Here is a 66,503-nt window from a genome sequence, read left to right on the forward strand (position 1 = left end):
AAGCAAAATGGTGCGAACGACAGCCGGTGCAGTTTCAAGCCGAGATGCCTGACGAATTTATTAGACGGCTAAATAGAAGTCCGTATTAGGTCTTTGTACTGGTCGACTTTCATTCATCTGCGGTCTAGTTCTAGAATGAGTATGTTTTGTGGCTGCATCATGAAGGCCAGATCAAAGGGCGGAAGCAATATGCACATACTGACTTTTTCTTTTCGTTCTCCCTTTCCCAACTGCTGGAATATTCAGGAATCATTTGCGAAACATTTTGTAGAATATGGCCGAGGATGAGATACATTGCAATTTTTCAAGAAACAAAAGGCATTGCAGTCGGGGGAAGTGAACAAACACGTCAAGTTCTGCTTGCGGGTTTATTGTTCACAGCTGACTTACTATGTTTACCTTGGCATTCACATATGGAAAGATCCGCATCTACTGCGATGTCGATTATGAGTTGCCATCCGGGTCCTGATTATAAGCGGACGGCTGGGGCGGAACTATAAGACGCAGAACAAGTGAAAGAAAATTAGCCTCACTTTTTTTCTCTTTGTTCTTGATCCATCACAGTCACTCTCAACCCATATCATGAACAGTGTTAAAACTTTACCAACGAGAAAGCTACAGGTCGGACACCAGTTCTCATTCTGGTAAATCTCCGTCCCGCATCTGGGACAGTCGCAGTCGTACCGCGCGTGGCATCCATCGCAGACCTCGTGGCCGCACTCGTCGTCAGCGCACCTCTAGACGCCCTCCTCCATCTCCTCGCTGCACTGGCAGCAACCCCAGCCGTGACCCACCAGCCACTCGACCGACCAGCACGCGTCGCACAGGCCTCGGTATATAAAGACGTTTACGTAGTTGCCGGCGCCACCTCCGCAGCGCTGGACGGTGCCGTCGCTGTTGAGCAGGCGGCTATGCATGGCTTCTGGGCACTGGTGGACGTCCGGGGGTGTCCATGATTGTGTTATGGGGTGGGAGCATTTGTAGGTGCTTGAGGTTGTGAAGCACATTGTGTTTAGGGCGGGTTTGGATTTTAGAGTTGGGGACAAGCTGGATACGTAGCGAGAGCCTAACGCATCTTTACAAGTTCCATCTAGAAGACCCGGTATCTTCCAGGTTAGATAATGACCGCTGTCAGTGAGTAAGTGGCTTAATCATGGAACATCCTTTGTCTCCTTCTCAACTCTCTTATGTACTGGCCAAGTGAATTCCATGAACTCTGAAGATTTTGCAGCTTCAATATTCTGCAGTATACTTCAGTCGTTTCGCAACTGCATTGGGCAACATCATGGTAAAAGTCTATTCACTTAGTTAATGAAGACCTTTACTGGTGCTATCCTGATTAAAAAAATAATGTCACCGAGTACCATCCCAGGTCAAGACCATCGGGGTGTTCGAGTTAATCTTTTTCCGCAATGAGAGTAATATATTTGAGTTATATAGCAAGGTTTTCGTAGCTTGGAGCTCACCGTGGTGGGTACTCTATATCGCTACCGGCGTAGGCTAGATGTCTTGACTAATCTTTTGTCTCAGGATCATTCATCCACGCCTGATCAATGTTGAATTGGTACCTGGACTTTCTTAATCCACTGAAACTGTGTATCCAGGTAGTTACCTAGACCTATGTCCGTTCTTACAACAAACCCTCCTACGTACATACTTTTAGAATAGTCTCCATAAGTTGTTAACAGTTATTGGCTTACGTGGTATCGAAAATCCTACTATGAGCAGGCTCTTGCCCAATATGGCTGGAGCCATTCGTTTGTAACCATGGGTTTTCCATGCAGCAGATGAATTACGCGCCAATAATCGCCTTTCATTACCGCCCAGAAGCCCCGAAAAAAAATCGGGCCTCGGTGGTGACGACACCACTGTCGTTACGACTCGCAGGTGGGGTTTCTGCAGCGCGACATCGCCAAAGGGAAAGAAAAAAAGGCCGCAAACCGAACGAGAAAAAAAAAACACCCCAAAAAAAAAGAAGCTGCAGCCCCGAGATCGCTGCATAAAGTTGAAATGCACGATGTTATGCAGCTGAGCTAGAGCTCTGTCTGCAACGTAACCTAGGTGCGTTCAGACCATATTTTCTGCCTGCCAGCCCGTTTTGTTCCTGGTAAACAGTCTTCCATGGACTTTCACAAGCAAGCAAGCCACGCTGAACCCAACTTGGAGATCGCCAGGGTCTTTAGGTCGCCCGATGCACCAATCCGCCTCGGCGCATCCTATATGCTGTACCTTGCCAGTTAAGGAAACTAAACAATTATAGCTCTAGGCCTAACACTAGATCAGAGCAGAATCATAAAACAAATCGGTACTGTACTTTGGACTTGAGCAACTCCCCCGGATTTTCCCTTGCACCGATCTTCAGCGCGCGTCGATTCCCAAAGGTCCCAGATGACGAGTTTTTCCCACCCCTCCTCGATCATGATGCCAACACTACTTCTACAGGGGACTTTTTTGAGCTAGTGTTCAACCTCGACTCACATGTGATTACTCACAACAACCATTCGTGGGGGCTTGGTTTCTTCACGACAGGCAACACTGATTGAGCCTTTTTTTTTTCTTTCTTTTTTTTTCTTCTTCTTTGTTTCTTTTGTTCTCGAACTCTTTCTCTTCGTTTTTGGCCTTTTTGGACAGTGTCACTGCAGACACCTGAGCACCCTGCTGCACTGGTTACCTGATCTAATGCCCCTCACTCACTCAATCCCAACATGGTTTGCCTGAGCTATACAAGCAGCTGCCTTCCTCACTCCATCCCATAATAGTCATTTTCAAATTTAAGGATGGCAGCAGCACATTGAAAAATCCCTTAAAACAGAAGACTTTATAATTCGAAATCCCGGGAAAGTGTCCACACCAGGTGCAACATGCGACCGATCACTGCATCTCGTCAAAGCAAGTACCAACTATTTTAGCATTACAGAACCAGGTTCATCTCGGGCACTAAGCTCCAAAACAAAGGAGCCACCATTGGTCCGAATAAATGCATCAAGTGATGACATGACTGTTGATGTCTACCATAGCTGGCTGCAGAATCTCAAGTTACTCCCACCCCAACCCACCAGATTGATAATCCTCGCAACGCCATTTGCCCGCTGCCCACTACCCAAGACCCCTCCCATCATGTTGCGCCCCCTTTACACGAGCCCCCGCCAATCCCGACACATGTATTACATGACATGATCCTTCTTACATTGATGCTAACTGGTCAATCTCAGGGCTCCACGGAAAACCAGACGCATATTCGCCCGGCTAAGCCCGTCCATGGCAGTCGTTCCACGGTTGTGTGGTTTCTTGTCTCATCTCTTTTTACGCGCCTGCCCGAAACGGGAAAACAAGGCGGACTGACAGGTCTGGGCGCGCTGTGGGTGAGGCACCCCAGGTATATGGCAACCATCACGGTAGACCATTAGTACCTAGGTACCACGGTGCACTCGGCCAATTCGCTGTCTTTTGCAAACATTCTCTTCAGAAGCCCAGTATAGATACTGCATTCTATACAAGATCTCATACACTTCAGAAATTCCGGGATCCATGACACCCTCGACACGTACTGCCCAACTCGCGCAGAATCTTGAAGCTATCCTGAGAATAGATTACTTCTGTTCTGTTATATGGAAGCTGCGTGAAGCTTATTATATGATCCCTTGATCCGCCTCAAGAGTCAATATACTCTGTTAAGAACCCTTTGTGGTGCCTCTTTTGCTACACGCACACCTGATGCCATGGATGTACCGAGCGAGGATAGCCATTTGGCTAGCAAAGAACCAAGTCTATCCATTCTGAATCTTGCACCAAAAAGGCTACCAGGGCCTTCCCTGTTGCACAACTTGATATCGGCGGTAGCACGCCTCGATGGTGCCTCCGCAATACATCATTTCGCGGGCGCACAAGGGGTTACACACTTATCGTACGAAAGTCTTCACCAAAAGTCAGACGTGCTTGCAGCCCGCATAACCGCCGCAGTGGCCGGCGATGCACTAGCAATCAAACAGCTCATTGTCCCAGTCTTGCTACCGCAGAGCCCCGAGCTCTATGTTGCCCTGCTAGCTATCCTGAAAGCCGGCGGAGCGTTCTGCCCTCTTAACCTGGACGCCCCGCCAGAAAGAGTTCGGTTTATTTTGAAGGATGTATCTGCTCGAGTTGTCATAACATCACAATCCCTTACAGAGACCTTCTCGGAGGAGCAAAATGATGTCAAAGTCATCGAACTCAGTCCAGATTGGGCTGACTCCCCTTTGGAGGATGGCTGCGCCCACAGCGACTCCTTTGCACATCGAGTCGCCACTCCCTCAGACCTGGCCTACGTTATGTACACATCCGGGTCCACTGGAACACCCAAAGGCGTCGGCGTCTCGCACGCTGCCGCGACCCAGAGCCTACTTGCTCATGATGAACACATTCCACAATTTCGCCGCTTCTTGCAGTTTGCAGCCCCGACTTTTGACGTGTCCGTCTTTGAAATTTTCTTCCCGCTATTCCGAGGAGTCACGCTAGTCAGCTGCGACAGACGCCTTATGCTCGACGATCTACCTGCCGTCTTGCGCCAGATGGAAGTAGATGCCTGCGAGCTCACACCGACGGTCGCGGGGAGTTTACTGAGAAAGAGGGAGAACGCACCGGGTCTCAAACTCCTTCTCACCATTGGTGAAATGTTGACCGGCCCAGTGGTGCAGGAGTTTGGGGGTAGCGGAGAGGGGCAGCAGGATAGCATTCTTTGGGCCATGTATGGACCAACGGAAGCGAGCATACACTGGTGAGTCGATTTGTACCCTGATCAAGGTTTATGGCCTTACTGACACACACACGCGCATAGCACTCTTCAACCAGCAGTCAAGACCGACATGTCCGTGAACTGTATCGGGTTCCCACTTTCCACGGTTTCCGCCTATATTGTTGCCATACAAACAGAAGGTTCCGAGTCAAACCAGCCTCCTGATGGTACCACCAAAGACCCAACTGTTCTTCCAGTGGGGGAGATTGGTGAACTGGTTGTAGGCGGATATCAGCTGGCTGAAGGCTATCTCAACCGTCCCGAACAGACCGCGTCTGCCTTCATCGATTCAAGAGAATACGGGAGGCTCTATCGTACAGGTGACAAAGCCCGTCTTCGCGCCGATGGACTCCTCGAGTGCCTCGGTCGTATCTCGGATGGCCAGGTCAAGCTCCGTGGGCAGCGTATGGAGCTTGGTGAAGTCGAGGCTGCCATCCTTCGTGTGGAAGGCTGTCATGGCGCAGTTGCAGCTGTCGTCAATGGTACCATTCTCGTCGCATTCTGCCTTGTCGATCCAGCTCAGGGGAAGGATCATATTTCCACCGAGTCAAAAATCACCAAAGCATGCGAGGATTGGCTGCCCAAGTTTATGGTTCCCAATGAAGTCTTGGTGCTAGACGAATTTCCCCGGCTTCCCTCGGGCAAGGTAGATCGCAAGGGCATGGTGGCCGCTTACGAACAACATAGGAAGGAAGCACAAGTTGTTGCAAGTGCCCCTGACTACCAAAGCTCTGTAGAGCAAAGGCTTTGCCAACTGGCAGAAGAAAGCCTTGGAGTCGCTGTCGGGCCTTCCATTCGCCTGTCGTCGGCTGGTTTGGACTCCCTTGTTTCTATAAAGCTCGCATCAAAGATTAGACAGTCGGGTTTCCACGTCAAAACTCTTGATGTACTGCAGTCAAGGTCAATCAGACACTTGGCGCAACTTGTCAGCGAGCTCCCAGGCGACAAGCAGGGAATGGGAGCTGTTGAATATTGGCCGATTGAGAGCGAGATCGAAATATCCCACCCACCATCAGACATCCCCTGGCTTATCCAGCATGGCGCTAGCCAGATTCAAGAAGTCATTTGCTGTACACCCATACAGGAATCCATGCTTGCAGAGACAGCAAGAAATCCTGATGCCTACTGCAACTGGGTCGAGTTGGAAGTTTCTGGACCATACAGCACCCAGGATGTGGTGCAAGCAGTTCAAAGGCTGGTGCAAGCCAATGAGATACTTCGAACAGGATTTTCCCAATCCGCAAAGGGTCAATTCTTACAGATTATATGGCAAAGGCTGGTTTGTTCCAGTGAAGGCGCGGATGAGACAACACTGACAATACCCTCTGGAGAAGACCTGCCATCTTCCATCATCTACATAATACGGCAACAAGTCAGTTCCGTCCAGCTCACCATCAGATTACATCATGCTTTGTATGATGGGTGGTCTATGGACATATTCGTCCGTGATCTCAACCTTTCTCTCCAGGGAAATTATCTGCAACCGCCCCGTCAATACAGCTCCATCGTCAAATACTATAACTCACCGTCTTACAACACCGCAAAGGATAACGCTAGGCAATTTTGGGCAGGGAACCTCTTGGGGTATCAACCGAGCACATTTCCTCTTCTCGTTACATCTCGAAATTCTGGCCCATCCAGGACGAGGTCAGAGACTTTCACGATAGATGTTGATCCCGATCGGCTCAAGGACCTGGCTAAAGACCTTGAAATAGGCAGCCAGATCATTTTTGAGGCCTGCATAATCTGGATTTGGAGCTTGATCATCGGCAGCAGCGATGTAGTGATAGGAACAGTAACCTCGGGCCGGACTCTGCCAATCCCTGGAGTTGAAGACATCATGGGCCCCTGTTTGGCCTCAGTCCCGACAAGGACGAAACTCTCCGACGTTCGCACCGTCAAGGAGCTCTTGGGCTACCTCCAAGCCACCAACCGCGCAATGCTCCCCCACTCAATATTGCCGCTTGCGGAAATCAGGAAGGCTGCAGGGTTGTTGCCATCTCAATCTCTGTACGATTTGCTGTTTGTTTATCAGGAGTCACTCCTCAGCACGTCAAACAGTAGCGCGACTTCAAGCGTCAGACAGGTCGCACATCAAGATTATTTGGAGACCAAGCTACTCTTTGAGGTTGAGCCGCGGTCTTCTGACTTTTTGCTCCGAGCTACCTATCACACGAATGCAGTTCCGGATGACTACATTCCTCTTCTTGCGGAGCAAGCTCGCTCTGTGATCCACTACATGGTCGAAAATCCGGCCGCATCGTTGGAATGTCTACGCGATGCTTTACCTTGTGCGATGGTCTCAAAGCACAACATCCGCCCGTCATTATACCAAGGATGTGCTGATCTGGCTCGCATGGTTGAGGCGACGGCAACGAACTTCCCCGACACGCCTGCAATTTGCTTCGCCGACATGATACCTGCCGCTGGTGATAGTCAGGTCCAAACAGTGACCTATCAAGAGCTCAACAGACAAGGAAACAGAATTGCCCACCGACTTCTTGCTTCAAACATCATGCCTGGAATGACAGTTGCAATCATTATGGAGAAGTCAATCTCGCTATATGCAGGCATACTTGGCATCCTGAAGGCTGGGTGTGCATACCTGCCCCTTCTCCCATCTACCCCGTTACAACGTATCGAAACCATTCTAGGTCACTCAGAGGCAACCGCCTGTCTTTGCGATGCCTCTTCTATCCACACCTTACGAAGAACACAGACACTTTGCAACTTGCTCGACGTATCAAATGAAGAAGATCTGGTGCAATTCCCAAACACCAATCCAGATGTCACCCCTGATGGTTCTCGTGTGGCAAACATCATATACACGTCAGGAAGTACAGGTACACCAAAGGGTGTTTGCGTAACCCAACTCAACATTATCAGCAATCTCGATGTTCTATCGCGGCTTTATCCTCTCAGCGAGGGGGATGACAAGCCAGGGAGACTCTTGCAGTCCTGCTCTCAGGCATTTGACGTCTCAGTATTTGAGATCTTTTATGCCTGGAAGATGGCGATGTGCTTGTGCTCTGCAGTAAACGACACCCTGTTTGCTGACCTCGAAAATGCCATCCGGAAGCTCAGAATCACACATTTAAGCATGACACCCACAGTTGCTGCTCTTGTAGACCCCAAAAATGTCCCCGGAGTGGAGTTTTTGGTCACCTCGGGTGAGCCCATGACGGACGCCGTGGCTTCCAAGTGGGCTGACATTCTCTACCAAGGTTATGGCCCATCCGAGACAACAAACATCTGCACAGTCAAGAAGATGAAAAGTGGCGACGTAATACAGCATCTTGGTTTTGCCTTCGAGAACACATCATCTTTCGTCGTGTATAGAGAAAGTCGCAACGGGGTTGTTGAACTGGTTCCTTTTGGCTGTGTCGGAGAGCTTTGTTTTGGCGGTGACCAAGTTGTACAAGGCTACCTAGGAATGCCAGAGCTGACCAGGGAGAAATTTGTCGACCACCCCGAGTATGGTCGACTGTACAGATCCGGAGACCTGGGCCGCATGCTGCCCGATGGATCTCTCGTGATCAGTGGCCGTGTTGACGACCAAATCAAGCTTCGTGGGCAAAGGATCGAGCTGAAAGAAATCGATTCTGTCACGCGAGAGTATGAAGCTGTCAATGCCGCTGTCACCATTGTTGTTCGGCGGGGTACAGAAAAGGCCGATCAGCTGGCGACATTTTATGTACCCTCATCAAAAGCCGAAGCATCAAAACATGCAGTGTCATACCAAGTGCTTGATGATGCCCAGAGCGCACAGACTCCTCCCGAGAACCAAGCTCTTTTCCATCTTTTGAGCTCTCGTTTACCCACATACATGATTCCAAATTACCTAATCTCCATCTCCATCATACCAACAACCCCGTCTGGCAAGGTCGACAAAGAAAAACTGCGAGAGACTTTCACACAGTTCGAGCAAGAGACACTAGGTCGACTGAGTGCGATGGGTGATGCAACAGAAGAGGTAGAGGAGCAGTGGTCGGAGCTTGAAACAGCTATCTCTCGGATACTGGCCACTACTCTTGAAATCGAGCAAATGGCTATTCGTCGTTGGACGCCGTTTCCAAGCCTGGGCCTGGATTCCATCTCGGCAATACCTGTGGCAAAACAGTTGCGAGAACTAGTGGGTGCCCCAGTACCTGTCTCGCAGGTTCTCAAAAGCTCATGTGTCGCCCGGCTCGGGCTGATCCTGGAAGCCGCCCCTATGCAGCCAGCTTCGACCAAGAATGGAAGTGAAACCCAATTCTTTGACAAAGAACTGCTTGGAAGCATTGAGCAAAACTTCAAGAGTCATCAAGACAGCAATGCTGGCCACCGTGCTGAAATAGATGTCATACTCCCATGTACACCTCTGCAGCAGGGCATGCTTGCAGCCTCGCAGACAGCAACAGCAAACTCCGGGTCATCGTATGTGAACCAAATGGTATTCAGGCTAGCGGTAGACCCGGAGACAATGCGGTCTGCGTGGGAAACCATGGTAGAGCGGCATTCTATCCTGCGCACCTGCTTTCTTACCACCAGTTCCTCAAGATATGCAATGGCGCAAATTATCCTTAAGAACTGGAAACCTCAGTGGCACATGTTCAACGATGGGGCGAGCCTCGATAATTGCCTCAAAGCTATGGCAGATGGTCTGTCGCAGCCCCTGGATTCTTTTGAGCCCCCGGTTTCGCTTGGCCTGGCTAATGATGACGGGACTAATACTTTGATCTTTACCTGTCACCACGCACTTTATGATGGAAGTGCTATGACCACTCTCCTCGATGAGGTTGAACAGTTTATTCAAGCTGGATCTTTGCCACCTTCGACAACTTCTTATGAACCTTTCTTGCGGGAAATCCTGTCTCTTCCGGACTCCGCAGACAGCTTTTGGAAACGACAGTTCTCCAATTTCATCCCCAAGACATTGCCAACGAGCGTCAAGGGCATAGAGTCCCATGGCTCTGTGTCACAAGTTATGGAGACCTCCTTGGAAATGATAAATACTAGACTCAAGGAGCTCGGACTGTCCCTCCTGGCTCTTTGTCAAGCATCATGGGCAACGGCTCTTAGCATCATTTTGGATGAACCAGATGTTTGTTTTGGGAACGTCATTAGCGGAAGATCCGTACCAATCGATGGCATAGAAAAGCTCATCGCCCCGTGCTTCAATACAATTCCCGTTAGGGCGGACCTCTCTGGCCTGAGGCGAAATATCGACCTAGTCAAGGTTCTCCAGGATTATGGCGTCGAAGCCTTGCAGTACCAATTCACACCTCTTCGCCGGATTCAGTCGCTGATTTCCTGCTCCAACGGTGCAACTCGTTTGTTTGATAGCATCATGTTACTGCAACAGCCTTCCCGGCAGCTGAATGGAAAGATCTGGTCGCTCGAGCGCGACGAGGGTAGCATGGACGTGCCTTTGGTATGCGAAGCTATTCCTGAGCCTCAGGAGAACAGCCTCGTTTTGAAGATTCACTACGATGGTGTCACCGCATCGTCACCAATGGCATCCTTTCTTGTGCAGTTATTCTCCCATATATTCTGCGAGGCTCTCTCATATCCTTCGGCGGCTCCTTTGACGCAGGATGCACTTCCTGATGGCTTCAGACAACAACTTGAGGCTTTGGAGTTAGACCTTTCTAGTTCAACGTCTACTATCGACAACGATTGGACTCAGATGCCAATAGTTGCAGAGAGTTCGTTGATTTCCGAGACAGAATCATGCATTCGCTCTATACTAGCAAAACTCGCGAAAGTGCCCGAATCGGCAATTCTGTCGAATACCACTATATTCCAGTTAGGGCTAGACAGTATCAGCGCTGTCCAGATTGCCTCTGCTTTGCGGCAAGAGAATTTTCAAGTCTCGTCGATAGACGTCATGGAGCATCCTACATACTCCGGTCTGTCTCGATTTCTCGACAAGAACAAGAAAAGAGTTTCTCGAAGCACAAGCCCTTTGTATGACCTCAACAGCTTCCAGAATGAGTGCGCGAAGTACATTACAGACAACAGCCAATACCGTCATACCGTTGAGGCAATACTCCCGTGTACGCCTTTGCAACAAGCTATGCTGAGCGAGTTCATCAACTCTGATGGCAACAACTATCTCAACTTTCTGCATCTCCGTCTCGGCAACAACAACACATCTGCAGATGATCTGCTGAGAGCATGGAAGAATTGCTCAGACAGTTTCGAGATGCTGCGGACAGGCTTCATTCCAATCGACCACAAAGACGCTTCATTTGCCATGATCAGATACCGGGAATGGGCTAGCAAAGTGACCAGTGTTCCCAGAGAAGCTATTGCAAATTTCTCTGTTGATAAGTGGCGCTCAGAGGTGAAAAGCACGGTATATAACAACCTTGACCGGCCTCCGTGGGAAGCAGTTACTTTAGATGGAGAGGCATGCGTAGAAGTTCACCTCGCCATCCACCATGTCCTTTACGACGCGCAATCTCTCAAGACTATCCTGGATTCTTTGGCTTCATCAGCTACCCACAAGCAACCAGTGGCTCGGAATGCTACAGTTGATGTTGCAGTCCAGGAGATTATTTCCCAGTCCACAGTTGGCCAAGAGGATGCACAAACCTACTGGCGCAGCTTGGCCTCCGAGACGGTGATCAATCGATTCCCAGTCATGACGCCCCTGCGCGTAGAACAGCGGTCTATCTGTGTGGAGTCGCATTTGAGCAGCACAAAAGTTTCTCTCCTGGAAAACTCGCTCAAAAAAGAGGGCATCACCATGCAGGCTGCGATACAGGGAGCGTGGACCAGGATTCTCAGCTCCTATCTCGGAGAGTCCTCCATGGTGTTTGGGACTGTTCTTTCTGGCCGTAATTCTGGCGCTACCAGATCGGCTGCTTTCCCTTGCATCACCACTCTTCCAGTAATTGCAGAAAACAAGAGCCTAAACAGGAGTTTGCTCGAGAGTTTGATGGATAGAAACAAGAACCTACATCGTCATCAACACGTACCAATGACGCATATTCAAAACTGGCTGGGACTTCCGGAAACAAGACTATTTGATACACTTGTGGTCTATCAAAAGCTACAAGATGAGACAGGACAAGATCCATCGAACATTTGGGAGGTCCTCGAAGACAAAGCTACAGTCGATTATCCGCTCTCGTTGGAAGTTGAGTCCCGTGGCGATTACCTGCACTACCAGCTGACGTATTTCAATGATGTTTTACCCCAAGAACAGTCTGCGTTACTCGTCAGGCAATTTGACGCGGTTCTGACACATTTGGCCCTTGAACCTGAGGGCTGCGAGGATGACCTATGGACGAAAAGCTCCTCTTTGTTTTCCATTACGCCAGCTGCCGAGCCAGAACTGGCCTCAGATGTCAAGTTTCTTCATCAATTTGTGGAGGAGGCGGCCCAGCGTTACCCTCATAAGGCAGCCCTGGAATTTGTGTCTGCGCTTGACGGCTGCGGTCCTGTATCACGTACATGGAACTTTGCAGAACTTGACCAAAACGGTAACCGAGTCGCCCACATTCTCGCTCCATACACCAAGGTCGGTGGCATTGTTGCCATACTTTTTGATAAGTGCCCTGAGGCATATTTTGCGATTCTTGGGATACTCAAGTCGGGCTGTTCCTTTGTTGCGTTGGATCCAGCAGCACCTGCTGCGAGGAGACAGTTCATAATTGAGGACTCTGGGGCCTCGGCTCTCATGACCGACGTAGACCGGGCTTCAAATTTGGACATTAACGTCTCGGTCCCGGTACTAGGGCTGGATGAGGACTTTATTCTTTCGTCGCCATTCACCCCTTTGACAGGCCGACAGGCTGAGCTAAGCCCCCAAGACAGGAGCTACTGTCTCTATACGTCTGGCACCACCGGAACACCAAAAGGCTGCGAGATTACGCATGAGAATGCCGTACAAGCTATGCTCGCCTTCCAAGACCTGTTCTCTGGCCACTGGAACGAAGACTCCAAGTGGCTGCAATTCGCTTCGTTCCATTTTGACGTCTCTGTTCTGGAGCAGTATTGGAGCTGGAGTGTTGGTATCGCCCTTGTGGCTGCACCCAAAGATCTCATCCTGGAAGATCTGATCACCACCATCTCGAGTCTGCAAATCACCCACATAGATCTGACGCCTAGCCTGGCGCGCCTGGTCCACCCGGACGATGTTCCATCGCTCTGTAAGGGGGTGTTTATCACCGGTGGTGAGCAGCTGAAGCAAGAAATTCTCGACGCCTGGGGTGACCAAGGCGTCATTTACAACGCTTATGGCCCGACAGAGGCAACTATAGGCGTCACAATGTACCAACGTGTGCCCCGCAACGGCCGCGCATCCAATATAGGCAAGCAGTTCCTCAATGTCGGATCGTACGTGTTTAAGCCCGGCACCGAGGTTCCCACGTTGAGAGGAGGCGTGGGTGAGCTTTGCGTATCCGGGAAGCTGGTTGGCAAAGGGTACTTGAACCGCGAAGACCTCACAACAGAAAGGTTTCCGACTCTTGAATACTTCGGCGAGAGGGTTTATAGGACGGGAGACCTCGTCAGGATTCTCCACGATGGCTGCTTCGACTTTCTCGGGCGTGCGGATGACCAGGTGAAGCTCCGTGGACAACGTCTTGAAATTGGCGAAATCAACCATGCGATCAAGAGCGGCATATCGCAGGTTCAGGATGTGGCTACGCTGGTTATTCGCGATGAGAACAAACAAAAGGACTTTTTGGTATCTTTTGTAGTTGTGGATGACGAGAGGGATGGTCCCGAATGGCAGGGTCAGACTCTACAACCAGTGTTCTCGCCTGACGCCGCGACCCTGGCTCGTGATGTGCAGGACGCCTGCCGAGCAAAACTCCCTGGGTACATGGTACCTACCTACGTCCTGAAGCTTCCCTTCATGCCACTGTCATCCAACAACAAGGCAGAGGTGAAGCTGCTTAGATCATTGTTTTCTCGTTTGACCCAGGACCAGCTAGTCGCGGCGTCTTCGGCGGGCGCCCGTACCGCTGCAGATTTAAACGGTGAAATTGCCCGAATTTTGATTGGCACCCTCCGGAACATGCAAATCCTCAGCTCCGGACAGGAACCCACAGCAGATATCAGCATCTTCGAGCTTGGTATAGATTCCATCTCAGTCCTGCGCTTGTCCAGGGCCCTGAAGCGTGGGGGTCTAGCTCAAGCCACTCCTGCTCTGATCCTGAAGAACCCTGTCCTGGGCGACCTTGTTCGAGCTCTCCAGTCCGAAGTGACTGCCAATGACACTGGTGCAGTTCTCGAAGCCAGACAACTCGTCGAGGCTTGCCAGCACCTCCATCGGTCGCGTGCCTGTCGGGCCCTGGGCGTTTCTTCGGAGCACATTGAGTACATTGCCCCCTGCTCGGCACTACAACATGGCATGGCAATTCGGTGCAAGACAGAGGAGCACAGAAGCACGTACTTTAATGTTTTTACTTTTGAGCTCCGGCCGGGTGTTGACATTGCACGGCTCAAGTCCTCCTGGCAAATTATCGTCGACTCGTTTGCGATTCTGAGGAGCAAGTTCCTCGTCTCTTCGGAAGGGTTTGTCCAAGTGGCCCTGAAAGAGATGCAGCTTCCATGGACTGAACTTGAAACAAGCACTGATGGCCTAGAGGGTCAATTGCTTGAAATGTACGACCAGTGGGTTGAGCGAAACTCACAAAACATCACGTCGCCGCTCGAGCTCCTTCTTATCAAAACCGAGGGCAAGAATATCCTCAGACTACAGATCTTCCATGGACTCTATGACGCCAATAGTCTCGGCATGATGATTGCCAAAGTGGCGGCTCTTTATTTTGGCACAGAGGACATCGAGTCTCGGACCACCTTCATCGATGCCCTCATCCACGGCCCTCTGAGGAATTTTAACCACACCAAAAGCTTCTGGGAACATCACCTGAGCGGCGTTGCACTGCAAAGCCTTCCTCAACTCTCTGAGCGACCTACATCTCATGATATTGGGCTTTCTCGGACCCTCAGTTTTGCTTCCCTGGAGCCTGTCCGGCAAAGGCTAAACGTCACACATTCTGCAGTTATCCAGGCTCTCTGGCTCTCGGTTCTGCAATCTCGCTACGCCAAACCCTTGACCCTGGGTGTCATTGTATTCGGGCGTGCCATCGACGTTGAGAACGCTGAGCACGTCGTCGGGCCCTTGTTCAACACTCTGCCCTTCCACTCGGGGACTTCTACCAGCGGGAGCGAGACGTGGGCCTCGCTTGTGCGGACCTGCCACTCATTCAACACGGCCACGCTCCCGTTCCAGCACGTCCCGCTCCGCGATATCCAGAAATGGTGCTCAGGGGGCAGGCCGCTCTTCGATACTCTCTTTTCCTGCCAGAGAGAGCCGCTTTCTTCTGTTTCGGCGGCCGAACAGCTCTGGACTGAGGTCTCTGCATCCTCGGCTCTCGTCAGTTCAGACTATCCACTTGCGTTCGAGGCCACCCTTGCCCATGATGACCGTCTCGAGCTCCTTCTGGTCGCACAGAAGGGATTCGCAGATGAGGATGTCCTCTCGACCATGCTAGACGAATTCGAACAATCCATGGCCATGATTGCCGGGAACATGGACAGTGTGATTGGGTCACTTGACGGTGGTCTTGCTCCCGAAAGACCCAGCCATGAGATAGGGGATGGACAGGCCACTTTGAACCAGTTCGAGGTTGAAAAGACGAGTTTTGCGTGGTCAGACGAGGCGTCTCTTATTAGAAATGAGATTGCAGCTCTTGCAGGCGTGTCGCCTGAAGAGATGAACGAATCAACCAGCCTACTGGAGCTTGGACTAGATAGTATAGACACAATCAAGCTCTCGGCACGACTGAAGAAGAGTGGAATTATTCTCACCAACAGCCAACTCGTCAAGGGCCAAACGATTGCACGGTTCACGGACATTCTCGGCCAGGTCAACAAGACAAACAACACAGTCATGAGCAACAGTGCCGGCGACAACGCAGCTTCGAGGGTTTCAAGCCTGACAGAAGCGCTTAGGAAGCACATAACATCCCACATCCAGAATCTGGACTTGGATCAAGTGCAAGCCGTGCTGCCGCCGACCCCGCTGCAGGATGCCATGGCTGCTGACATGTTCCAGTCGGGCATGCGGCGCTACTTCAATCATGATGTCCTCGAGCTCCCTCCAAATGTGGACATGGAGAGGCTTGGGTCCGCATGGCAATCTGTCGTCGATCATTCCCCTATCCTGCGTACCACTTTTGTCGAGGTGGAAAGTCCCGAGTTCGACTTTGCCTATTGCCAGGTTGTGCATGGGAAAATTCAGCTGAGCTGGAGCCAGCAAGAGGTGGCTGCGCAGGAAGAGTTTCGTCAGATCATCGAAAGCATCCGCCGCCATGCTGAAGATACGGGAGGCTCAGATGGTCTGTTCAAAGTGACACCTGTGTGCCTTGGAAAGCAGAGATTTGTCATTTTGTCCATTGCCCATGCTCTCTACGATGGATGGTCACTTGAATTGCTGTTGCAAGATGTTCAGGACGCATATAATGGTCACTATTCGCCTCGGCCCGCTTATCTAGACTATCTTGGACACATCCTCGAGTCTGCCACGGAAGAGTCCAAGGACTTTTGGATCGACACACTTACAGGAGCCTACGCAACGACCATCCAGCCTCGCAAGCTGCAATTAGGAAGTAGGAAGGCCAGCGATAACACCAAGCCGAGGGAAACTCCAATTCACCGCGCCGAATTGACATCCACCAAACCCGCGTCGGAGCTCTCAGCGTTCTGCAGACGTCGCGCCGTCAGTCCGCAGGTCGTTGGACAAGTCTGCTGGGCTGCGGTCCTGAGTCGAAGAGTCCAGTCGCTGGATTTAACATTTGGTTGTGTTCTGTCCGGCCGCGAGACAGAGTCCGCCGAGACCCTGATGTTCCCCACGATGAACACGGTGGCCGTCCGCGCCGTCCTGCACGGCACGATTGGTTCTCTACTCCGGTACTTTCAGGAGACCATGGCCGGAGTGCTTCAGTATCAGCACTTTCCACTACGCAAGGCACAACGTCTGGGCGGTAGTCGGAATCCGGACGGATTATTCAATACGCTTTTCGTCATGCAAAAGCAACGGCGCAATTCTACTTCCGAGCCTAGTGATCTGCTCATGACTTCAGTCGACGGCACTTCGGCAGTTGAGTACCCGGTCTGCATCGAGATGGAGATTGTTGACGACTCGGTCATCTGGCGCACAGCCTGCAGCGATGATTTTCTCGGGAAGCAGGATACGGAACAATTATTGCGTGAGCTGGATCAGGTACTTGCTTTCCTTGCCGAGTCCTCGCCGGACCTTTCAGTGCTTCGCTCAGCAACATCACGCCCTGGGGTCGCCGGTAGTGATATCCTGGTGTGTGGACTTGATCCCTTCAGGCTCAAGGCTCAAAACACAGCATCTTCGACCACTGCCATGTCTTCACAGACTGACGTGTCGACTCTTATCGACGTGGATTCAGACGAGGAGTGGACGGATATTGAACAAAAGTTGAGAACGGCGCTGGCAGAGGTGAGCGGTCTGCCGCAGGGTGCTGTCAAAAAGTCGTACAATCTCTACAACATCGGCCTCGACTCGATCAGCGCCATAAAAGTCTCTTCTCTGCTGCGAAAGGCGGGGATCCAAATACGCGTCAAGGATCTACTCAGAGCTGAAAGCCTGGTTGATATGGCCAAGATGACTGCCAGCTTGGAACAAGCCGTTCCCGAGTTGCCCAAAAAGACCATGGCCATTGGCCCCGCAGAACTTGGTGTCTATGAGCCATTGGTTCTTGAGGCCGGCTTGGCCAAGGAAAGCGTAGAGCGGATCATTCCTGCTACTGCGATGCAGGCTCACATGATCTCCCTATGGCAAAAGACGGACGGAGCTGTCTTCTTTCCCGAGTTTCAATACCGATTACCTGAAAGATATAATGACTTCACACTCGGGATACTTCAACAGGGGTGGAGAGACATGGTCTGCGAGCTGACCATCCTCAGGACCGTCTTTATCGCCACTAATAACAGGGACTTTCCATTTATTCAAGTAGTCTTACTTCCAAACGAGCCCTACCAACAGCAGACATTATCCTTGGGTGACGAGCCGGGCCAGATCCAAAGCGATGTGCTCTCCCTTCCAATGGTTTACTTTGCTGCCAAACGGGAGTCGGAGGGTAGTGCAACCAGCCCCTGGATAATAACCATCAAGCTTCACCATGCTCTTTACGATGCCTTCAGCCTTCAAAACATAACCCGTCACTTTGGGGAGCTGCTTGCAAGAGGGAGCTCAGCACCTTTCTCCCCCGCTCCTGATTACACCGGTAACTGGAACGCCAGAATCACGTCAGAGGACTCCCAGGAACTCAGGAACAGCCGCAAAAGGTTTTGGGTTGATTATCTCCAAGGGGCAACCTCGACTACCTTTGCTGGTATTCCGGCCGGCCTCGCCAGTCAGACCGCCATTGATGCCAAAGCAAGAATCTCAAAATTTGTGCCTGGCGCGGTCTCAACCATTTCAGATATACAGTCAGAGTGTGCGAGCCGCGGTGTGAGCTTCCAAGCATTGTTCATAGCAGCCACCGCCGTGGTGATATCCGCCCCGATCTCTGCAGAAGGCTCCTCTGCCAATGACGTCGTCTTGGGGCTCTATCTCGGCCACAGAGACGACCAGGACAGCCATCAATTGCCATACCATCCCACGCTGAGCCTGGTGCCGCTGAGAGTCCGCCGCGCGTCCGTCGGCCGCAACCTGTTCGACGTGGCCACCGAGGTGCAGCGGGACCTTTACAACATATCCGACGCTGGCAACGCCGCGGTCGGCCTCTGGGAGATCCAAGACTGGACCGGGGTGCAGGTCGACTGCTTTGTCAACTTTCTCGGTTCGACTGTACTCGACGAGCAGGACGAGGACCGAAGCAACGTTCCGGAGCCAGTGGGAGATGGCACCGCCCTGGCTAGTGTCGCACGGGCTACTATGCACCCTCAAAACTACCATTGGCTTCGGGAAAATACTGTCATTGACGCATTCAAGGTAAGATTGAACCCTATCTATTCTTTTCGGCTGAAAGCCCGAGCCCGAGAAACTTCTAACAACAACGTACAAACTTAGGATGCTGTCGATATTGAGGCTGCCTTTGACAACAAGAATGGCCTTGACATTGGTGTCTTTGGACCCGGAGGCATGCTGAGAGATGAAGAAGGGGCCACGCATGTTATCTTGCGTCTTGTAGAGGTTATTGATGCCCTGGCCAGACATGATTGAATTGGCAGTTGGCCGGGTGTTCACTGGGAATCTTGTAGCTTTGTTTCTTCGTCACATATTTTGGTTCTGTCACATGGTTTCTGTGTAGTCATCTATTTTCGTTTTGTACTTTTTACATAACATCGGTTGAGCGTTGCTTGACATATCCTCATCTCGCATGGAATACATTATCTCCTTCTGAATGAGGCACCGGGGATTTGTCTTCTAAAAATTGTGATATAGAACTATGCAATCTACAAGTATGTGATGGAGTCCCATGTGATATGTTTGCATCGTCTGACATCAAGTTTTCAATCTTTCAGAAAGACTAGGATTAACATTACTTTCCACAGCTCAAGTGTTGGTGTAAATATGATGATTAAACAGTGGCAAGTCGGCAGTGAAACAGATGACAATGTAGCTCACAGCCTGCAAATACATTGGTCGTAGCGTCATGTCTTGTGGAATACTGCAAATCATATAAAAACTTTCAAAATGGCAGACAATTCACTTCGGCTTTGATCTACCCAATAGTATTTTGTATCATTAGATATATCACTACCTGGTACGTTTGCATGTTTATGTCCGGTAATCGCCGTTGATCGTGCTAAGACATGAAGCATCTCGTTAGCATCTGTTGCCACCATTACTGCACCAGGCGGGCCGAGCCTTTGGCGGATACACTTACACATATTCATGGCTGAAATCGCAGGTCCAGTATGTACCCTCAGCCTTGCCAGTGCCAAGCCTGACAAGGATCTCGAGGTCTTCCGCCTTTAATATCTCGGCAGCACGGACCTCATCAACCTGTTCAGGTTCACCATCAACCAGTAACTTGAGTTCGGCTGTGCCATCTGTAGGAACAAACGAGACGTTTGTCTTCTCCGGTACGATCTGTGGTGAAAGAAGATTCTCAGTCAGTCATACAAAAAGTTCAAGAAAAAATAGGTTTACCCAAAAACCTACTTTATCAGAAACATCGGCAACAACCGCCGATCCCGGCTCAGAAATCAGCGCGTAACCCGTGGCACAAAGGATACGACCCCAGTTTGCATCCTTGCCGTAGAGTGCAGTCTTCACCAGGGGCGAGCGGGCAATGGTGCTGGCCACCTTCTTGGCCGTCTCCTCGCTGTCAGCCTCCACAACGCGGATCGTCACAAACTTGGTGGCACCTTCGCCATCACGGACAATGAGCTTTGCGAGATCCTCGGAGAAGACGTTCAAAACATCACGGAACGCGGCGAAGTCGGGGGATGACTCGGAAGCAATTTCCTTTCCGCCAGCGGCGCCGTTGGCCAGCAGGGCAACCGTGTCATTGGTCGAGGTGTCACCGTCAATGGTGATGCTGTTGAAAGAGCGGTCGACGGCGTTCTTCAGGAGGCTTGGGAGGACCGCAGGGGCAATTGGAGCATCTGTAGCAATGACGCCCAGGAGAGTTGCCATGTTGGGATGGATCATACCGGCGCCCTTGGTCATGCCCGCTATGCGGTACTCGACGGACGGTGACGACGGCAGGGTGAAGGAGCGCGACATGAGCTTCGGGAAGGTGTCAGTGGTGCAGATGGCGGTAGCGCATGAAAGCCAATGGGCATGTGAGGAACCCAGACGGGAGTGAGCCTCGGGCACATTGTCGAGAATCTTCTTGATGGGCAGGCGCTGGCCAATGACGCCTGTGCTCATGACGATGGTGCCGTCGCCGCCCAGGCAGCGGTCCGCCTCACGGGCCATGGCCTCGGCGTCCTCCAGTCCGCCCTTGCCTGTCACGGCATTGGCACAGCCGGAGTTGATGATGACACCATTGACACCCGAGTTGCGCTTCCTCTTCAACAAGTCTCTGCTGAAGGTGACAGGAGCGGCCTGGAACCGGTTCTTGGTGAAGACTGCAGCTGCGGCACAAGGTGTGTCCGAAGTAACAAATGCCAGGTCTGGCTTGGTGGTATTACTTGGCTTGACTCCCACAATTGTGCCCGAGACGCGAAAACCCTTGGGGTAGACGCCCTTGGTCGGTACGTACTTTTTCTTGGAGGCTGGGATGGAGTCGGCAGTGGCAGAGTAGCAGCGTGTTTGCTGCTGGGCCAAGTGCCTCAATTGGCCCCAAACGGCCGTGGAAGTGCTTTTGGAAGCCATATCTTGATCTATAAGCGCTCCTAGATCAAGCTGCAAGATCAAAATTAACCCAAAAGAAAAGAGATTGATGTATTTAAAGCCCTTTTGTTCGAGTCACCTCCAAGCCGACGTTTTCGCCCCAAACTCGAGCACTTTTCGTCAATTGCACCAGGGACCCACCGGTTATCGGAGCCTGTAGGGCGTACGCCTTGACATCTACATCCATGTCAATGCCGAGCCCCAAACCCACATCAGAGCTGGCGCCACGAACCACTAGCCACCAAAGCTCCCCACTTCCAGGCACCTGCTAAAAAGCCCGCGCAGCAGGGCAAAATTCCAGCAGTTTCTAAGCTTCTCCCTCAACTTATTCCACACGGTCTTTCTTTCGAGAAAATGACACGCTTCAATTGGCACTCGCCAACCACAATATCAGCAGCTTTGTCTGTTGTTGCTCTACCACGCGTTTGCTCCGTTGCTACCTGAACAAACCTTTACTCTATTTTCAAACTTGGATTGAAAATATCCATTTGACAATTTTTCCACCTCGTCCTCATTTGCTGGACCAGCGCAAACTACGTACTTTGATCTTCAAAAAGACGTTTGCCAAAAACCCCCCATCGCAACCTCGAAAGAGCGCGATACCCTTACAGTAACCATGTCGGATCTCTTGGATAGCTACTGGGCGGCGCCGCCTGTTGCTAGGTACGTTTTCTTTTTACCTTTCTTTTTTTTTTTTTTTTTTTTTTTTTCATCACGCCCTCACTTCTTCCCGCGATGACCTCTCCCGTCCCTAACCATTGCCATCTCTACCACAGGAATGTCGCGACGGCAGTATTCATCTCCACCATCGGCATGTACTTTGGTCCACTCCCGGCCGCATGGCTATACTGGCAGCCTGAGCACCTCATGATGATCCCGCCGCAGATATGGCGGCTTGCGACAAACTTCCTGCTTGCAGGCCCCAAGCTCGGCATGGTCCTTGATCCATACTTCCTCTTCTCTTACCTCAGACAGTTGGAGGTCGGGAGTGTCAAGTTCCCTAGGAAGGAAGATGTGGTCTGGTACCTAGCGACAGTTTCGGGAATCATCCTGGTAGGTCGTGTGCACCCCATTGCACTTTTTTTCCCCACTCCCATCGTCCCCGTTTGCACCCAAAACTACGTCTCCGTCACCGGAGTTACCTCTTATATCTGCCCGGATAGTGCATTGCCTCTTCTGCTATCACGGTTCCTGGAAAAGAGGGAGATCACCCTTACATCCTGGGCCGGTCCGTCATTCGCATACCTCAAAGGGCCGGTTCGGGGTGTAGGCATGGTGGGATGTCTATATGGATGACTCGAGTCGATTATTTCTCTACCTCGCTCGGGTGGTTTTCTTAGCTCCCTACATTTCATCACTTGCACATCCATTTTTGTGATTTGCCTAGGATTTTTTGAACATTGGTGGGGTCTCATGCTGACTTTGCGACGAAATCCAGATCCTCAACACCATCTCGGGCACGAACGCACCCTTCTGCCTCCAGGCCCTGATCCTCTCGGTCGCCTACACGGCCACCCAGGACCAGCGCGGGCAGTCGGCCGGCTTCTTCTTCTTCACCATCCCCGCCCAGCTGATCCCCTACGCCATGATGTTCTCCACGCTGGTCATGGACGGCCCGGACCGGCTGAAGCTCCAGGTCATTGGCCTCTTGGCCGCCCACATCCACGACTTCCTGTACCGCCTCTGGCCCGAGTTTGGCGGCGGCAAGAACTGGCTCGCCACCCCGGCCTTCGTGTCGCGTCTGATCCAGACGACCGCCAGGGTCGAACAGAGGGCCTTTGGTACGGCCCAGTACGCTGCCGCCCCGGGACGCGCACCGGCGGGCAGGGCTACGGGCGCTTCGGCGGGGAGTGGCCCGCTTCCGGACTCGTGGAAGACGCGAGGCGCGGGTCACCGCTTGGGCTGATGCGCCTTTTTGGGCGATTGTACTGTAGCATAGTAAAGAGGAGCGTAGGCTTATCGATCACCTTCATGATGATGAATACAGAACATATGATTCTTGATAATTGAAACCATAACCATGGCATTACATGTTGTTCTCCGAGTATGTTGATTGTGTACCTGTGATAATAGTTGACCACGGTCGAACAGTTGGCTTTTTGAATACCTTGGTAATGTCATCACCGGGTTTGTACCCAAGACTAAGAAAAAGGTCCTGTTATCCCTCTACTTATATATACCAGATCCGGTGTCCTTCGCCTCGAAACTGGGGCTCACCAGGTCAACCAAAATTCAGATACCCAAATCATTAAATACCCATCATCAATCATCCATCATCCATGAACAAATCACATATGGCAGCAAATCCAAATAAACAAACATTCAGAACAATATGCTCGTGTTCATTTCTTGTGATGCTAACGAAAAGAGAAGAAACAAAAATGACCCTCATCCACTGTACAGAACAGTCTTCCCAGTCGCAATGGGCATGTCTTCCTGTCTTGGCCTCGTGGCGTTCACCGTCTGCCTAATCACCCGATCGTTGGTTGACGCACTGCTGATCCCGTTGGACTCATCTCTGCCCCTCGTCGGCGGCCGCCCGTCACGGGATGCCGAAGACGAGCGGCTGCCCGGCGCGCTTGTTCGCCCAAAGTGGCCCACACGGCCGGCGGCATCTGTCGGCGTAGGCTCTTCGACGCTGATCCGCGGGGGCGCGTACTGCTTGGGCACGCGGACCCGCGGGATGGATGGCAAACCGAGCGACGGGATCTTGACCGCCGGCTGAGGTGGTGGTGGCGGAGGGTTCGCGGGGTCGAATGGCTTCGCTGCCCTTGGTGGCTTCTGCGCAGGCGGGGGCGGCATGGTGTGGCCCGGCCTGTCGTCTTCGGCGGCCAGGTACTTCTGCATGGCGTATGAATCCACCGCCGATTTTGCTGATGTAGATAGCGAAGCCGGTAGTGCTTGTTCAGTCGTAGTCTTAGTGTAACGTTGCTTTGATGCGGGAACGGCTGAGAGGGTTATGGGTTCGGGAACAAGGCGTGGAGAACTCCGGGGTGATGTACGGCGGGTAGTCTGTTGTTGTTGTAGGTGTTGAGCGGAGAGTGTTTGAGTTGATATCGGTCTTTGCTGTTGTGAGTCTTGAACGGCAAGTGCCTGGTTTGATATGGATTGTAGCTGTAGGTTTTGAGATGATGTTGCGGTATTACGGGATCCCCTAGAGTCTGTGCTGTTTCGCTGCTGTTGCTGTTGAGCCATGGCAGCACGTGGGATGTACGCTGGGTGTGCAGGTAGCGAGTCCGCTGGGCCGATGTGGTTGATCATGCCGTACTGCTGGGCTGCTGCCCTTTGCTGGTATTTCTCCAGCTGGTCGTAATATTCGCCCGAATTGGTATAGTTCCCGCTCCTGTTGCTGTTGAGACCACCGCTTCGAGGTGCATCACACGGCTCGAAGGAAGTTAGGCCAATTTCCCTCTTGTAGTCAGTGGTGTAGCCATGACGACCACCTCCCGACCCTGGGCCGCCACCAATATTCAGTGCGGTGATGGAACTGCCACCACCGTTTGGCGAATCTGCGTTGGCCCTCCGCTCTTCTTCAGCCTTCGCACGCTTCTGTTTGCGCCAGTAGACCACGAAGAGACCGACGCCAAGGAGTAGAACGAGAGCTGCGCCGATTGCAATACCAATGATGGTACCTGTGTCCATATTTGTTTGGGCCGGGGGAGCAGGACCGGTCTCTAGCTTGGGCGGGTCGGTAATATTTACTGCGTAGGATGTGAACAAGCTGCCCGTCAGACCAATAAGGTCGCCTGCTTTGGGTCGCTGGACGCAGCCGGCGTCTAGGGCGACCATGACTGTATTTCTGGTGTTAGCCCATCTCATAACCCTGCAGAATCGAATCCGAATTTGCGGGTTGGCTATCACCTACAATTAGAGAGGTATTTGCTGTCGGGGGCGTTCCACAAACAGCTGGTGCAAGACTTGATTGCCCATGCCTTCATCTTCTCATTGTCGGCGGAGCAGTATTCCAATTGCGTGCTGCTTTCCGCTTTCAAGTCACCCTCCCTGAGGGCGGTCTTAAGGCCACCGCATGAGCTCGGGATATCGCAAGCAAAAGACTTGTTCTGAACTGCTGATGGGTAATTGTAGAGACACACATTTGCAGCGTAGCGCAGGTTGTCTTTGGCCAGTTAGTGAACTTTCCCCAAACATCTCTCACGGTGCTGCTGCTCCAAAAACACCCGCTGGTATACTCTAGAAGAAAAAAAGAGTCTCATGTGCTTGTTACTTACAGAGATACCACATGAGATCCGTCTCTTCTCCGCTGGTATACCTGCTCGATTGCAAACATTGCGTGCATTCCTTGAACTTCATGCCCTTGACGGTCCTTGAATCGTAATCAGGATCCTCACAAACGATGTCCTTGGCGCTTGTCGTCGATCCATTCGCATCATTCGCATCGCCGTCGGTACGGTCCTGGCAGACCGATGCACATGGTGATCCCGGGGCAACTTGGAGGGCTGTGGCTACCGTTGACAAGAGACACAAGGTGAGAAAGGTCACTGCCAGGAGCCTCCACCACGTTGTTGATATTGAGGACGGCATGATGGTTAGATATTGAGGGTTGGGAGATGGAGAGTCGAAGGGAGTCGGGAGGTGTGACTGGTATCACGACACTATCATGGTATACGGCTCTTCAAAGAACAACGTCTCTGACTTGCTGACAATTTCTGGCTTTCTTCACCTTCGAGATGGTAGACTCGACAGGTGGGTGGTACGATAGTGATGATGGAGCACCGGGCGGAAGGGGACCAGAAGAATCACCCGGAAGGTAAAAGGTGCGTACCGGCACGGCATATGTATGTATTAAGTGAGTGTGGGACTCGGTCGAGCCGGGCTTAGCCAAGCGCTTGCTCGTGGTTGCCCCTCGGCTGCAGGTGGGTGGGCGAAATTCGCCATGGTTCCTCTCATGCCTTTACCGGCCAGCCTGCAGCCGCCCAGTCGTAGATGCACACCCATATTCGAAGGATGGGTGTGTGTAATGACGGCATCAGAAGCCGATGGAGAAGCGCCAGCCAAAGAACTAGACCCTCATCTCCAACCACCAATTTCTTACCAGCGATTAGCTTTGTAAGTAGGTACCTACCTTACCTACAGTCATACCGTACTGTAGACCATATGTCAGGGTCGTACTGACCCAAAGATCCACTTACCAATTCAAGATCAAATAGGTGTATTATGCAGTCACCCATGTTCACTAAGGCGGTCCCGCGTTATCGTTTCTCATAATAGCTACGGACTCTTCCCGATCCGACCAGGGGTGACTGTTGTCCAATGAGGGGTTCGTGGTACTTTGATCATGGGCGACGGCCTGTCAGCAGTCAGCCATTGTAACCGTACTAGGAAAGAGGTAGAGGACATCTCTGCCCAGCTGGTCGTTTGCTTTGATGTAGCCAATTAGAGATATGATAAGCTTGGCGGATACTGGAGCCGGCGCGTAGATCAGGCCATTCTCTCTGGGCGACAGGGGGCTGCGAGCTTCTGAGTGGTCAGAAAGAAGGGATCGTCGGCAAGGGATCTGGTGTATTGTAGGGTTAATATTGGGAAAATGGAAAATGGGAGCGCTATTAGACTGATCCAATTGATCAAATTCTTCCGCAGACGCGCCCAGCCAAGGCCCTAAGGTGGCCGCTCAGAGAGGCCATCCCTTCCTTCAGGGCACGAAATGGATTTATTCGTAAATGGAATCAAAGGCGATGCTGCGCGCGTGTGTTTGGTTATTAGAGTGCTTTCTTCCTTTTTTAAACAAAAAAGATTCACAGCGGCAACTCGCATGTTTTCATCTTGTGTAATCATGGTGCAGGGCAGCAGCCAAGCTGATCAACCATTTAATTGACTAAATCAAACGACCGGCGATATAGCAGCGGGTTGCAGGTATACATTGGATGGATGTACCTTGGTACCGTAAGTACTGTAAGGTAGTAATCACAGCAGCCGATATCAATATGGGGGCAAATGTGAAAAATATTTCACGTCCGGACACGGCCAAGGGAATTTTCGGTTGGTCGGTCCCGATTTGCCTCCGATCCTTGGCTTGAACTTGAAGGTTGCTTCCAAGCTACGCGATTTTATTATTTGAAATCACTGTTGGTTGTTCTCAAGTTGCGCTAAACACAACAAAAAGTATTAACCTTCAGCTGCTGCATCGATGTGGCGCCGATATAATTCGCCTAGGGCTATCAAACGGTTATGTTGCGATCCTGGCGGTAAGGCGGTTCGTTGGTTTTCTTTTTCTTTTCCTTTTTGCTTTTGTTTGTTGGGCCTGTCGACGTGGCTGGACTCAAGAGAAATTTAGCCCCACGTTCAATCAAGCCTAATCTGATCCAAGAATAGCACAAAAAGTTTTTTTTGATCAAATCCCGCACCGGAAATGGCAAGCGCAAAGGTCTAAGCGGTTGGTTGCTGGACAGGCAAACAAGGCAATGGGGGGCAAGAATAAGTCGGAGAGGGGTCCTGATGGATCCTGGCCTTTATCCGCCCAGGCACTAGCGTCAACCGCCCGCCTGCGTGCAACCGCTCTTTTCCTCGCCACAATTCTACTGTGTACTCTTTGAGAAGTCCAATATATGTCTCCCGCCAACCATTGCTGCCGACCCCACAAAAGCAGATGACACTACCACCCACACTACCAAAGATAGATCGTTCCAGAGAACGGCCAAAGAGAGGTCGACCAATGAGTCTTTGACGGGTCAGATCTTGGCGTTGCGTTGGCCCCCGATTCATCAGTGGTTATTCTATTTTTGAACATTCTTGCTTGCTTTCTACCACATAATGAGGTACTACAGTACCTTAGTCAGTCCATGGGCTCCGCCTGGCATGTGAGTACTCTGCTATACTCCGTAGGTACATAGGTACGTATGTATGTGCGAAATGTGACAAGGTGGCACAGCTTTTGCACGTGAGCATCAATCTTACTATTTTTCTTTTCTTGATGCAGTTCTTCTGTCTTGGTTGTTACAAAAACAACGTTTTCGTTGATATCCCGAACAGGCGGTATATCAGGGACCTGAGGCAGCTCAGCCGAGTATATAAAGAGACGAACCAGTACCCCGTGTCTGTGAGCTAAAGCATATTCACTCGCCATGGATCGCTTGCATGTATGCCTACCGACTTATTGGTGCTGATTCAGGAGGTTTTCAATGATGAACCAACCTCTACAGTCTGTTAAGTGACCGCCTTCTGGGCAGTCCGGCGACATCTAGGCTGAACTTTGGCCACTACTTGGCGTGTATGGCGCCTCCGAATCGGGTAATAATCTTCCGCTGTTGTCCGTCAACATTCACGATGACTGTAACCCCATTTGTGCCCATTCCCAGCTTCTGCTTCAAGAAGTATCTACTGCTATTCTCGATACCATGTTGCGAATAGCCTGACGGACCTTTGGGTAGCAGGGCATTTCAAGGTTGGTTCGTAGTCGAATACTAATAGACAGCCATGTTGAGCTACAACCACACGATATACATTCGCCGAATTCCCAGCCAGTTTAATACCGCCTATCGCTCATAAATCCAAGATGTTGAGGGAATCTGTTGCTGTTGATGGTGCCAAATCATCAAAGCCCGCAACCCAAGGAGACTTTTGTTGAAGTATAACTCCACCTCTCTCCGCCTGTTGTTGGTTGGAAATCTATATAAAGAAAAAGAAATAGAATAATCATCATCACATGGTCCTACTTAGAGGTTTAGACTTGGCATCACTGTCAACCCCACGCAGGTTAATTTGAAAGCAAGACTCGAGCGCTTCATAATCAAGTTTTGCCCTGGTCCTACATGATTCATAAACAAGAGTATCCGCCAAGCTACTGCTATCAAGCCTGTACTTGGTGACTGGCAACCAGGAGAGTTGTCAAGATCCAATGGAAGATCAGGTGTCCCACTACAAAATGGATCGACTGACTTACAGCAGTTCGTATTGGAGCAGAATAACGAGATGCTTGTTCTTGATCTTGATATATGAAACTTCATCAAGGAACTGCGTGGTTCTTGCCGTGAGGGGTTTTTTAAGCGCCATCAAGCCCCATAGAAGCACACCCCGTCATTTCCTCTCTAGCCTATATATAGCCACTCGACCTGTACCTCATCACAGAAATAAACCTTCAGTCACCTTCTGTTCCTGCAGGCGGCGTCAGTCCCCACTTGAGAAAGCATCACATGTTAATTATTGCGAGGGAGTCGATTCCGTGCCCAACAATGGGTGGCTTGCCGTCAACCATTCTGTAATCTTGCCGTAAGGAAAGTTCAATCATGACGGGTACTACTCGGCGTCGGCCAATACAAGCCAATGTCGTGCTGGGGCCTTGGTGTAGACTTGGGCTGGTCTTCTTCGGTCCTCCTCAAATGTCCACTTTACCTGTTGGGGCTGGTCCCATAATCTCCAACTACATGAGGAAAGCAATTGTAGAGTTGGCTGCAACTATTTCCAAGCGTGTTGACGTGTGATACGACGGTGGCAATGCTGCCAGATGTTCAATAACGCTTGATAGATACCAGTATTAGGGCTTTCCGCTGTTCAATCCACTGTTCGCCGACACTAAACGCGCGAAAACAAGAGAAGCATCTCATCAATGCTATGATTGCAGGGGTAGCCACTTGCTCTGGAATGTCCTGGGGCTAGTATCTAGCGTTGGAACAATACTTTTTTGTGGCCTACGTAACAGCAATCGCCTACAGAACAAATATGGACATTAACCTGGGAAACCTTGTAAGTGAGCCATTTTACAGTCACTTAAAATAGGAGGCTCGCCAGGCGAAATTACTCCGGTCTATACCTTACGTAGGTAGGTAGCTACCAAAAGCAAATGCAGAAAGATGCAACCAAAAGTAGTAGGTAACACGGGTGGCTGTAGTTTCCTTGTACAACCTGAATAGCCGAAAAAGGCAACCAAACCTGCCGAAAGTAGATATCGCCTAGCTGATGCCTCCTTGACTGTCATACATCTTACGCAAGCCCGCAGTCGTCTACATAAGCCTACCCTCAAGCAGAACCTGATTGACCATGTGAGCAGCTCGTGTTCTGGTACCACAGAACACGATGAGGAATCCAGGCCCAGAGATGCTATTCTCGTTTCTCGGCTGGAAATGACGAACATCAAGTGTTTTGTTGAGCGAGTCTGGATGAAAATGGAACCCGTCCGTCACGAAAGCTTCCGAGTCCAGACGTCTCCAGGGCACAGGTCCTACTCGCGTGGGCAGCACAATGGCATTGCGAGGTAAGACGAGGAAACTACGAGTACCCAGACGCACACGTTGCCCTCCCGCCATATGGCCTGCTGTTGGATTAGGCAAGAGCATTGCTTACATGGGAGGCAGGTTTGCTGCTGGACGGATCGGAAGATACACGGATCTTGTGATATGACAGACTAGGTACCTACCTTACCTAGGTAAATGTTGAGTTGTTGTGGACTAGATCACATTTTTGTCTCCTTTAATTGAACCTCGCATATCTCAAGCTATAAAGGCCTGCATCTCAGAGAGTTTATGAACATTATATGGTGCTTCTGGGCTTCTATGACCTAAGCAGTGCTGGCTAGTCGCTTTCACATCCAACTGGACAACAGTCTTTGTTCTAGCCCCATCTTGAAATACAACAAATAATCTGATAAAACAAAAATATCTGAAGCACAATGCGGAGCCTTATAAGCATCTGCCTCCTAGCCACCCTGGCCGTCCAGGCGGCAGGCCAAGCCATTGGAAACTGGACGATCTATCGCTTCTCCCGCAACTGCACCGACGCCGTGGAGCCGCCCAAGGACCAGAACCGGTGTTCGTACCACTTCTTCATCAGCGAGAAGCCAGCCGGCGCCCCGGGCGCTTCCTTCCAACAATGCACCATCCACGTCTACTCCGACTGGTTGCCGGCCACACAGATCCCATGGGTGGCCGTGGCCTGCCTGGAGAACACGGAAGTGTCAAAGTACGCCGTCAGCAGCGGTTGGAACAGCAATGGCTTCATCACTGTCAACGTCATGAACCTCTTCACGCTCGAGAACGCGTACTTTGGCTACGACGACAAGGACCTGGTGGGCGGGGCTGAGGTCGCGAGCAAGACGGAGAGGGCATACAAGTTTGGGACGTTTGAGCCGCTTCACCCTGGCGGTGGTGAACTTTCGAGGTTGGAGCAGCGCAGGTCAGAGGCTCTTGTGCAGAGGCGAGATGACTGCGATGAGGCTTGGTGGGTTGTCAAGAAACTGCAAAGGAGTAAGTCTGACTACATCTCTGTTTTTTTCTTTCTTTCTTTTTTGTATGGAAGATTGCAAGAAAGAGAGAAAGCTTCGCAACTTTAATACCAGACCAGTACTGATCACTCGTATTTGGCTCAATCAGGGATAGACATGTCAAACCACGTGAAGATGTGGTTTGTCCTGCAGCGTTGCGGCATGAAAGACGCGCGCTGTGATCTCCTAACCGAAGGGGCCAACTTCACTCGAGGTATCGACGCCAGGCTGGACGACTTCCACGATAAACCCTGCGACAACAACAAAGATCTTCACATCTCTTGGGGCTACAAGGCCGACACGGATGGCGGCGTCATGACTATCGAAGATCGGAAAATGCGTCTTCGGGCGTTTCTCGGCTGGGATCATGTCAATGATCAGATCACCATTGAAAAGGAGGCTCGCGGCAAGGTAGAGGCCTACTGACTTCTTTGATGCTGGGGAATGAATATTGCTTAAGGGATGGTCTGAGAGAATACCATGATATTGCGATTAGACTTTGAGTGGCAGGGCTTTGGGATGGACAAAAGAGAATCATGACTTACGTCTGGATATAGACAGGACTGAGAGACGAGTAATAAGAGATACTTTCTAACATCGGCATCTCCTTGTTCCGTACCTATTCTCTTGTTTGATAAATTCGGTATTATTCCTTGGCTTTGTTAGTTCACATTTTTTCGTGCACTTGCTCAAAAAATGTTGAAAAATTGCTGAGCAACGGGTTGTTTTACACAGTATAATGCCAAGGCCTATCTGACTAGGTAAGGTACTCACCTGAATTCCAGATCAGAGAAAGCTTTGTTTTCTTGGTATATTTGGAGAAAACTCGGCTATGTCCATCTCAGAATAGAAGCAGCAAGCTGTGCTATTCTTGGCTTGAAACACGCAATATGGGATTCATCTTTGCTTGAGGAGACTTGATTTTTGATATTCAGGAAACATTAAAGGCTAGGTATGCAAGTACGTCTAAGCGAGAAACCCACCAAAACCAGACGGACAAAGCCCTTTCAATGCATGTATCCCAAAAACAACCACCCTCCATCGGGATGTATTTGGCGGCTGTCACTTTGCTCAAAAAGGCTAAGCGGCGGATTTGAAGGATGAATATCGATATGCACAAGATACCTAGTAGCCACTAAAAGCCCCTGGTCGGCTTCTAGAGTGCTGACGATCCCGTCACGGGATGGAGGGTGTTTTCGGTACGGACGGTAAGAGGATAAACCAATCCCGGGCGGCTACTAGCATATGCATATGGAGGCTCAGCGGGATGTGAGACGGTCTTTTCTTCTTCTTCTTTTTTAAATCTTCGCTTGTACATCGCATATTGAAGCTTGGTGTGAGGTGGTAGAGGACAGGTTCGTCACGATCCTATGGCTCCCTATGGCTGTCGACGTGTGATGGTGTCGCCAGAGTGCGACTATAGATTTTTCTTGAGTTGAAAGCTTCACGCTCGGATTCACTATTTCCTCCCGACCCGTGATATCACCAAAGGTAAGAAAAGACGCCAGAAATAAAACCCAACCAACGGAGTGTCTACGCTAGCCGCCGCCATAAACTCTCGAGCCTGTCACATCCCGTACTACCACTACGGCAGAATATCCGCCCGTTCTGAGAGGATTCGATTGGCATACATGGCGGACACAGCATGCAGCACACCACCTCATTGATCCTTCATCCTTCCCTTCAGATCTTGCATGCATAATCACACCATTATGCCATAGACTCCGGACGTGCTATTTTCCAATCAGTTTTTTTTGTTCCCCTCGGCCTGTCACTGAAGCAGTGCAGCTTTTACACCGGCAATTCACCACATACGGTCTGGTCAAGGAAATATTGACTTTAGACCGGTCTTGGCCTACTCCTCGCCTAAGTCCATGATAGTCAATATCTTACCCGAATGGTGGGGTTGCGGAGCTTTTCACGTTTGGTTTAATTGTTACCTGGGCTGTGTAATCCTCGTTATACCAGCTTGGACAGCGAGTTGTCAAACATCTCATGGCAAAGTTGGGCGCTTGTGAAGTCGATCCAAGGACTGTCTATTTCAAGATAGCCGCGGTGTGTCTTGTGTGTTCCTTTTGCGCTATTCTGGGAACAAAATTCTGTTCGCAATAATCCATGAGATTCATTTAGCTTGATCATGGAATGACAGGTTCAGATCAATTGTGTTGATGATAGCGCCAAACCAAATATGACTCATGAATAGGTAGGATAGGATATTGGCGAGATCAAAAGACCGAATATCGCTCCCACAAAACGAAAACCACTCCAAAAGAGACTGATAAGCTAAGGGGTAACTCGCCTCACTAATGCGCATTGATGTCAGCCGATAAAGAGCAACCTGCCACCGTAGCGCAGGTCGTCTGCTAAAGAGCCGCTAAAAATTACCCAGGAAGGAGTGAAGGTCTATCTATTAGCTGGCTGCCCTTGCGGTCGGGGCATCAAAGTACTGTAGGTACGTACATTCCGTCGTAGGAACGTGGTATCCCTGCCTGTCCATCCACCTTATCACCTGTCTTTGTCACTTCACCCCGCTCCGGCCTTTGTCCAGAAGCGGCTAACCAAGGGACGTAAGTGGTCCAGCCAAGATTTATTGACCCAAGGGGCAGGTGTAAGAAAGAAAAAACGTGCTGCCCAAGATCTCCGATCACTTCCTGCAAGAGAAGCAAAGCCGAAAGACCAGCCAGTAAGCCAGCCAGAAAATAAGTCCATCCCCATGACTCTTCGGCATTTTTTTTCTCCCTTTATTGCTTTAGCTTGCCGTGATGCACGTACGGCTCAATTGGAATATTGAATTCCCCGAACAGAATGCAACACACTTATGTTGCTCTTACTGTAAGAGCACACTGATGGAGAGTTTTCGTAATTTATTGACAAGTAGCATCGGAAATCGGAACCAGACTCTTGTGCTGAAAAACATCCAGATTCAACCATGTAATTCGTAGTATCAGTAGCTGAATAGCTCGAAATAAGTGGACTTTGGGTGGTCGTGGCTCACCGTCTTTGCGACCCTGAACCAAGGAAATCCCATGTCAAAAAGACCGACGGGAGCATCCGGGTTGGAGAAAGGGTCTGTCTGCTGCTACGTCGTTGCCTTAGCGGTGCCCGTGCTCGTAGCCAGCTCTCTGGGTCCGTGCCCACAGAGGGGGGAAGGGGGAGTGAATATCACAAGTGTGGAGTCGGTGGATTTTGAAGCAAGCGCGTTTGCTATGTTTAGGTAAGGTTGGGTGTGCAAAAGTCGGGTTAGGCGCGCATCCTCGAGAATCCATCCATCCATCAAATCGGTACCACACCATTTTACCACCCAATTCCGCATCTTGTCTGCATAGAAACGCGGCAGCAGACTGTTTTCTATTTTCGACTTACTAGATCTAGTTTTTGATCGGTGCAACCGAATCCTTCAAACTCCCAAAGTACTCTTTTGTTTCTATATCGAGATATTTTCCCGCCCATGACAGTAGGGTAGGCACTGCGCAGAAAGAAGCCTACGCCATCCAAGATGCGTCGCACGCGATAATTTTAGCATCAAAGATCTCTAAACCGCAGCACTCACCAATTCTCTGGGATTGTTTCGCTCCGGGTGGAACCCTTTGGGCGGGCTCCGTTCGTTCGTTTCGTTTTTATTTCTGTTAGAATCTTATCCGGGGTAGCATCGGGGATAATCAAAATAACAAACTTTGGGTTTTGAAACATCAAACACAATCGTCGCTGCCTCTCGTATTTGAATCGAGGACATTCCCAACTCTTTTCGGCAACTTGGCTAGAAGTGTTGACTCGCCCCAGCCAGGGAAGCCCTTTGAGACCCAATCCCCTCCATTCCTCTTTTGCGCAAAAAGCAACTTTTTGGCACTTTGGAGGGGGCAGCTTGTGGATCATTTAGTCTACTGCCCTGCTGCTGCTGCTGCAAGTCAGTCAGTCATCGTCGCCCACCAGGTCTAGGCTCACCGACCGACCAACAACCAAAAACAATAATTCACCATGAGGATCGGTTGTCTTCAGTTTGCGCCGCAGGTTGGCGATGTCGACAACAACCTCAACCGTGCCGACTCGGTTCTCAACCGCGCGGATCCCCGTGATCTCGATGACCTTGACCTACTGGTGCTTCCCGAAATGGCCTTTAGTGGTGCGAAATTCTGTCTACTTCCCGCGCCGCACTTAACTCAACCCCCCTGGGTTCGAAGCTAACAGCTAGTTATCACAGGCTACAATTTCAAGTCGCTTCAGGAGATCAAGCCTTTCCTCGAGCCGAAAGGCTCAGGTATATCGGCACTTTGGGCTAGGACTACGGCGCTCAAGTACGACTGCAAGGTCGCTGTGGGCTACCCTGAGATAGTCAACAGCACCACCGACTGGAGGCCCACGTCGCAGTACTTCAACTCATTGCTCTTGGTCAATGAGGAGGGCGAGACCCTTGCAAATTACAGGAAGCAGCATCTCTACTACACCGACGAGACGTGGTGCGCAGAGGGAACCGGAGGCTTCTTTCAGGGTGAGGTGGATGGCATCGGGCAGACGGCCATGGGGATTTGTAAGCAAAGCAGTCCCAACTTACCTCGAAAACTTGATTCGCAAGTCGCAAGTCCCACTAACATCCATTCTCCTGCAGGCATGGACATCAAGTAAGACCTGCGTTGACACTCACCTACCTTGACTAAACCAGATTTGCCACGCAAAGAGAAACTTGAAGAGTTCTGCTGACATAGACGGCAAAAAGTCCTTACAAGTTTGAAGCGCCATGGCATCAGTTCGAGTTCGCTTTCCACATCCTTGAATCGCACGCCAACGTCGTCATCATTTCCATGGCCTGGAGCACGCTGGAGGGCCGTGCTGCCTTCTGCAGCAAGCCATACGAGCCCGACATGGAGACGCTCGAGTACTGGGCCAAACGTATGGAGCCCCTTATCCGTGCCGAGACAGAGGATGAGATTATCCTTATCTTCGCCAACCGTTGCGGTATCGAACGAGACGCCCTTTACGCCGGCACCAGCGCCGTTATGGGCATTCAAAACGGCGAGGTGAACGTCTATGGCGTCCTCGGCCGAGGCACTAAGCACCTCCTCGTCGTCGACACGGACAATGGCCCATTCGCAAAGCTGGTCAGCCGTCCGGGTAGGGATACGGCCGAGGGTGAGTGGGACGGCACCACGACCGACGCTGAAGTACAGGCCGGGGACTCGCGCTCGCCCGCCGAAGACGACTTGGACAACTTTTTGGACCTGAATAAGATCACGGATCCCGTCAGCTATCGACCCTCAGCACCAGTGCAGGCAACACCGGTCGAATGTGCCCTATATGCTTGTGTGCCTGAGGTTCCCGAGGAGGCTGAAGAAGCCGAAGATCTTCAGCAGGAAAGTGCGGGGCCTTCAAAACCGACCGAGCCACTGGAAAAGCCGACCAATGACGAAATAGCCGACTGGGCGATGGAAATCGACGGAAAAGAGCCGGCTCCAAGCGAACCCGCAGATTCATTTATCGACTTGCCGCGCGCTGACAGTCCCATACTGAGCTCAGCGCGACCACGACTGACGATATCAACGGCGACGTCACCAGCAACTCCGGTCAAGAACCCAGCATCCTCCGAATTGGGCGCTTTCCCGGCACCACCGCCACACGACCTCGACACACCACCACCCACTGGCGAGTTTCCCGATCCAGAGTACCTAGCGGCAGCAGCTCAGGTTGAACGGTTGTTGTTCAGCACGACGGCTTTGCACACGCCAGATGAACCAGACTGGCCACTCCCAGACGCCTCGGCCGTGTCGCGGTCGCGGTCTCAGTCGCCACTGCGATCCCAGTCGCCGATGCGGTCTCAATCGCCGCTGGACCTAAAGCCGCTGCCGCTGCCTCCTCCTCTCGAAGGCGACAAGCCGTTACCTCTGCGACCCCAGGAAAGACTATCCCCGGTAAGGAACGAGTTTAGATCATCGCCGGCGAAGAACGAGTTCACGATTCCACTGCCAATTTCGCCTACTACCGCGCCCGAAGATGTCCCTCTACCGGAGGAGCACTCGCTAGATGTACAAAGTCTGCCGCCGATAGAAGTTCAGTCGCCATTGACGCCCATACTGACACCAGAGTCGACAATGGCCATTGTGAGTGAGATGCCGCTCGTGCTTGCGCGGCACATCAACCCCGACGAATATCAGCGCAGGGATAGCGGAGTTTCGGAGAGGGCGATGACGATCGAGGTCGAGAGTCGCAACAAGGACACGGTTGTGGTGCATCTGCGAGATCAGACGCCTTCGCCATCGCCTCCACGTTCCGTGACCATAACCTTAAGTATCGGAACCGCGTTGTGACCTGGCGAGAAAGTTGTGATTGTTATGACGTATGATTTCCTTTCTTCTTTTCCTTGGAGGAACTTTTGGAGCAAGCCTCTCGTCTCTTTGTTTCTTTTTTCTTTTCCTTAATTTCCTTCTTTTCTTTGTCCCATCTCCTGAAATCGACTTTCGTGGGCAGGCTTGGAAGTGTTTCCTTGATGATACTTGTAGGACCGCTTGCGCTCCATCTTTTGGTCATGATCTTTTGCTGTGCATCCTTGGCTATGCCAGATCAGTCATTATTTCCCTTATTTCATATGTAATATCTCTAATTTCAAAAGTCTCCTTTCTTTTTCCTTCCTTCTTTCTCGCTTAACTCTTGCTCCTCATGTGTAGAGGTTGTATGATATTGTTGATAAATGGGCTGGTGTTGTAGAAAAATGGGAAGGTTACCGATTAAATCAAAAGAGGGGCGTGTTTCACCGCTCGTAATGTTGAGTGATCTTGAGTTATCCTATGGTGGGGTCGCTTGAGAGCAGGAACCACGGGTTACCTGCGGTGTTGTGTGCCTGATTTCCCTGTTTCTTTGATTGCGGCACAACGTGGAAATTCTTCCCTGGGCTGACGGCAAGCCTGTCATGTCCGTGTAAGAGACCAGTCTAGAGACGCCGAGAAAGACCTTTACAGCTTGCCCTAAAGTCGGTAGCCCTGCAAAACGCTTCAGCTTGGACAGATCGAACCAGCAGCTGACGTACGAGATGGCAAGACGACAAGCCATGCTGGCAAGACATGGCGTCTTAGCACTCGACAATCCCTCTGGCCTCAATATAGAACCAACCACTATGGAAAGAGGCCAAGAGTAACAGTCGTATAGCGCTAACATCGTCCGTCTCCGATCCTGCATGCGAGATAAAATACATCGCAGAGGACGGCCGGATCTTGACCGTTCTTTCTGAGTGATCCAACAAGACAAAACAAAAATCCATCCTAGGACCTTCATGTCTGATGCAGCTCAACACCAGAACTACACGTTGTCTTGTGTGTGAGAGGGCTGTTAGCAACAGGTGGACACCCGAGCTAGCTTCATTCTGGTTCAAGCCGCTTTTGGTTCAGAGCCAGTTGTCACTCTATGAACTTTCGACGGGGTTTCCGGCGACTTCCCTGTGGACAACGGTAATATGGCGATCAGAGATATTAAAATCCAGTTTTGAATGTCGAGGATAGACATCAAACCTGCGACTTTAGAAGGCTTGATACCAACCTTCAAATCAAAGTGATTGTTTCTGTTGGAATCGCAGGTGGACTGCTGAGCAAAGGCTGCGAAGTCCTGAGATAAGCTGGTTTTGCTGATAGTAGGAACAGGTAACGAGAACTGAAATTTTCGGAGGCACCGTTTGATGCCCAGAGGGACGTGGCAGCAAGCTCTTTATGGCTAACACTGGTGAGGTCTCACGGTCTATGCCAGGAGAGTTACTCCAGTTAGCCCATGGGCCCAGCCCTGGGGTTCAGGATTAGTTCTCAAAGGTATGTGGCGTCATCTTTGCGACCGCTTGAGGCTGTTGCAGAGTCTTGTAACATCAAGGTCTGTGATCTTAGGCATGATGGGCACCGGCGACATAGTGCTATGTACAAAAGTTGATAACAAGGGCGCAAAGATGGCCTTTGGCAAGATGATGTACGACCTAAAGTTGGATGGCCAGGGCGATTTTGGCTATGGTGTTTTATATGCTTGGTACCTGCCAGCGTGCTTCGGTCTTGTTCCAATGGAGAAATTGGTTGATGCTAAGTTGACCAACGCCAGAACTACGGGCGTAGTATTTTCTTCCTTCTGTGTAGGTAGGTAGGTTCAAGACGGGAGTTGCTTGGTCTCTCGTTGATAAGTCCAATCGACCAAACGCGAAGCCCCTGGACAAGAGCCTAAGCGTCGATTCGGGCGCGCGGGTGCAGCTCTTGAAAAAGAGCGAGTACTTGCTTGAATCGCGATTCTGCTCAGTACGCCACTCCCGCTTCGCTGGCGCCGTGGAACTTGCGTCGTTTGTCCATTGACGTCGCGTGCATGGCGTCTGACATGCTGGAGCTGAATGTTAACGGCCAGCATAGGTATCTGACGCTAGGTGCGCGTTATCTTTGTAGCTGGATATATCTTCCCACCATACAATGGGTCCCTGCTTTGAGTCAACCTGGGGCTGAACCAGCCTAACAACTAGTCTCGAATCAAGGGCAAAGCAGCCATCGCTGCAGCCTCATGATTACACCGGTCAAATCCCTCGTGCGGGGATCATGGTGAGTGATCGATAGTCGATTGCGTGAAGCACCGTATCTCAAGACCGATTTGGCGTATTGGTGGACAAGATTCAGTGAATGTATGCTTCAGGGGCACGAGACAAGTGCGGAGCTGAGCACCAAGCTCGTCGACTATATGCAGCCGCACGTACAACCCAGCCCGAACTGCCGGTGTTATTTCCTCAAACAGTGTTCCGCCCCGTGTTGCAAACTCTGGGCGCGTAGGTCTAGCTTTTTGGAGGCTCCCTTGTCTAAGCAGGTTTAAGTCTATCCATATGTCCGATTTTGCGTTTTACTGAAATAATCAGCAGGGTAGCGGGACGTCAAGGTGTGCGGGTTCAACATCGTGCTTTATGGCACCGGCGCCAAAGTCAACGGCATCTCGCCTTTCGATGTGCATGAGCATGACCTGGTATCGATCATAGACTTTTGGTTCGTATGTTGGTTCTTGGAAAAACTCAGGAGGGGCTGCGAAAGTTGTAGCTGCAGGTTGGTTGATCGGTAACGCAACCATGATTGAAATGGGCTTTGTCTGGAGACATGAGAGCCGAGTTCTGGAAGATATGATGGACTAGTCGTATGAGTTGGCGATCGTCCCGTGTAGCGGATACAGAGGTGGTCGTTTGATTTAGACCATCGTCTGTATATGCTGCGAGGCTTTGAGGCCAGTTGCAAAGCGCATGTTTGCACTCCATCTAGCTGCCTATATGAGGAAGATTTCTTTGAGAGTTTCGATAGATGGGTGAAGACTGGATGATCTTGATCGCAGCTACCTCTAGCTACAATGCGGGCACGTGCGAGGAAGCCGCCGACAAACTCAAGTATAATCAATGTTTTCCCCCTTTCGGATTTGCCTGGAGCTAAAAAGGGCTTGATATATATGATGAATGCGGAGGGGTATACAGAGTTCACCAACAAGAAGGTTGGCTTATTTCATTTTGGGGGAAGGTGAATTAACCCCTCATGCTAGTAAAGGCATGATGAGATGAGAGTGATGGAAAGACTTGAGAGGATAGAAGTGGTAGAATTGGTCTGCAAATGGCGAGGACTTTCAACATAGAAGGAATAGAAATAGAAAAGGCACTTTGCGATAGTTATATGCTGGGACTCATCCAGAATCATCGTCCTGTGCTAACTATCACTTGGTTTGGTGGGAGTGCTCTCTCGATGCCGAAGGATCTGTTGCACTGTTTCGAATGTCCTGAAACATAATGGGTGCAACCTTTAGAATCCTACAGAGAGTTTCAGGTAGCCGCCCAAGGATGAGACGCTCATTGTACTCATCCCAAGAATTCTATGGCGTTTCAACTGTTGTTGCCCACCTTCTCTCATGGCTGTCCTTCATGTGTAATGGCTTGAGTGGATTACTAGGTGCGGGTTAGGGTTATGTGAGATGTCTATAGATCTCACCAAGACCCAATTGGCTGAAGGCGGGAGTCCCGAAGACTAACCGAACGAATCACTTTCTGGTGTTTGCCGCCCAACTTCCAACTAATTCGCACAAAAGGTGATGATGTGTCTTGAAAGGATCAGGAGTTCCCCCATTTTTTCAGTGTACTCGCTGACCATGATTCATTGCTCATTGTACAGTACTATCGCCGATTTCACCGCCACGGAGCAAACGCACGATCACGACAGCAGTACCACGCAACCTGAGTCGATGGTGTGTCCCTGTGTTCAATCAAAAGACACATTAATTTTAAAGCCGACTTGTTACTTACTATAGCATGCTTAGTAAATACATACCGGTGTCTTTACTGCATGGTTGGCAGCTACCTACCTACTTACATCCCTAAGGTATGTAGCTTCAACACAAGTTGAGCTGTTGACCCAAGAGATGGAAAACGACCATGGCCAGCAGGGTTTCTATTGTGCCCTCTGAGCTTCCGCAGGTCCCCGGGCTTGACGGCACTATGCATATTGGCAATATGCATGTTTGCAGATGTGTGGAGATACCCTCCTGACCGATTGGGAACGTCGGCGGCTAGCAATCACAAAAATCCATTCAATCGGAGCATCGCGGCCGAAAGGAGCAGATGGATGCCACCAACATACAAACATTATTTTGAACAGCAGGGAATGAGGGCTGGCCATTCGTTTACTGTACAATTGAGTTCACCAAGTGGCGAGGGTTTAATCAAAGGGTCGTCAACCAGCTGATCTTGGGCAAAGCTCCCTGACAAAACTGCCCAAGCTAGTAGGTGCAAATGCCCACAATTGCCGGGGACGATGCAGGAACGGCCGGCTTACCTTGGTTTTTCATTTGCAAGTGTCACTCTGGTGCAGAGTTTGATGGTGGTCAAAATTAAACCCGTATTTCCTGTCGATTATGGACAGATTTTGCTATCAATCAGAATAGGAAATATTATCGTGGTAAGAACCAGATACTATAGACACAATAGTAATGACAAGCCAAGCAAGGAACGATTCCCGTTCCAGTAAAAAAAAGCCGATTCATCTTAGGCATGGAATGGAATGCTGGCCAAAAAGTCCATTAAACCGGCACTCTAAAAACCCCACCTTCCTTTTCCATATTTGACCCTTGCCTGATGGCAATAGCAAAATTGCTCGCTCCTGCATGGCAGCCAATTAAAACAACAACAGCTGCTGGCGACAGCGCGTTCGAGGAAAGCTCGAGTGGTGTGCAGCGCGCAGCATTGGGAATTTTATCCTTTCCGAGGGATCTTGCGGTCCGTCAGCATGACCCGCGAGTGGGAACTGTCATGTGTCGAGCTCTCTCAGTGGTCAATCCTGTGTGCAGGCTGCATGAGAGAACCAGTCATCACTGGGAAAGTTTACACCTGCTTGTTGCCAAGACCTTGTCTCCTCCACCCAGCAGCGGCCTCTGCCCGACCCGCCTAGTCCTGTCCGGCCAGTGTCGAGGCCAGGTGCGTGAGGACGACAACTCGAGCACAAAGAACCGAACCAGTTTTCTCCTAGGTCTATCTGGGCTGCATACCTTATGTACCTTGCCCTGCTTGGTATCTTAACAATAGTGTGGCCAATGTAACAATCAGCACACATACGTACAGCTTGTGTCACATCGACCCAGCAAGTGCTATGAAATCTCATGGTCAGGCCAACTGTGATTTGCATCCTTCCCCCCCTCTTTACGTGGTACGCTTCTCCAACCACCCAATAGTCAGTCTTTGTCGCTAAATCTCACTCAGGGCCGTCGCCCTCCATCACCTTCAATCCATGGCGCACAATCAGCCCCTGTCTTGGTTTGCTTGGCTCGCTCTTTTGGACCCCAATGGTTGATCGCCCTTTATCGCCCTTTTTTTTCCATCACTGTGCATCCCGCATCCCTTTTAGTGCAATTTTTCAACCATTGTGGGGAAAATACATCATAAAATCCTGTCACCATCACGTCTCTAACTTCGAGACAGATACTTTTGCTTTTGATAAACCCATCACTTTACCCCATTTAATAAAGTCGTGGCGTCTCTGGGCAAGCGCCTAGGATACAGTAGCTACCTACGCTACCTACATCACGACCAAACTGCCGGGTTGGCTGGCTGCTACCTTGCCAACCTACCTTGAAAAGTCTTCCGGTCAATATTTTGGTCGGTGTATATATCCACCTTGGGTCATACTTATCTTAAGCCTTACCTCTTCCTCAGGCCATGTCAGCATACACACTCACCGGGACTCGTCTTTGGTGACACCGGACCCGGAAGTTGAGAGCAGTCTTTCCAGGGGTACAAATCCGGGGCAGTCTCCTTGCTTGCTTCCTGTGGTGCACCTTTCGCACTACATAGCCGAGTCCCGTCCTGCGCGACCAACCGGTATCTTCCTTGGATGGCTACCACTTGGCTCCCTGCCTTGTAGCATACCACACACTTCTACTGAAGTAGCAGTAGGTACGCAGAAAAGAGCTGCATCTTGTGCGCTAGGATTACATTCAGTCGGGAGAACACGCATTTTTACTGCGGATAGACCACGGCAGCTGCCCATCACACACAATGAAGCTATCGCAGGCCTGTCTGGTGCTTCTCGGCACGCTCGCGTCGTCCGCGACGAGCCTACTGTTGGCCCCAAATTCGCCATGCGCAAGGCACTGCGGAAACGTGCTCTCGGCCACCACTGCCGATGACATGGAGTGCTTTGACAACCCTTCAGATTACTCAACCACAGCCGCTGGCAATGTGCTTCAGAACTGCTTGACATGCGAGATGAACAGCGACTATACATCCGCTGGGCAGTCCGATCTAGAGTGGCTCATATGTACGTGAAATCCGCCCCGCTGCATACCCGGAGCAATACATGAGACTGATAGCTGGAAACAAATGGCCAGATAACCTGAGATACGCACTCTCATTCTGCCTCTTTGGCTTTCCCAACAGTGATAAGAAGCTCGGGTCGACTCCATGTACCACAAGGTAAACAAAAATATTAATGATCAAGAAATTTGTCGCAACCCCTTCAGAGAATGAAGCTGACCAGTTCTCACCTCGCCTGTGCAGCACTGCTTGCGGGCCCTTTAGAGACGCAATTCAATGGCAGAATCTTACGACAGCGGCCGGACGCTACGACTTTTGCAACTCTTGGAGGGTCAACGACTTGTCGAAATGCCAACCGTGCCTCCAGTCCGGGCGTCACTATATCTTGTCCAACTACATGACCATGCTCGACGCGGCTTGCACGCAACAGCCCGCCGAAGGACGCACCATTTCGGTCTCCGGCCCCCCTTTCACGACCAATGCCATCGTGGCCACGACCCCGGCCCCTACCGGCTACACGTTTGTGCCTGATAACGGCCCACTGAACCTCGGCGCAAAGGTCGGCATCGCCTTCGCCGGAGTGGCCGTTATACTCATCGCCGCCGGCTGTGGCATCGTCTGTAACGGTAAGCGCAGGCGCCGACGGTTCTTGCGCGACATGGAAAAGCGCCAGGCGATGGCCCAGTCCCAGGGTTTTGGCGGTAATCGCTGGGCCGGCACCCATGGGGCAGGCGGCGACATGTTCGAGACCCCAGTCAGCCAGAGGCCGCTTGTTGGCGGCTGGGAGCAGTCTCCCACGTCGGCTCACACTGATCGAACCGGTTTCTCAACCGGATTTTCGCCGGCCATGGAGAAGAACGACGGCGCCGGACCCTCGACGTTCCCGGCTCGATACTATTCCCCTTACAGCAGCCCCATCAGCGCTGCCGACGCCAACGCCATGCAGCATCATCAACAGCAGCAGCAGCAGCAGTGGCCACCGATGACCCAAGAAGCGTTAGCACAGATGGAGCACCAGCGCGAACAGGATCTGCTGCAGCAGCAACATTACTTCATGCAGCAACAGCAGTACCAAATCCAACAGCAACGACTCTACCAATCACAACAACATCTAAGCCCGCAAGACATAGGAGTCGCGCTGGGTGGTGATGATCCAAGCCTGCGGTCGAAAAAGTCTGATCTGAGCTTCGTCTCCAAGGAGTCGGACCCTGCACCCCAACCTCCGCAGCCGAACCCGCTAGCAAGCAACCCCTGGTCCTCCGCGGACGTCAAGGGCAAGCATCCTGCCTACCATAGCAGCACTGAGGAGTACGAGTTGAAGGAGGTGGACAGCAACGGGACCATACGGGGTGTCCCTACCGCGGCTGCGCAGCAGGCCCCGGTGCTCCAGCATCCTGGCTTCGGGAGGTATCCGGCGCCGACGGCGGGGAGGAATCAGTGGGTTTAGCGTGTATAGTGTATCCTAATGCAGTCACTGAACATTTTTCACAATCTTTAATACTCAAGACATTTGTAAAACACACTCAGCCCGTTATTTGCCGAGATGCTACTGGAGTGGTGCCTACGGTGCCATCTTCGATGTATGGCGTGAGAAATGAAAATTGCCCCATGATATCATTTAACTTATGGGAAGTGCTGTTCATCTACCAAGAGCAGATGGACGGTCTTTGTTTGCTTACAATGAACTGAAATAGACTTACTTGCACGATGTGGACCTGCAAACTGTAAACATAACAGAGTCTGAGTATGTGTACGTAATAAAAGCATTATTACTTTTTCTTTTCTTGCGCGAGCTTCCTCACGCTAAACCTGTTGTTCATAGCTCATATTCATGATGTGCTCCAAATTAGAAACAAACCCAGAAAGAAAACAGCCGTCCTGTGTCCCATAGGCGTACAAGTCCAACCCAATCCAAACCATCGATCCCTTCCCAAACAAAATCACACCATCCTCGATCTACACACTAAAGGTCCCATTTATGGGCAGGATCCGGCTGCTAGAGCCGACACTGATGGTATAAGTGCCGTTCCTCAGCAGCCACTTTTGGGTAATGACATCCCAGACGCTTACATCTCGCCTGCTCAGCTCAAACTGCACCGTTGCCTTCTCGTTGGCCCTGATGAATGGCTTCTCGAAGCCCCTGAGTACCCGCAGCGGCGTGTGCCCATCCTCGGCCCCGGGTACGGAGAGGTACAGCTGAGCGACCTCGGCGCCGTCGACGGAGCCCGTGTTTTCGACCTCTGCCGTGACGCGCACGAGAGTCTCCCAGAGCGAGGCCGGCCCTCCCGACAACACCGGGCCTTCCGGATGAGGGCCGAAGCTGACGCCCGACGACTTTTCAATCTTTAGGTTGGCGTAGCCAAACGTAGTGTACGACAGGCCAAATCCGAATTCGTAGCGGGGTTCGATCTTGTTATTGTCGAAATGTCGGTAATCCAGGAACAAGCCTTCGGTAAAGTCGGCCTGTGGGAACAGCTCGTATTTGCCCTCTGGCAGATTCGGGTCCTGGACGCCGCCGTAGTCCGTCTCGTTGCGCGCCACTGTGTAAGGCATCTTGCCCGATGGGCTGACTTTGCCGTACAAGATTGATGCCAGAGCAACTCCAGATGCTTGCCCTGGGAGGTGCGCATAAATGAGCGCCGTGACATTTGGGTGATCGATAAATTGATCCACAAGCCGCGGGCCAGCGTTGTGAAGGATGACGATTGTGTTGTTGCATGAGTTGGCAACATGCTTGATCAAGCCGTCCGTGTAATCATCTCGTAGTCCAACTCTATCCCAGCCTTCGGAGGCTGCAGCGTTTCCAAATACGAGACAAGCTTCCGAGTTGGAGTTCACGGCAGGCTTGGGCGATGCAAAATCCCAGAACATGACCGTATCATCCTCCCAGCACTGCTGCGATATGGCGTCGAAGGGTGCGCTGACCAGCGAAGTGGACACAGCTCCAGACCCGCCGCCAGAAAATATTGTGCCATTTATGGCAATCGGCCTGGTTTGTTCCGCCCGCTTGGTGCCTGGTAGCATCTCTCCCGCGTTGAGCATGCCCGTCTTGATATCATCGTAGTTCATGGATTCGGGACCCCAAACCCACTGTGGGAAGAGGCCTGGCTCAAAGTTTGTCTTATCCGCCTTTTTGGCCGAGTAGCCATATATGGTCAACATCTTGGGCTTGGTGAGTGGGAGAGCGTTGCGGATGTTTTTCACGAGAACGTGGCCCTCGACAGCCCCATCGAAGATGGTACCCTTGTCGGACGAGTTCCTGGCATCAACTACCTGGTGCGGCTGGTTAATATCGGCAGGCAGTCCAATTCCTGGCGTCGGGAAGCCCTTGTCATGACCCAACTGGAACCAAGGTGCAAGAACTCTATAAACACAAGGAAAGCCAGTTAGAATGGAGAACTTGTTGTAAAGGGTTGACCAAACTGACCGGATTGCCATATCATCAAGACGTGACTGAGGAACAGTGCCATTGTTGATTGCTTTGAGCAGTTCCGGACCCCAGAATGAGTCGGCCTGCGGCATGGCTACATCGAGTCCAGCTAGGGCCGATGATACTCCACTGTGCTGTGCCCACCAGTCACTCACAACATGCCCCTGGTTGAGAGATTTTACCGTCAGTTTGGGTCGCAGCAAGGGGCGTTTTAAGATTAAAGGAGAGACTTTGGTACCTGAAAGCCAAGTTCAGTCTTCAAGAGACCGTTGAGGGCCTTACTGTTTGCACAACCGTATGAATTGTTCAATCTGTTGTAAGAGCACATGATGCTGCCTGTCCCGGCGCGTACAGCATCCATGAAGGGCCTCGAGTCTAGTGTTAGTTTTAGGCTACTGCTATAAGTACATACAAATCGGCGTCTGGGGACTTTCTTACCATAGATACAACTCGTGCATCGTCCGGTCATCAATATTTGAAGACACAGACTGTACGTCACCGTCAGGTTGACGGTTGGTTTCTTGCTCGTTGGCGATGTAGTGCTGAGGATAAATTAAGTCAATGAACTTCCAGTGGCCGTACCAAGAGGCATAAATCTTCTTACCTTGGTGCTCGCAATCACGCCAGCATTCTGTATGCCACGGACGGTCTGATCAACCAAAATTCCAGAGAGATAAGGGTCAACGGTAAATCCTGTCTTTGCGTTTAGCCCTCGCCAACTCCATACGCTAGCTGTGTCCCTGACAACTCAATGCTTACCTTCCCAGTTGCGTCCACCCCTTACTGTCCGTCCAATAGGGCCTACAACCGGCCCCAAGAGCACGTTGACGCCCTTCTTCCGGAACTCTGAGCCCATGCCATAGGCACGTTTTGCGCTAAGCTGTCGGTTGAAACTGCCCATGATAGCTGCGTCAGTACGTTTATCTTATGTCTCCTATTTGCAAACACCCTCCATTCGCTAGACACTGGTAACACACTCACCTGGCACCCACATGGACACCACTCGGCCACGCAGTAACAAAATCTGTGCCGCGTAAACCATTGCCTGCATCAGCCAAGCACATTCCAGGGAACCCAACCTTTGAGATTGGCGCGATGTTGCCGTCACAACGGCGGACAGATTCAGGTTTGCCGGCGGTTAGGACAAGCTGTTTGCGGGGATGGATTTAGCCACTGCGGCCCATGGGACAAGTTACACAAAAGGGGTAAGTATATTACCAGCACTCACCTTTTCCTCGTTTGTCATGTTGCCAACCATCTCCTTGGCCTTTTTGTACGCAACCTCCCAGCCATCCCCGCCGGTCATCTCCGCTGTCCGCCGTGAACATAAAAAAGTTAGTTACATCGCTGTTGTCTTGTTTTAGAGATAGAAAACAACCGCATGAAAACCTACGAGATGGATACACGGGCGGGGACTGGCCATAAAAGTAAGTATCTTCTGTAATGACATCAGCCGCCCGCAGCTTTCCCTTAGGCGAGTTTCCCGAGTTCTTGGGCAAGGCCGCCAGTCCCGCCAGTCCGCCACCGACGACCAAAAAGACCACGGCGGCGAGGGCGGCAGCGCCCTTTCTGGTCCCCAAGAAAGGAAATCGCTCCACGATCTTTGATTGTCAACTGGAGAGGAGACCCCGGTGTGAATTGTTCTTTACCGACGACACCACCGACACCGCCGGCTGCTTGGCGTGCCTGTCCGACACGGACTCGTACTCGTAATGTTGGTGACTGCTAGACATTGTGTCTGGGTATGTCTGTCTGGTGGAGTTTGTGGAGATGTCTGAAGTGGGTAGTCTCAGTGTTTAATTGAGTGGGACAGGAGAAAAAAAATGCTGTTGGTTTTGATCGTTGGCTGTGGTGGTTGGTGCCTGGGGAATTGATCTCGGCTACTTGAGAGATAGTAAACAAATCCAAGTAAACAAACATCAAACGAACGAGATTAAGAGCGATAACGGGCAGAACCCTGCGGAGTTATACCCCAGTCGAAAAGAAAAACCCAGCTTGGGTACAATAAGTACAGTTGAAATTGCTTGTTGAATATTAATGACATCAGAGAACTTTGAAATGTCTGGTTCCAAATGCAAAAAAAAGGCATTTTTTCTGTTCGTAATGAAAATCCAGTCCGATGAGATAATTCAAACGAAGGGAAAGCTGGAACGCGGTTGCCCGGGTTGCAACCCCGGTTCGCAAGCGACCTTACCTACCCCAATCCCATCCGGCCAATGAAAGCGCTTGGGTTGTACGTTATACAGTGGAGAGTACAAAAGAATGTCTCCCCCGCACTTCTTAGTCTGGAACATACATTCAAAATCATGTCTCTGAATGCCTTCTCTCTTCTTAAATTCTCCCGCCCAACAAATCTCGAGAGAAAAAGCATGCTAGAGCGGCGAGTTAGTTTCATTGCTCGTTGTTGACAACATCTGTTTGTTCTCGAAAGGGAACATGTTACCCCGCCTTGGCCGATGGTGGACCGATCTACTATTCTCATCAAGGCTAGACTCCGCTGGAACTAGCTCGATTGTCGTTATGAGCAGGGGTGATTATAAGATGACTGTAAGATAGGTAGGTAGGTACCTACTTTCGAGTACCTAGGTGAGCTAATCCCACGTGGTAGCGGCCGTTGACCCGTGCACCCTTCTAGCTTAGTGCACTTTCAAAGCCGATTGATCGAATGCCCACTATAACCCGGCTTCCTGGGCACCTAAAAGCTAGCGTGGCAAAGACCCAAGTGAGCCAACTAAAAACCACCTAGACTGCGTGGGGAATGGTTTTTTTTTTTTTTTTTTTTTTTTTTTTTTTTTTTTTTTTTTTTTTTTTTTAAGACGAACTTGCCCCCGCAAGGAATCTGGCAGACGCCGGGTACCGGCAGAGCTTCTGGCGATCCTCGGATCGTTCGGGTTTGCGGCACGCATGAATCCACTCGTCCCTATCTACAATGCTGCCTTGGCTGCCTACCGCTGGAGGCGGGATCTAGCCCCTCTGTACCAGTAACCATGCGCCTAGCTCGCAGATTTGCTCGTGATGTTCAACAGTGGCACATGAAAAAGCAATCTGTAGAGGCTTGTCTCTTGACATTGTAAGCTTTCATAGGCTGTCTTTATTAATGTTTCGCATGGACAAGATTTTTACTTTCCGTTCCCCCCCTTTTTTTTGTTTAGATCCCCAGTCCAAATCCATGCCGCGCTTCCGAGGCCGCCAATATAGATAGAACGAACAATGAAACGTGTGAAGAAAGGGAGAGAGGGAGAAAAAATAGAATAAAACAATCCAGTAATAAGAGAATTATAGCCAGGATATGTAAATAACGCCCCCAAAAATATAGAAAGAAACATCTCGTCGTACAGCTCAACCCCTCATGTATCTGGCTTTGCATGCTCAGCATCAATATATGGAGAATAAAACACACTAAGGAAAAAAAGTAAAGGGAAACAGGAGAAAGGAAACAGATGCATAGTGGCACGGACCATGTATGTACACCCTGAAAGAGAAATACATCAATACATACAGTTTAACCAGACCAATGCAGCCAGGGTAGCTTCCGCGGAAAGTCCAATATGCTAATGAACAAAACAAGAGCAAAGCAAGGGGGGGCAAAAAAAAAAAAAAAAAAAAAAAAAAAAAACAAGTGGCTGGGCAACAAGAACCTTGGGTATCTGGACGTATTCAAGAAACGCGGTGACGGACAGCGCGGTAGGTGATGCAGTTGGGTTGCCAAAGTAGCAAGACCGCCGTGGCATAACGTGCTTGTTAGGATTAATCAGACGCTAGATGATGTCCATGGGTGTGAGCGTCGTGGCGATTATGAAGATGCGACCACCCGGCCGCAAGTAGCAAGCTTGTTTGAAGCCGCTCGGGCTAGGTTATTACACGGGACCGCCGGAGTAGCACTCACAAGATGAGTTGCTTGAGGTTGCGCTGTATGATCATGTCCTGTACAGACGTCATCGTGATCTTGAGGAGGTTCGTGTCGGTGGCGTTCGTGAAGTGACCGTATATCTCTTTTTCCGGGTTCCGGTTAAGTGCTCTGAACTTGTCCATAAAATACTTGCTAGTCTGCTTCCAGTCGTCTGACGGCCCGTGATAATCGGTAAACCCATATTCGGTAATGGGACTCTTTGCGATTTTCTCCTTGAACAGGTCCATCTTGTTAAGAAACAAGATCAGCGCCGATTTTGTAAACCAATGCGAGTTTGCAATCGACTCCCAGAGCATCAAGGCTTCATTCATTTGGTTCTATTGCACCGGGTTGGCTTGTGGTTAGATATGAGCTCCACAGGGCAAATCATGAATGTTGCCAGGGTGGGCTTTGATGTAGCGTTGCGCCTGCGTTATTTAGACTTACTCCGTCCTTATCCTCAACTAGGCACTGGTCGTAGCCTGAGATGGCGACAAGGAAAAGAAGACAGTTGACGTTCTCGAAACAATGTATCCACTTCTTTCTTTCCGACCTTTGGCCACCGACGTCGAACATTCGGTATGTGAGCTGGCCCAAGTCAAATACGGTCTCGGTAATGCCGGTCGTCCTCAATCTTGAGCGAAGCAAATCTTGGTCTGTTGGAACGTAACTCTTGTCCCAGATACGGTCGAGGTCGTCACAAAAACTGTGTGGACGGTCCGCGTGAGCAACATATATCAAGGCTTGGTCAACCGAAGGTTGGGGAAAATGCACTCACTAGTCCAGGTTGTCATGTAGCGCAAACTCGTTGCCCTTTGCAATCGCTTTCTTCACACCGGCATCTACCCATAGGGATTTTATGGGTTCTAGAAACTCGATTGGTAACGCGTCGTGGGCGCCGAGTTCCTGCTCTTCCATGATCAGGGTTATGTTCCTCTGTAGCCAGAAAATGGTGTTAGTTGCGTTTCAAATCTTGCGAGCACATTATTCTCTATGGTGCGTTTCGTGACGGCGGAGGGTTGGAGCACCAGGGAACGCGAGCGATTGACGGCGAGAAATCGAGTCCGTGAGGCTGGTGATTGTCGTGAATCAAGAAAAAAAAAACAAGATTGCAGAGTTTTAACATGCCTCGTTCTCCTTGTTCTCGAATTCAATGTCCAGCTCTTGCATGGCATCATGGATAAGCCTGAAAGACTGCACAATGTTTTGAAACACAACAGGCTTCCACTCAATCTTCTCGTTCTTGCTGAACCCTTGAGCATATATTAACTTCATTTGCTTGAGGACGGTCGATTTTCCAGATTCACCGGCACCTGTGTCAAAATCACACCTTTGTTAGCAAAATATTCCCAACTTCAACTAAGCCGCCTCTTATCTATGGCCCAGGATTTTAGATATCGCTGGAGGACATACCCAACAGCAGCAGTTTGACCTCCTTTTGCAAGCGCTTCTCGTCGGCGCGGATGGCCTTGTCGAGCTCCCTACTGCGGGCAGCCCCCGCCTCATCGTGGACGTTACGGCTGCCGAAGCACATCTTGCCTGAGGGCAATTGGCGGATTGCTCCCGACAAGTGATTCGACGCGGTTGAAGCAACCGACTGCTTATATTCTTAACTAACGAGTGAAAACACCTTGTCAGGTCGATTTCTCGGTATGACTTTTGTCGCTTTGTGGCTAGGTAATTGGTCGAGATTTGTGTGTGTCGCACGTCTTCTGACAGGTCCGGTTCGGTCTTGTCTACAGTGGGAGTAGGACCAATTGTGATGGAAGGAAACAAATTCACGGGTGGGGGGTCGCGACAGCGTTAGTCGCAATCCGGGTAGCTGCAGGAGGCGGCTCCCCCTATTATTATTTTTTTGCTGTGTGGGCAAGCGGGCGCGCGAATAAGAGAATGAGAGATCGATCATGCAAGTCGATGAAGTGATGCAGCGGATACCGGGCGCGGGAAGCGAAATACCAAAGGAAGCTAAACCATACGGGTTTTTGTGAGTGGATTGTAAGCACGGCAAGGTACGGAGCAGGTGGATAGGTGGGTAAGGACAGGCTCCGTGGAGGTGGTGGTGTGCAAGTTGACCTACGAAGATACCTGGAACTAGACTAGCACCAAAATTTAGGCTGGGTCGGGATTGCCAAGGGTCTGGGAGGGCCAGGGCGGTAGGTGTGTGCGGGCCGTGGGAGATTGGGCTTGGCTTCGGCTTGCTACTACGGACCTCGATTCCGGCGTGCTGTACCCAAGTATAGGACTGGTAAATTAGGTATTGTATGTGCGTTGACGTTTATCATTCGAGTCTTCAACTGCCCTGCAGGAACGATCGGCAGTCGAATCTGTGCTCGAGTCGCGATGGCTGGCAGATGGCGTTTCCCAGCGATAGAATACCGACCGGTACGTGCACGGGATTGGAGATTTTTCTCCCAACTTCTGGTGTTTCTTCGCGTCCGGTCATGGGTAGAAGAAGCATGAGGCGAAACGGTTTCGACCTGTCAAAAGGCAGTTCGACTAGCTATTCGCCTCTTTTAGGTACCGAAGCGGCTCAGTAGCCTGGCATGGTAACGTAGCCCGGCAAGTGAACAACCTAGCAATCCTAGGTACCTCCACTAGAGCACCTAAGCTAAGCCAGCACACCTCCTTCAGTAGGTACTAACTGTACTTTCTTAGCCCGATACAAACAAACCAGATGGTGGGTTGAATGGGGGAATGAAATCATGGAAACTCTAATTTTTAAGCGTTGACTTCTTCCAGCCCCGCCAAAATTGATCAAAACAATGCTAGTAAGCGAAAAGAAGGTAAACATAGCCTTGGAAGAACTTAGGGATACCACAACATACTGTAGAATCCAGGGGAAGGGAGAGGAAAAAAGGTAAAATAAACAACTCAAGCACACAAAACGCGCCACCCGGCGATTTTGCTTCATCTGTCCAGCATCCCTTGGTCCCTTGCAACGGAGAGATTCCTTTTGCGAGAAACTTTTTGCGTGCAGGCTCGCGATTGCCTGGGATGTTCCAGTGCCCGTCAGGAGCTTGTCCTTGTCTAGATTAGCTCCAGAGAAAAAGGGGACTAAAGGTTGCTCCGGCTCCATCAAGGCCCGTGGAGAGGCCGGGGGGTTTTCTAGGCGATACCACGTTGCAAAGTTTATAAGGGAGGGGCATGGGTGTTGGCCTTCCTGTTTCCATTTAGCATCCTACAGTACAATATCTACTTCGTATACCATCTCAATGCCAGCATCCACTGGGAAAAAGTGAAGAAAAAAATTTGCAGCGAATGGAGGGAGAAATGATTGGATATAAGAACAAAGCATACAACTCTTGTATTTGTCAAGATTCCAGACTTTTTCGCTCTTACCTGACTCATCTGATAGGTGACACGTGGTTGACATCAGCCTACTACTCAAGAAAGTACACAAACCCCAAAGGATGCGCAGTGACGCCGTTGAAGAGCTTGGACACTCAATCACAGGGATGAGTTCTGCAGACTGGACCTTCGATGCGTCTGTTGATGTCGGCAGGTAGGGCACTTCAGCAACGGTTAAGACGATGCACGGCAGGGCTACCAGGGAGTTTACTTCGCTTCTAACTGTATCGCGCCACCACCCACCTGACCATGAACTTGGGTGGTTTCATCAGGTCTGGATTTGGGCTGCCAGAGCGGGTCGACGTTGAGGGGCATCATTTCATTAACGACAGGGGATGCTGACTTTGAACTTTGCACCACAGGGACTGCTCGGGTTTACGGGATGTGCCGTCCCTGGTCAAATAGTCTTGGTTGTAACATGCAACGTTGGCAACTCAGATGGTGGCTTTTCATTTGAGGCCTTGCGATTTGAGGGACCTTGCCAACCAACATGAATGTCTGGTTCAATCGCCGTCAAATCGCCATCTATAATACTCAGTCGAGGGCATCGATATAAGGTTCGTGCTTTCAATGTGGGAAACCCCAGACAACGGACCGGTGGGGATCAGTGTGGTAAACTAACTGATCGACATGTCTACCAGAGTATCTGTCTTTCTGTCCCTGGCAAAAAAAAAAAAAAAAAAAAAAAAAAAAAAAAAAAAAAGTGGCTTGAACGGGTAGTGAAAGGGATTGACTGATTGGGGCGGGTCTCGGTGGATGAGTCGGGTTTAGCGACAGGAAGTATTAATATCCACACCTACTTCGTACGACGTACAAGCTCGAACAAGCTACGAAGTACAAAGAATTGCAAATTATTTTGTACTGTAGTGGTCTGAAACAGGTACTGAGCTTAATACTAACTCTCGATATAGTTCTAAACCCTAGATTGAGTGCGGAGGTTGTTATGGTATCTAAGTAGGTAAGGTAAGTAGTAGGGACGCAGGTTGAGCGGCCAACTCGTCTGTCGCGTTGCAATACCTACCTTATGTGATCTGCTATCTACACCTGAGGTGGTGAGCACCCAGGCTGATTCGCGATAGTTGGTTGTCTCCATCAAATCTCGCTGTAACTCGATCCACTGGAGACCTATCAATCAACCTGATCCACTTACCGGTAGTGCCAGTCTTTGCTCTGCCCAGATGCCGAAACAAGGCGTTTGCTTTGGGTTCGGCTGTCTGAGTCGAGCCGCAACGAACCCACCACCCGCTCGCATCACTAGCAGCTGCTACCTCGGCAGACGCGGGATACCTCTGCTCAACCGGTGGCAAGTTGATTGGTTACAGCTAGCATGGATTCTTTCTTACCGTAGGGCTTTTCTTGGGCTGATTCCCTTGAGTTGTTCTTTCCTTTGATGAAAGGAATAAAAACGACAATGGAAGGAGCTCAGGCAAACTTGCTCAGGCGAGCTTGCTTATAATTTCGTTGTCGATCAAACACCCAAAACAGGGCTACATTCGATTCGACCGGTGCTCTTAACTTTATTCCACCCAACATGGAACCTACTAGGTAGGTACTGTCTTGAACTCTTTGCAGATCCGATTTGCGTGCCTGTCTTGCAGGGCACCCCCAACATGCAACAGCTTCTTTCGCAAGTAGGTCACAATCAAAAGTACACAGCGCATCCGCGCGCGCACGCATGCTCCCATGTTCGCGTTGTTACGTCTCATCGTAAATTTAGGTAGTCTTACATCAAAATCCCCAATTTCAGCACTGCCTTCATCCGCAGGTATGACGCTCGACAACCAGACCACGGCCCTCGGCGATGACCATGACTTCTCCATTGCCACTGAGTCTCGGAACACGAGGCGCTTTTCGGTACTACAACTTGGAGGCTTTGTCTCCAACCTCGGCTTTGGCCTGCTCGCGGAGAATCTTACGAAGGATTTTACCCGACTGGCGTTCCAATAAGAATATGTTTTAGTGCGTGTGCTTCCAGAATGTTTATAACAGGCGAACCGCCGGCTTGTGAAATCAGAGAGAGCTCTTACAGGATTCTTGGGAATGGCATCAATGATGGCTACGCCGCCCTTCAATTGTTTATACTTGGCAACCTTGGGCTCGATCCACTTGACAATGTCCTCCCCAGTGGTCTTGACTCCGGGGGCTAGGACAACGTATGCACGTGGGTACTCCTCGCCCTTGATTGTGACACCCACGACGCCGACATCGATGATGTCGGGGTGCTGGAGAAGGACTGACTCGAGCTCGGCGGGCGCCACCTGATTCCCTTTGACCTTGATGAGCTCCTTGAGCCGGTCGACAACGTGGAAGAGCGTGCCAGCCTCGTACCGCTCGACGTATGCGATGTCTCCCGTTCGGAGGTACCGCCTGTTTTCCTCCTTGTCGTATACAATGGTCGCATTGGTCGCCTCGGGCTTGTTCCAATAGCCCTTGAGCATTGTTGGGCCCGATATCCACAGTTCTCCTCTCTTGTTGGCCTCGGTTATGGGTCTATCTGAACCATCGGTCTCGACGAGCTTGGCATAGAAGTTGGGCATGAGCTCGCCCACAGCGGCCGTCTCGGTTGCCTCAACTCTGGGATCCCAGCCGAGCGCCGTGCACGTCAACTCGGTCATGCCCCAACCCTGCCTGATCCTGACATCGCCCTTGGGCCATAGCGCTTCGCACTCCTTGATGGCTTCAAGGCCGAGTGGGGCCGCGCCGCAGCCAATGTTCTCTACGGAGCTGAGATCATACTTGCGGGCAAGCGGGTGCTTTCCCAACGCCACCACGATAGGTGGAACGAAAGCCACGGCGTTGATGCGGTAATTCTGCATGTGCTGAAGCATCTTTTCGAAGTCAAAGTACGGCATGATATAGGTAGGATCACGCCTATGTGGATAGTTCGCAACAAAATATGTCTGAGCCATGGCGTGGTACATTGGCAGGAAGCAGAGATGGGTCAGGCTCTTCTTGGGCAGATCGGGATCGAGATTCATGACGAAGCAGACACCCTCGCCGTTTGCGACGTATGAGCTGTGTGTGATCTCGACGCCTTTGGGCACACCAGTCGTTCCTGAGCTGTAGTTCAGGCAACAGGTCGTCTCGGCAGGGTTGGCCGGCTCGATCCAGTCCCACGTCTCGGCCTTGGCAAGTGTGCCCTTGAGCAGCTCGGCCCAGTTACGGGTGCCGGTATTCTCATTGTCAGGTTCGTATTGAGGCTCCCCGTCTTTGGCATTTATTTCTGGGTCAAAGACGAAGATTTGCGAGGGCTTCATCTTGACCTCAGCGGCAGCTTCGAGTGCAACACTCAGGACCGCGGGGGCAGCAAACATGAAAGAAGCGCCGCTGTCGCGGAGTTGATACGCAAGCTCCCGGGCAACGAACCCGGGGTTGGCGCCGGTGAATATTCCGCCGGCCATAAGAGTGCCTATCAGAACAGCTGGGAACCAGATGCTGTTTCCAGAATAGACCAACACACGATCGCCTGGCTTTAGACCAGCTGCTTGGAGACCTATAGCGACACGCTTGGCGACCGATCTATACTCGGTGATAGTGAGATAGTGAGTTTCTGGGCGGTCGGCATCTATGAAGACTTTGCCGCCCTCGAGGGGTCCGCGAGATGATCCAAAGATCCATTGCTGCAGAGAGCAACTTGGAATCTCTTTGTGCCACCGTGATTTAATTGTCATCGTGGGCGAATATCAGGTATGGCTTTGCGACTGTGTAAAGAGTTTACTAGTATGTCGCTCAAGCCGTATCAAATGTTCGACTTGTTTGGATCTAAGGTTATTATAGTGAGATAATAATGAGGGAAGGATCAGCAATATAGTCTTTTCCTGTCTCGAGGCTGGGAGTAGGGATGAAGTTGAAATCCGTCGAGGTATCTTGTGGTACGGAGACGGAGCTGAAGCTTCCCCTCAGCTGGGCATTGAGAGCCAAGGCTGCTCTTTTCCCATGTAACCCCGGAAGCTAATCCCTGGAAGGCAACCAGTTGGGCTGGTGTGTGTGTGGGGGTGTCAAGGTGTATGTGTTGGGTCTTGAGACGGAGGCGCGGGAGGGTATGCACGAAATATTAAGAGAATGAGACTGACAAAGGCTATATAGAGTAACTTGATCGCGGACCGATCCCAGTAAGCGCGAACCCAAAAGGTGAAAATAGACGTTTGTAAAGACGATGGCACTGCTTGTGGTGGCGGGGCCGTTGGAGATCCATGAATGACGGAAGCGGAGGCGAATGGGGGTGTTTGGTCCGAGGGGGTGAGGATGAACCCGACTCCGCTTGAGGAGAAGCATTCAGCTTTACATCTTCACAGAATTCATTGCCCACAATAACCCAGCAACCTAGCGTTACGTCAAAGTAAAGCGAGCCATAGATGCCATCTACAGGACAGTATTGCTATCCAATGGTAGTGGCTGTGAAGTACTCACAATCCACTCTGGCCGGTTCGCATATGGACCACTCCCATCAACACTGCGACTTGGCTAATAGCTAAGAGGAATTCAATTGAATACTTTCTCCAAATTCTTGTGTCCCCTTTACCGGAACCGAACAATTTTCTGCGTTCCCCGCAAAGATCCATGTAGTGTGGCTGTAAACGGGCATAGTGCCATATGCCGCGCGGGGAATTTGCGGGGTGCCGAGGACCGAGGCGAGGCTTGATATGTCTTTCCCTACCAGTAACTTGATTAGGTAGGTACGGTATGAATTGCTGTCCAAGAATTATGTTTATTGGGCACATTTTTAGGTACCTGACTAAAGAACTCAACACCACTGTGCAGATTTCTGGTCCGGGTGACTATCTTAAAATATATCTTCGAAATCGCCAAGGCCTTCGAGATCTATCGGCGTCCATAGATTGGGCCAGGGTTGGGTTGGGATCCATCTTGTCTTACATGCATGCGGCTCCTATGGAGTTTGCAAAGACGACGGATGACTGTTTGACCGTAAACCCATCTCTCATATAAAATTATCAAAAAAGACATCTCAGAACATGTATAAGACGGACATCGAACAAGTCGACAAGTACGCGCTGTCGCTGGGGGATTTCTCGGATTCGCTTTCAGGGTCGTTTCTTGTTTCTCGTCATCTGGGATCTCATCTATGGTTTCCTGCCAAGAAAAAAAAAAGCCTAGTCAAGTTCCACAAGACGAAAGTCTGCAGTTGAACTTTGGACACGAACTTGGCACATATAATGTACACTTCAAGTAATCCACAACTAATCTTACGCCTCTTCAGGGGTTTCATACCTACTGTTTATTCCATTAAGAAGCCTATGAAGCTGACAATATTTCAATGTCTCTTTTGGAGGTATTAATGTCCGGTCGATTTTGGAAGTTGAGCTTCGTGTTGGCGAGTACCCTCGATTTCGGAAGAAACTGAATGGTGGATAAAAGACAAGATGGGAACTGTTTGTACTGTTTCCTTTTGAAGTACTCATGGTATTGCTTCACCTACTGTCAAGTTTCAAATCTTGAAGTCGCCAACGCCTTCCACAGAAAGGGCATACCTACGCTAGGTAGGAATTTGTGCTAGGGCTGGGCCAAGATCCATAGCCTCACAAACTCGATAGTTGACATCTGGTCAGCATCAGCTTATACAGTAGGTACGTTCGTCATTCGAGGTGGCCGTTGTCGAAAGGAACTTCAGCACGTAGGTAGGTTATAAGAGAAAGAAAGAACGATAGCTGCGCAGAAACAAGTCAAGACCCAAATGAACAACTCTTGGCATGTACCTCCCTTGTGTGAGGTGGGCAAGGCACAATCAGCGAGACGGGGAGACCAAACGCGGTCGTTCCTTCTTTCCTGTTTTCATGCTTGCGTTGCCTGAGACTTTGGAAAATGCATACCTACCTAACTCCTAGGTATCTAATTAATTCGCTCTACCACCAATTGCACCTCGGAGGATGGCGAAAGCAGTACCTACCTTACTCAACGTTTGCGCTGCGCAAACGTCAAAGCACATTACCTAGGTAGGTACCATCTTAGTTATGTAGGTAGTCTCAATCAGCACTCAGTGCAGAAACAATCGATATCTAACGCAAGCAGCACAAAAGTTGAGGGGAAAGAAGCATAAAATTAACCGTACGACACCGCAGCGGGATTATTTCTCAGTACTGTCTGACCACAGCCTCCCACTACTCTCCGAGATTAGGTGGCCAGTCGACGAACCACGGGAAATTACTCGGTTGAATCTGCTAGCCCAAGACAGTCAGTCCACACCCACAGCGTTGACGTTTACTCCATTTCATCTGGTCTTCTGGACCACCTTACGGCCCGCGCATCAAACTTGCATCAGCGCCCTCGACACGCAGCGATCCTTTTGGCGTCGAAGAAGATTTGGTGTTCGAGATATTGAATCTGTGCGCAGCAACTCTGGGGCCATCGACCAAAAGTCGAATCGTTCGTTTGAATTCTTCTGCTGCGTTGATGGAGCACGAGGTCAGCCTCATCCATTCGTCCTCATACCTATGACACGAATACTGCATCACAACCGTCTTTGCTGATCGTTGGTCTGCATGCAAGTTACATCTTGTCATGAATGGTACACTATGCACTTCTACAGGCAAAAGATTGTCATTACCTGCATCGACGGTTGCCCGATGAAATACCTTCTCCCGGCTTTTTTTTAGCCATGCGTCTCGGTATCGCGCTCCGAAAACGGTGCTCTTCTTGTGCAGCCGAGAGCCATAACATAACAGACTTGTATCGTAACTATCGAATCAACCATTTGCACTAGTTCGAAGGTTGTTATGTTTGTCTTTGTCTTTATACAAGACTCGAAAAGATAACGGCTCAGTCCATCTGCTAGCTAGGAAGGTCCTCATATGAATCATTGATCAGTATCAACTTGCCACCAGCTTCACAATGTCATTTGTTGACTGCGCTGGGTCCTCCCATGCCAGCCTCCCAATATAGGTCATGTTTTGAGCTTTTTATATCTCGAAGGCCTATACAAAAGTATGCAGCAACCTGCCGAGGATGATAGTACCTTGGGATGGAGGCAGGGATATTGCTCAGCTGCGCTTGAGCAGATATAGATCATGAACGCTAAGTTTTCAGTGTAGTCAGGCCTTGTTAAGCCATTTTTGTAAGCTTCATGCCTGGGCCTCTTCCACATGGCGACAGTTTATGATGAATACTATGCTGATTACCTCGCCGACATGAAAAAGCCGCTTTGATTCAATTTATGCAGTTATATGCGAAGATTCGTCGCGACTCCGGGGCTGATGTTTTCAGAAAACGAGTCAACTCAAGGACAGGCAGCCTCTGCAGTCATTGACTTTGGAAAGCACACGACACATGCAAGATCTAATACGGAGTTGTTGCTCATACTATTTTTTGCATTTTGGTTTTAACCTGTAGCTGCACCGTTGGGACTCAACAGCTCATGACTTCAGTCAGCCCTATATTCTTGGCGCTAAACACTTGGGAGCGTTCATGCAGCGCGGATCGTAGTGTTCTGCTAGGCTACCCTAGCTGTCTCACGGAGGCAGGTACCCGCCACCTAGGTACTCGTTCTTGTACCGAAATGAACCTTCGAGATCTATAATGGCTGGTTGGAGAGCCGTGCTGCTCATTTCCCGGCGGATAACGAGCTCCAAGCAGTCGCCTGACGACCAAAACATATATTCAAAAGCCTTCTCTGCAATGTCTGCTTCGGCATTCTTCGGCTTTTGCCAAATGTTAATACTTTGACTATTCTCAAAATATCTCGGCGAACCTTCTGGCTTTTGCATACCTCAAACCTGCAGGCAAATTCAGGCTTGAATTAAAGCAACCATAAAAGATGCTGCGAGCTTGTTTAAGCCCCGAAATAACATGCGTATCAGTTACCGGTGCCATCTCCGTTAAGCTGCAGGAAGCTAAGGGGATATTAGGTTAGTTCGACGCTAGCAACGGTCTCTCGTCTTTGCTTTTGGGAGACGGAGTATTTGCGTTCGCCGTCTGCTCTAGATCATCTCGACTCCTTCTAATTAATGTTCAGTCGAAATGACATCCGGCCGACTACAGAGATAACCGGCGGCAATGAGAAGGGCAAAAAGTGACTTGCGGGGATCAGAGGACCAATTTCTCCTGCAGCCTGTGCCGTCGTTGATGTGGGAACCTAGGTAGGCATCAACTTGAAGCGTTCATATGAATCTCACGCTTAGGCTATCTAGGTTGGGCTCATTCACACTGGCGCACGTCAAATATGCATCCGTTAAACCCCTTGATGAGACAAGCGTGGGGCTTCTTCATCTTGGACCAATATCGCCGCCTCTAGAATAACCGAGCAAACCGATCGCGATGCTAGCGGAGTCGTCCGTCTTGAGAACAAAGCCCAAGCGCACAGTCCTCACGGTCCCCTAATGGATGTACAAGCATGACTAACTAGGCGGCAGGATGTATGTGTTTGGGCATCGCAGGTACCAAGGCCAACCTTCGGAACTAGATGGAGCAGCACCAATGTCCAAGAGACCCCAGCATAGTCATGTCGCCTTCGCCGTCCATGTTGTGCCTCGTCTGATCGCCTTGCAAAAAGGATCAAGCCAGTTCCGGCTCCTTGACAGTCACCAAACGGAACTTGTCCAGCATGGCAGGTTGGCTGCATGGCATCGCTAGCATTTGCGGACTAGACTAGCATGGGAGGAACTGTGCTGCGATGTGGTTCCCCGGCATGCCAAAGCTGATCAAAGGGACGACAGGAGCATATGCCCCAGACCAAAAAAGTTGTATAAAGGCAGACTGAGACTCCCGCCTACCGTCGTTTCTGTTTCTGTTCATCATCATCATCTTCTTCTTCAACATCTTCTTCTTCTTCAACTTTCCTTCTCAGCAACGAGCCTGGAGCTCCCAGTTTAGTGACTTTTCTTCAATACCCATTCAATTCTTTCTTTCCCTTTGATACCAGGTTTACTATACCACCCCTTCTTCTAAAGAAAACTATTTTCAAACCGCCAAAATGAAGTACACTAGCGCCATCCTCATCTCTGCCTTCGCGGCCACCAACGTCTTCGCCCACGGTGTTGTTACCGAGGTCCAGGGTGCCAACGGTGTCACCCTTCCCGGTCTGACCGCCATCGACGGTACCCCCCGTGACTGCCCCAACCCTGGCTGCGGCTCCGAGGCCGACACTGCCATCATCCGCGACCGTGAGCTCGGCACCAGCCGCGCCTCGGCTCTGGGCCGCACCCAGGGTGGTGGTCCCGTCGACGCTGCCAAGATGATTGCCCTGTTCATGGACGGTGCCTCGGTCAACAAGTCTGATGTCGTTGCTGCCCGCGAGCGCCACGCCGCCAACCTGGCTCGCCGCGCCACTCTCCTTCCCCGCGCCGGCGGTGGCACCAGCACCCCCAAGGGTACCGAGGAGACTGGTGTCAAGGCCGCCACAGGTATTGCTGCCACCAAGGGTCTCCCGACCACCAACGATGATGGCACCATCAACATCGTCTTCCACCAGGTCAACCAGGACGGCGCTGGCCCCCTGACCGCCGACATCGACGCCACCTCGGGTGGCCAGGACGCCTCGGCTTTCCAGAAGGCCAAGATCACCACCAACGTCCCAGGCCTCGGCATTGCTGGTCTCTCTGCTGCCCAGACCATGGACTTCCCCGTGGCCGTTCAGATGCCCGCCGGAACTACCTGCTCGGGATCGGTTGGAGGCGCCACCAACGTCTGCATCGCTCGTCTCCGCAACGCTGCCGTCACCGGCCCCTTTGGCGGTTCCGTTGCCTTCACCCAGTCTCCCGCCGCCCGCAAGCGCGCCATCGAGTACAACCTGGCCAAGCGCCGCTTCGCTCGCTCCCTCGCCACCGACGAGGAGGATGACGAGTAGAGTGTTTCTTTCCGAGAAGCTCTCTTCCAAGTCTCATTCCATGGCCTATTTTCTTTTTGAGGGGGTTTTTGGCAAAAAAGAATACTACAGTATCTTGGTTCCAGTCCACTCATTCTTGTTATCCTAGGCCACAATCCCTTTGCTTTTTTCTTCTTTTTTTTTTGTCAGATACCTGTCGTATGTTGAGCATTTACACAGGGATACACTGTTACAGCGGCATCTCAGAGGAGGAGGAGTGTGAAGGGTGAATAGGGGAGGACTTACGCCGACTCGGCCCAACAAAGAATAAGAGGTCCAACTTGCTTTGTCAAGGGGTTCTTGTTGTTCTTTCGAGGGCAAAGGCGACGAAGGCTTTCCTCCTACATTCACTTCAAATACCCAACCACACACACCACCACCCGAGGCAAGGATTTCAGGAAAGAGCATTGTGTTTTATACCCACACAGCAAGCGAGCGATGCATGCTTCTTGTGTTTGTACACATCCACTCTTGCTTTTCTTCTTCTCTTTTATCTTTTCACCCTTGGCCCTCTGGTTTGGCACTGAAGACAGATTTACTTCACTTCTCACGATCTAACGACTACGAGATGGGGGCGGGGACCCTTTTGGTAGAGGTCGATTTTTGTACATATATATCCATATCTAGCCTAGGACTAGATAAATTTGATGATGCCCACCTTCCTTAGAAACTTTCAGCAGCCACCATCGAATACACTCCCTATTGGCTCAAAGGAATGTTTCCCTTAGCTCAGGTGCAACTGTAATGAGAACCAGTGAGCATGTCTGAACTTAATAGGTTTGTTTAAGAGCACATGGTATGAATAATCCTTGCTGAAGACTTTCTGCATGATCAAGAAAGTCAGTTGCAATGAATTCCTTTTTTCCATTCATGCTCAAGTACCCGTGTATTTTTTGAATTTTCTTTTTTCGCTGTTCTTCCGAGCCAGACCTGTCTTCCTGGAGTAGATATTTCATCTCCTCTCTATACTTTACGCAAGAGGTTCTTCGGCCGACAAAACAGCCATCGTATTCAGTTATGTACCAATCGGAAGACTAGACGCTTCTAATCACAATACCCGAAGTCCAAAACACCTTGAACGCCGCGCCAAGAGTAACAATAACTTAAAATGTATGCAACAGAAGCTTTGGTGGAAGCCCAAATCTTGCCTTGTCAACGCCCGTAATCGCATGCCCTGATTCAAACCCTCGCCCAAACCCACAATTACCATCAGTCCTTGCTGCGTAGTCGTTTGCCCACAAGCAGGTAGTCCCGTAGTCTTGGGGGCTTTTCTTGCAAGGATAGTGATACTTCTTGTACCAACTAAATGAGGGTACGGCTACCCCTTTCTTGCTGAATTGATCAGCTATCAGCCGCAAACGCTGGCAAGTCAAACATCTCTTCTGTGCTGCTCTTCATGAAGAGAAAACAAAGATTGGCTGAAGTCTCTGGTGGACATGTTTTTGGAAGAAAAAAAAGCGACCTTCTCTTTTCCCTATCACCGTTCAACAGCAAACTCAGAGAAGTTCAAAGTCGTCCAGCTTGTCCTTGTACTTCATAATATTCTTCTTGATCTTGCTTCCCACAGCCCACGTGACAAAGTCCTCCATGGACCTGGTGATGAGCATGGCCGGGTCCGTGACCACGTCGACGCCGACGCGCACGTGACCCTGCTCGATGAGCTTTGTGGCGGTCGATATGTTCTCGGCCATGTGCAGCCTCGTCATGACAACGGGGAGCCGCCTCCTCGCAAAGGCGCTGACGGTGGCGCCGTGCTCGACGGCCGATAGCTTGGACTGCGTCGACAGCACCCCGACGTCGTACAGCTTCTCGAGCAGGAGCGTCTCGTGCTTGCGCCGCACCTCGCTGTCCGGCGGCAGCAGGCTGAGCCGGTGCGCGAGCTTGCGCAGCGACCCGCAGATCTGGTTGTACGTGTGGTAGTCGGACGGCTTTTGGATCATGTATCGCCGGCAGACGG

The 66,503-nt window shown here is 50.7% G+C and overlaps 15 protein-coding genes across 15 annotated transcripts in view; 7 read left to right on the top strand and 8 right to left on the bottom strand.

Annotated features, from left to right (window-relative positions):
* Positions 1–737: 737 nt before the first annotated feature.
* PgNI_11461 (uncharacterized protein) lies at positions 738–1,007 on the bottom strand (the record flags this gene model as incomplete). Its single annotated transcript, XM_031131428.1, has 1 exon — positions 738–1,007. One exon carries the CDS (start codon positions 1,005–1,007, stop codon positions 738–740), a length of 270 nt encoding a protein of 89 aa, XP_030976892.1.
* A 2,712-nt stretch (positions 1,008–3,719) lies between these two features.
* Positions 3,720–19,142, top strand: PgNI_11462 (uncharacterized protein; the record flags this gene model as incomplete). Its single annotated transcript, XM_031131429.1, has 3 exons — positions 3,720–4,750; positions 4,811–18,737; positions 18,816–19,142. The coding sequence occupies 3 exons, from the start codon at positions 3,720–3,722 to the stop codon at positions 18,966–18,968; spliced, it is 15,111 nt and encodes a 5,036-aa protein (XP_030976891.1). The 3' UTR covers positions 18,969–19,142.
* Positions 19,143–19,463: 321 nt separating this feature from the next.
* Positions 19,464–21,219, bottom strand: PgNI_11463 (uncharacterized protein). The gene is made up of 3 exons (XM_031131430.1): positions 19,914–21,219; positions 19,636–19,841; positions 19,464–19,554 (listed from the first exon to the last, which is right to left on the bottom strand). The coding sequence occupies exons 1-3, from the start codon at positions 21,072–21,074 to the stop codon at positions 19,527–19,529; spliced, it is 1,395 nt and encodes a 464-aa protein (XP_030976890.1). The 5' UTR covers positions 21,075–21,219; the 3' UTR covers positions 19,464–19,526.
* A 206-nt stretch (positions 21,220–21,425) lies between these two features.
* On the top strand, positions 21,426–23,095 carry PgNI_11464 (uncharacterized protein). The gene is made up of 3 exons (XM_031131431.1): positions 21,426–21,755; positions 21,869–22,358; positions 22,531–23,095. Exons 1-3 carry the CDS (start codon positions 21,709–21,711, stop codon positions 22,996–22,998), a joined length of 1,005 nt encoding a protein of 334 aa, XP_030976889.1. The 5' UTR covers positions 21,426–21,708; the 3' UTR covers positions 22,999–23,095.
* A 113-nt stretch (positions 23,096–23,208) lies between these two features.
* Positions 23,209–25,829, bottom strand: PgNI_11465 (uncharacterized protein). The gene is made up of 3 exons (XM_031131432.1): positions 25,322–25,829; positions 24,958–25,209; positions 23,209–24,883 (listed from the first exon to the last, which is right to left on the bottom strand). The coding sequence occupies exons 1-3, from the start codon at positions 25,632–25,634 to the stop codon at positions 23,481–23,483; spliced, it is 1,968 nt and encodes a 655-aa protein (XP_030976888.1). The 5' UTR covers positions 25,635–25,829; the 3' UTR covers positions 23,209–23,480.
* Positions 25,830–30,711: 4,882 nt separating this feature from the next.
* Positions 30,712–31,728, top strand: PgNI_11466 (uncharacterized protein; the record flags this gene model as incomplete). Its single annotated transcript, XM_031131433.1, has 2 exons — positions 30,712–31,285; positions 31,412–31,728. 2 exons carry the CDS (start codon positions 30,712–30,714, stop codon positions 31,726–31,728), a joined length of 891 nt encoding a protein of 296 aa, XP_030976887.1.
* A 3,549-nt stretch (positions 31,729–35,277) lies between these two features.
* PgNI_11467 (uncharacterized protein) lies at positions 35,278–37,598 on the top strand (the record flags this gene model as incomplete). The annotated part of the gene is made up of 3 exons (XM_031131434.1): positions 35,278–35,422; positions 35,501–35,918; positions 36,014–37,598. The coding sequence occupies 3 exons, from the start codon at positions 35,278–35,280 to the stop codon at positions 37,596–37,598; spliced, it is 2,148 nt and encodes a 715-aa protein (XP_030976886.1).
* Positions 37,599–43,163: 5,565 nt separating this feature from the next.
* Positions 43,164–45,587, top strand: PgNI_11469 (uncharacterized protein). The gene is made up of 3 exons (XM_031131435.1): positions 43,164–44,069; positions 44,140–44,224; positions 44,309–45,587. The coding sequence occupies exons 1-3, from the start codon at positions 43,808–43,810 to the stop codon at positions 45,510–45,512; spliced, it is 1,551 nt and encodes a 516-aa protein (XP_030976894.1). The 5' UTR covers positions 43,164–43,807; the 3' UTR covers positions 45,513–45,587.
* A 434-nt stretch (positions 45,588–46,021) lies between these two features.
* On the bottom strand, positions 46,022–49,228 carry PgNI_11470 (uncharacterized protein; the record flags this gene model as incomplete). Its single annotated transcript, XM_031131436.1, has 10 exons — positions 46,022–47,429; positions 47,493–47,659; positions 47,734–47,863; positions 47,934–48,037; positions 48,100–48,188; positions 48,255–48,388; positions 48,477–48,643; positions 48,724–48,806; positions 48,889–49,096; positions 49,145–49,228. 10 exons carry the CDS (start codon positions 49,226–49,228, stop codon positions 46,022–46,024), a joined length of 2,574 nt encoding a protein of 857 aa, XP_030976689.1.
* Positions 49,229–51,377: 2,149 nt separating this feature from the next.
* Positions 51,378–52,302, bottom strand: PgNI_11471 (uncharacterized protein; the record flags this gene model as incomplete). The annotated part of the gene is made up of 3 exons (XM_031131437.1): positions 51,378–51,722; positions 51,832–52,090; positions 52,163–52,302. 3 exons carry the CDS (start codon positions 52,300–52,302, stop codon positions 51,378–51,380), a joined length of 744 nt encoding a protein of 247 aa, XP_030976690.1.
* A 201-nt stretch (positions 52,303–52,503) lies between these two features.
* PgNI_11472 (uncharacterized protein) lies at positions 52,504–52,918 on the bottom strand (the record flags this gene model as incomplete). The annotated part of the gene is made up of 2 exons (XM_031131438.1): positions 52,504–52,697; positions 52,798–52,918. The coding sequence occupies 2 exons, from the start codon at positions 52,916–52,918 to the stop codon at positions 52,504–52,506; spliced, it is 315 nt and encodes a 104-aa protein (XP_030976691.1).
* Positions 52,919–54,599: 1,681 nt separating this feature from the next.
* PgNI_11473 (uncharacterized protein) lies at positions 54,600–55,276 on the top strand. The gene is made up of 2 exons (XM_031131439.1): positions 54,600–54,886; positions 55,095–55,276. Exon 1 carries the CDS (start codon positions 54,643–54,645, stop codon positions 54,841–54,843), a length of 201 nt encoding a protein of 66 aa, XP_030976692.1. The 5' UTR covers positions 54,600–54,642; the 3' UTR covers positions 54,844–54,886; positions 55,095–55,276.
* A 906-nt stretch (positions 55,277–56,182) lies between these two features.
* On the bottom strand, positions 56,183–58,778 carry PgNI_11474 (uncharacterized protein). Its single transcript, XM_031131440.1, has 2 exons — positions 56,760–58,778; positions 56,183–56,664 (listed from the first exon to the last, which is right to left on the bottom strand). The coding sequence occupies exons 1-2, from the start codon at positions 58,401–58,403 to the stop codon at positions 56,590–56,592; spliced, it is 1,719 nt and encodes a 572-aa protein (XP_030976693.1). The 5' UTR covers positions 58,404–58,778; the 3' UTR covers positions 56,183–56,589.
* A 4,877-nt stretch (positions 58,779–63,655) lies between these two features.
* Positions 63,656–64,528, top strand: PgNI_11475 (uncharacterized protein; the record flags this gene model as incomplete). Its single annotated transcript, XM_031131441.1, has 1 exon — positions 63,656–64,528. The coding sequence occupies one exon, from the start codon at positions 63,656–63,658 to the stop codon at positions 64,526–64,528; it is 873 nt and encodes a 290-aa protein (XP_030976694.1).
* A 916-nt stretch (positions 64,529–65,444) lies between these two features.
* PgNI_11476 (uncharacterized protein) overlaps positions 65,445–66,503 on the bottom strand; it is a 1,410-nt gene continuing 351 nt past the window's right edge. Inside the window, exon 2 of the mRNA XM_031131442.1 lies at positions 65,445–66,503. This exon is cut by the window's right edge and continues 59 nt beyond it. Within this exon, the coding sequence (XP_030976695.1) occupies positions 66,043–66,503 (461 nt within the window). The 3' untranslated portion in view covers positions 65,445–66,042.

Source organism: Pyricularia grisea, chromosome VI, assembly GCF_004355905.1.
Source record: "Pyricularia grisea strain NI907 chromosome VI, whole genome shotgun sequence".
Classification (NCBI taxonomy): Eukaryota; Fungi; Ascomycota; class Sordariomycetes; order Magnaporthales; family Pyriculariaceae; genus Pyricularia; species Pyricularia grisea.

Excerpts from the sequence above, each read along its gene's own strand:
- PgNI_11463 (XM_031131430.1), bottom strand. The coding sequence starts at position 21,074 with ATGGCTTCCAAAAGCACTTCCACGGCCGTTTGGGGCCAATTGAGGCAC. Across the intron at positions 19,842-19,913 it reads TTGCCGATGTTTCTGATAAA|ATCGTACCGGAGAAGACAAA; the intron begins GTAGGTTTTTGG and ends CTTTCACCACAG. Across the intron at positions 19,555-19,635 it reads GATTTCAGCCATGAATATGT|CACGATCAACGGCGATTACC; the intron begins GTAAGTGTATCC and ends TTCATGTCTTAG.
- PgNI_11464 (XM_031131431.1), top strand. The coding sequence starts at position 21,709 with ATGTCGGATCTCTTGGATAGCTACTGGGCGGCGCCGCCTGTTGCTAG. Across the intron at positions 21,756-21,868 it reads GCGGCGCCGCCTGTTGCTAG|GAATGTCGCGACGGCAGTAT; the intron begins GTACGTTTTCTT and ends TCTCTACCACAG. Across the intron at positions 22,359-22,530 it reads TCAAAGGGCCGGTTCGGGGT|ATCCTCAACACCATCTCGGG; the intron begins GTAGGCATGGTG and ends GACGAAATCCAG.
- PgNI_11465 (XM_031131432.1), bottom strand. The coding sequence starts at position 25,634 with ATGCCGTCCTCAATATCAACAACGTGGTGGAGGCTCCTGGCAGTGACC. Across the intron at positions 25,210-25,321 it reads GGATCTCATGTGGTATCTCT|ACAACCTGCGCTACGCTGCA; the intron begins GTAAGTAACAAG and ends AACTGGCCAAAG. Across the intron at positions 24,884-24,957 it reads CAGCAAATACCTCTCTAATT|TCATGGTCGCCCTAGACGCC; the intron begins GTAGGTGATAGC and ends CCAGAAATACAG.
- PgNI_11469 (XM_031131435.1), top strand. The coding sequence starts at position 43,808 with ATGAAGCTATCGCAGGCCTGTCTGGTGCTTCTCGGCACGCTCGCGTCG. Across the intron at positions 44,070-44,139 it reads CGATCTAGAGTGGCTCATAT|ATAACCTGAGATACGCACTC; the intron begins GTACGTGAAATC and ends ACAAATGGCCAG. Across the intron at positions 44,225-44,308 it reads TCGACTCCATGTACCACAAG|CACTGCTTGCGGGCCCTTTA; the intron begins GTAAACAAAAAT and ends TCGCCTGTGCAG.
- PgNI_11473 (XM_031131439.1), top strand. The coding sequence starts at position 54,643 with ATGGAGGGAGAAATGATTGGATATAAGAACAAAGCATACAACTCTTGT.
- PgNI_11474 (XM_031131440.1), bottom strand. The coding sequence starts at position 58,403 with ATGACAATTAAATCACGGTGGCACAAAGAGATTCCAAGTTGCTCTCTG. Across the intron at positions 56,665-56,759 it reads ATGCCATTCCCAAGAATCCT|TCGGGTAAAATCCTTCGTAA; the intron begins GTAAGAGCTCTC and ends TTGGAACGCCAG.